The 58,759-nt window shown below is 48.6% G+C and overlaps 1 protein-coding gene across 2 annotated transcripts; it reads left to right on the forward strand.

Moving 5' to 3' along the window:
- The first annotated feature begins 2,702 nt into the window (after positions 1-2,702).
- Positions 2,703-40,946, forward strand: IL23R (interleukin 23 receptor). 2 transcript variants are annotated; one of them, XM_083157710.1, is made up of 15 exons: positions 2,703-2,818; positions 3,262-3,540; positions 3,624-3,747; positions 13,867-14,027; positions 15,615-15,760; positions 17,226-17,367; positions 18,498-18,580; positions 18,808-19,027; positions 23,455-23,643; positions 23,840-23,941; positions 24,736-24,861; positions 30,177-30,305; positions 32,823-32,922; positions 36,353-36,443; positions 38,257-40,946. In XM_083157710.1, exons 1-15 carry the CDS (start codon positions 2,749-2,751, stop codon positions 38,836-38,838), a joined length of 2,544 nt encoding a protein of 847 aa, XP_083013836.1. In that variant the 5' UTR covers positions 2,703-2,748; the 3' UTR covers positions 38,839-40,946. The 2 variants fall into 2 exon arrangements, with proteins under 2 accessions (XP_083013836.1, XP_083013838.1); XM_083157712.1 differs by lacking the exons at positions 2,703-2,818; positions 3,262-3,540; positions 13,867-14,027 and having other exon boundaries at positions 3,626-3,747.
- Positions 40,947-58,759: the final 17,813 nt, after the last annotated feature.

Here is a 58,759-nt window from a genome sequence, read left to right on the forward strand (position 1 = left end):
ATAATATAAAAAAAAATAAATAAAGGGCAGATCCAATAATACCCCTTTCAGACAGAAAAATCCAAAAAACCCAGGTATTTCCCGGATACAAAAACCCGGGTACAACTAGGCAGCAAGGGGCTGACCCCCTTTCACACAGGAGCAAAAACCCGGGTATTTCCCGTGTCGACCCCTTTCACACAGAAGCTGGATTTTTCCTGCAAAACTCTGTGTGTCATAAGAATAGGACAGTTTTAAAGGCACACAGAGATGAGGTCATCAAAAGTGGGTGGTCACTGCATTGCATTAACCATGGCATGACACAAGGATATGTTGTAAACAAGTTTTATTGTTTTTATATACTGGAAGGTACATGTTACCTCACATGGCTGTCAGTATATTTGCAATGTTTGAGTACACTGTGGCATCTTTGACTGTCCCAGTCATCTGTTTGCCAATATCCTCCTCCCCTCTCACTGCCAGCAGCTCTCACCTCTTGCTTCTACCAGTGGGCCATGCTATCCTTTTTTCAGCTCCCTAATGACCTCAGAGGCCAGCTCCATTGCCATGCCCTCCCAGCCAATCAGAGAAGCCTATCCTCACAACCAATCAGCCAGCACCCCACCAGGAGAGCCAATCAGTGCCTAACAATGTGTAATAATCCCAAAAACCCGGGTCGTTTCCTTTCAGACAGCCGGCGACCCGGGTTTTTGGAATACAGACCCGGGAAAAACCCAGGTAAATACCTGGGTCGAAGTCCCGGAACTTTAGACCCGTGTTGACCCTTTCAGACAGAAGAAAAACCCGGGTCGACACGGCAAGAGCAGTGAAATTCCCGGGTCTTTTTTTCTGTCTGAAAGGGGTATTAGTCACATTGGGGGTTTTACCGGTTCCCTCCTTCTGGCAAAATCCTTCTTAGATGGACAAAACCATGTGCACTGCAGGTGGGGCAGATGTTACTTGTGCAGAGAGAATTAGATTTGAGTGGGGTTTTACTTCAAAGTGAGATCTATATTGCTGTGTAAAAATAAAGCAGCCAGTATTTTGCCTGCACAGAAACAAAATAACTCACCCAAATCTAACTCTCTCTGCACATTTTACATCTGCCCCCCTGCAGTGCACATGGTTTTGTCAATCTAAGAAGGAATTTGTCGGAAGGAGTAAACCTAAATAATCCCCATTATGTTGAGATTTTACAGGGTGTAAAACGTAATGCACACTTTTTGGGGGCTATGTACACCATGCAAGGAGCAGTGAGTATTGGGGAAAGCAGCCTGAACCCCAGCAATGTGGCAGATACGATTGGATAACAGCGTAGAAGGATAATAGTTTCTGTAAATCTTCTACAGTAACAGTGGAAAAATGACTGTAAACAATTGTATTACTTTGCACCAAATTAAAACCTGAAGAATATTTTGGGGTACAGAATTTTTTTTAAAATTGTTTTACAACTATAGATAGAAACACTTGTATCTACCATCTGCAAGTTTACAAAACCATTTCCCAGGAACACAACAGCCAAAAATATAGGCCTCACATAATTCAACCCATTTTTGGATTGAAAAATGGCATGTCACTATTAGCCAAATGACATGACTCCCTACTTTTTAAAATTGGGACCTGCCATGTTGGATGTGCAATTGTCCATAAAAGGGGATAGGGGCCACGGGAGGTTAGGGTGTCATCAGTGGAGTGGGCGTGGCCTTGTATCAACACTCCTATTTCCATCCACGATCGGCTCTCCCTGAGCAAGTGAGCAGAGATAGATGACGTGTGCATGTACGCAGCACCTATTCAATGGTCACCGGCTGCAGAGCGGTCCAGTGCTAAAAATAAAATAACATTTAACCCCTTCAGTGGTGCTTTTTTTTACAAGGTAGCGCTCCCCACTGGAGAAGAGTTTTTTAGGGGGAGAGATACCTAAGAAAAACCAACCACTGTGTCCCCCAGGGCCGGGCAGCGCCGCTGAACACTATGTCAGACGCTGCCCGGCCCTGCACCCGGCATGTCAGTAGCCGGCGCCAGAGACTTAAATAGAAAAGCCGGCGGGGAGGAGGAGGCGGGCAGAGGAGAGGGAGCCGGGCAGCACTGAAGCTGCTGATTTCAGCGATTAACTCAGCAGCGCCGCCCGGCACTAAACTGTGGCAAGCCCGAGAATTTTCTGGGCTTGCCAACCTGGGCACTGAGGCACAGCCCGGAAAATTCTCGGGATTACCACTGAAGGGGTTAATACACTGAAAACTAACTTATATGCTTAGGGATGAGTTCACACAAGGTCATATTGCATTTGGAATTTATTGCATAGACATTACATTAATCATGTGAGCGCTATATAGGAAACTGTTAATAAATAAATAATAAAATAATGGGCACTGCTCTGAGTGACACGAAAGGAAATAGCAGCGCGAATATACAGCTGCAAACAAGAAACCCCCATACTGCAGGCAGCAGTGTTAGTATCAATACTTGTAAAACTTCCCAAAATATATTGTTACCAATGTTATATAGAAATATCTTGCAACAACAAGTATTTAAGCATAGACACGCCCATATGTGGATAGAGGGGTAACACCCCCCCCCCCCTCAATGGTGCGCCACAACCTACTATAATCTTTTTGATTCTAGTTTTGAAGATTAAGCATGTATGGGACAACCTCTGTATATAGCAGATTAGATTTTGCTACAAAGCTGTATTGCAATTAATGTATTATATTTTGTTTTACAGGACTGAAACAAATGAGCCCGTTCCCTAATTTGTGACAATCTGATATGGGAACCAAATTCTCAGAGTGGAGAATAATTTGGATAATTTATATATTCACCATCGAAGCTTCTAGAGGTATAAAAATATTTGAATCAGTACTTTATTGACTGGGAATGTCACTTAGAATAATCCATATATACCAACCAAACCTGCATAATGGGCTTCAAATGTTTTTACTCATAGATCTAGGGGCCTTTTTATTATAAATCACATATTCAGTGCGATCTGGGCGGGATCTTACCCCTCAGGATTGTGCTGCAATATGCAATCCCAGTGGCCACTGGGTGGGGGCAGGGCCCCTCCCAAAGGCCCTACCCCCACCCAGTGGCCACACCCCCTCCATCTTACCCCTGCTGACTAGTATTCAAATTGCACACCAGCCTTAAGAGTGACTAAACTTTCATTTTCAGGGACCCAAACTGTGGCAGGGCATGCTGGGATGTGTAGTTGCACAACCCCTGGAGGGCCGCATGTTGAATACCCCTCATTTACGCACTCTGTGTAATCTCCTCCTGCAGGTCTTGTAAATAAATCAGGCCACATATTATTTAGGCCGGCCCCAGACGTCTCCGTGGGTTCCGATGTTTCTATCATCTGCAACGCTACGCATGACCCCTGCGAAGGGGGAGGGGAATTTGTGTTTTGGTTGAATAGGACCATGAGACGGCCAGACCAGGGGAATCGGACGTTGTCCACGCTGCAGCTCCTGAATGTGACCGAAAACCACCACGTTAAGTGTTTCATGGATTGTGGTACACGGAAGCATGTTGTTGACGTGGTCTGGTTGCGAGTCGGATGTAAGTACTGAGCATGCGTATCTTACACGCTCTACCTTATGCCAATAACAGCACTTATGGCTCAGTACAACTTCCCATCCTAGATCCTCCTGATCCACCCAGAAATATCAAGTGTTCACTGGATGAATGTTCCACTCAGATGACTTGTGAGTGGGACCCAGGACGGGGGACACGGATACCCACAAACTACAGTGTACGTGTAAGAAAGTAAGTCGTCCTCTATGTTTCCTAATAAACATGTTTTTTTGTCAACATAGACAAAATGTTGACGCAAGCAAAACATCGACATGGCAATGGTCAACACATAAAAACACTGACATGATTTTTTTGAGGGAATTGATAAACTCTGTCGATAAGAATATGCACCAGTGGCGCAGATGGTCCATCTCTACGGGGTATATTTATCAACAGTCATTTTTGACCGATGTTGACCGATTTTTAGGCAATTTTGATCGATGTTGGGCTTCCAGGGCAAAAACACAAATTTACTGTCAGATTCATTTTTATATTCATTTAAATGATAGTAAATGTGTGTTCTAGCCCCGGAAGCCCAAAATCGATTAAGATTCATTTTAAATCGACCAAAAATCGGTATATATACCCCTATAGGGGGCATTCAATTAAGTGCAGTTTTTCAGACTAAAATAAACTGCACTTCTCGTATTTTCTTTACGACCAATTTACAATTGAACTATTCAATCAAAATGTCGATTTTTCAACTTTGTCAAAAGATCCTGCACGGTCAAAAAACACATGAATTGGTGAATTACTTACTCATCCACCTGTTTTCGGCAAAGTTGCGGCCATTTTAAACTGTTTTTAGTCATTATTGACTAAAAACGTCCAAAAATGACCGCAATTGAATACTAAAGTCCGTATTTTTGGCTAGTTGTAACCGAACTTAATTGAATACCCCCCTACGCATCCAAAAGTATCAGAACACGAATCTCCTTAAACAATCTGTGCTACTGTGAGCACTCAAGATATCTGATTGGCTACATATTCTTCCGTTTCGACCCATTCACAGAATGACATCGGATGAGCAGGAGATGAAGATTGATCACAGGGTTTTATTTTCATTGCTCCCTGACACCGGCTTTCCATTCTATAACCTCATTGCACAAATGGGCTCCTCCCTCTCATTTGCATCTAGTGCCAGTAGCAAAGAGATTTCTGTAAACCGTTACAAATGTCTGACAGGCAGAGAATGACATAGGTGGTTTTATTATAATATATAACAGCAATGATCGTAACTGAGGACAAAGATTTCCCATACACATGATCTTCATGATTTTCCAAGGCTTGGTACATCTCCCCCACAGTCACATTACTGCGTTTTAGCCTTATCTGTATAATAGTGATTTACATGTTTGGTAAGTGACAGCCTCATCGCCTCACCTGCACATTATTGAGGTCAATCAGAACAGCTGATGAAGTTCTAGTAATCTAATCTGATACGGGGACGTGATATTGGGGCTGACAGGAAGCATAGAGGTCACACTGTGACATCAGTGCCTGTTATAATGAAACTCTGTTATCTCCCGAGACTGTCACATAATCAGTTACTGAAATTAAAAAGAAAAATGTTCTATCAGTGAAGCTGTTTTCCTAAGTTACAGCGGGGTGGGTGCGGCTTTGTGGTGGGTGGGGGTCTACCGGACTGTTCTAGCAATTAGATGATTAATATCTGTGCCAGCCTACTAGGATTTTGGATGATTCAGTTTCACATCATGCTTAATGATTTCCCGTATAGAGGGACTCACAGGTGGACGATGCGGTCACCGCTTTTGCACCCGTTGGCGTAGCCCCCGGTGCGGTAATATGCAAATAGTTACATTATGTGCAGCACCAGTCTCCTGTCACATTGTAGGCACTGCAACTACAGCTGTCTCCATGGGCAGCAAAACATCTTCCAGACCCCGGAGTGGTGAAAATGGGGATCGGGACATGAAGTCACACCCTTTGCATGAAGCCACACCCTTACGGCACGCACCGTAGGGGATTCCTTGAAAAACAATAGATGAAAAGCTCATATAAACGATCACAATTATTTAATAAAATATAACAATAAAATCAATATGATATAAAATAGTTATAGACCACTGGGCAATCACTGATGCCCCACACAATGCTATATGAATATTGTCCAGTTGCTCTTACCCACTAAGGATGATGTTATGTCCAATAGCGGGGAACTTGTAATTGAGTTTGATGAGATATGAGAAGACAAAGTCCATCCAGTAAGTTTATGGAAATATTTGATGTTTGAATGGGGGGAAAAAAAACGGAGGGGGATTTGTAGAGATGAAAAGGTGACTTGCAGAGCAGCCTCGCTGTTGGAAATAGATGTATCTGTGCTACAACCGGCAGATGATGGTAATGAGCCGGGAGCACTCCATAGTGAACCAGCGGCGCGGCTAGGTGTATGTTGGAGAAGTTTGTCTCATCTACCACCGTGACGTTCTGGGGAAGAGAGCCAACGGTGGGAGTGACGGGGTACCTGCCGCACTTGGTCTCGGGGTCTGGAGCGAGTCACACCTCTCGGGGGAGCCTGTGGATGGTAAAGTCCGGGATCGCCGCAGGTCACCCTTCTGCTCACAGGTATCGGCCCCGAGGATAGGAAATAAATCTGGTGATTTGAAGCAAAGTGGTGGGTAAAGGTGAGTGCCGGGTGGTCCTCCCGGTACTCACCTTTACCCACCACTTTGCTTCAAATCACCAGATTTATTTCCTATCCTCGGGGCCGATACCTGTGAGCAGAAGGGTGACCTGCGGCGATCCCGGACTTTACCATCCACAGGCTCCCCCGAGAGGTGTGACTCGCTCCAGACCCCGAGACCAAGTGCGGCAGGTACCCCGTCACTCCCACCATTGGCTCTCTTCCCCAGAACGTCACGGTGGTAGATGAGACAAACTTCTCCAACATACACCTAGCCGCGCCGCTGGTTCACTATGGAGTGCTCCCGGCTCATTACCATCATCTGCCGGTTGTAGCACAGATACATCTATTTCCAACAGCGAGGCTGCTCTGCAAGTCACCTTTTCATCTCTACAAATCCCCCTCCGTTTTTTTTCCCCCCATTCAAACATCAAATATTTCCATAAACTTACTGGATGGACTTTGTCTTCTCATATCTCATCAAACTCAATTACAAGTTCCCCGCTATTGGACATAACATCATCCTTAGTGGGTAAGAGCAACTGGACAATATTCATATAGCATTGTGTGGGGCATCAGTGATTGCCCAGTGGTCTATAACTATTTTATATCATATTGATTTTATTGTTATATTTTATTAAATAATTGTGATCGTTTATATGAGCTTTTCATCTATTGTTTTTTAATAAATATTTGTGCTTAATTCAGTGCGCTCTCTATAATTATTTGATTAGAATAATTATATCCCCTAGATTTTGTTTCATTGGATCCCCTGCTGGGAATCCATTGGGAGCTGCCATTTAATATATTGTTTCTTATATTAATTATTTAATTAACCACTTGCGCCCGATTATATATTACATATATATTTTCCCTTGGATTCCTTGAAAATATGACCATGCACTGCAGCAAATAATCGCTCAACCGCAGCAGCAGCGCCAGCATTTATCCAGCATACGTCTACCACCACTGAATCGGGCCTACAGTATGGGGGAACCATGTCAGCAAGGCTGGGGGCGCGGTGTCATAAATGTGGGTGGGGCAGTGGTGTGACAGCGTGATTGTGCAGTTGTGGCCCCACCCATGCTGCACAATGAAGCAATTCTGCAAATTGCACCATCAGCTACCCAGGTGGCAGTGGGCAGCCTCCGGGAGAATAGACTGCACTTCTGGTGTACTTGCAAACACAGGGGGCATGGTCACCTCATCATGGCTCAGTCTCTGCTATACAGTACTGAGAGAACCGTCGCTGTTCAGCAGAGAAGGGCGGGGCTACAATAACGTGATTCAGCGCATTGTAGCTCCCTTGGATTACCCTGTGGTGAACATGTGCAGCAGCCGCCGGTGCCTAGGCAGGGACTAAAGTGTTAAAGACCTCGCTGCCTGGTCCCTATTGCTGATGATGTCTACACATGGAGGGGTATTCAATGCCCCTGTTGGCGAAATATGATGGCGAGCAGTGACGGTAGCTCGCCGTCAGAGTATTCAACTCCCTCCCCTTAACTTGCTGGTTCCTATCGGCGAGGTGGAAATGGCGAGTGTGGCTCCTTAGGGGCTCCTCACAAAATGCAGCAGCGAACCTCACCGTTTAAGGGGATCCTCGCCATCCTCTCATGGAATTCGGCAAGGGGGATTGAAGGCAATGGCTTTTCCTCGCCGTAGTAAACCCCCTCACTCCGGCATTGAATACCATCCAGTGTGTTAATGGTACAGTCATAATCAGTGGTGAGATTACTGCTATTTGCTAAATACTAAATGGAGGCCATAGCCCCTTTTAGCATCATAAACGAGCGCTAACATTCAGTGGTGTAGCTAGAAATTTTGCTCCCCCAGTCAAAAAAAGTCACTGGTGACCCACTCTCCAAAATTAAATATAATGTTTTTTTATTGCCAGGGATTTTTTTTTCTCATTGCCAGGGGTTTACATGCTCATTGCCAGTGGTTACATGCCCATTGCCAGGGGGTTCCATGCCCATTGCCAGGGGGTTCCATGCCCATTGCCAGGGGGATAACTAGAACTTCATGGACAAAATCGCATTTTGCCCCATAGCAAAATATTGAAAGCCCCCCCCCCCCCCCCCTGCCCATTGACACTACAGTGCCCCGCAGGGGTGCAAGAGAGAAAGAGTTTGGTAATACTAATTAAAGAGGATGGGGGGGGGGGGGGGGGTCAGAGAGAGGAGTGAGAAAGATGTAGAGAGAGTGAATCTAGGGGGGTTCAGGGAGGGAGGAAAGAGGGAGCATTAGGGAGAGAGAGGCAACATCATAGAGACAGCAAGGGGCAGTTTAATGGAAAGACAGAGCCAGGGAGAGAGAATAAATGAAGCAAGAGTGAGTGCCTAAGGGAGAGACAGTGTCAGAGACAGAGAGACAATGCCAGGGAGAGGAAGAGAGAGAAATGTATCAGAAAGAGAGAGAGATGGAGAGAGAGAGAGACATCATTAGGGAGAGAGAGAGAGTCAGGAAGAGATAGTGTGTTAGAAAGAGAGAAAAAAGTGTCAGGGAGAAAGTGTCAGGGAGAGAGAGAGAGAAATGCTATAGAGAGAGAGAGAGAGAGAGAGAGTACCAGGGAGAGATTGAAAATGTCATGGAGTAAGAGAGAGACAGTGTCCGGGAGATAGAGACAGTGTCAGGAAGCAAGAGAGTGTATAAAAGCAATAGAGAGCACAGCCACGGGTCTCTTGAGGGGACGGGCACTTTTTGCATTAGGCCCCATCCCCTAAACACCCCCAAATTGTATCAGTGATGCGCCACGGGCTGCTTTCTACCTGCCTGTCTCTCCCTCCTGCAGCAGCGGCAGCTCACGTGTTTCCAGCGCGTCCCGCTGACACCCCCAAGCCACCGCAGGGTCTGCAGCACCATTGCTTAGCCACTACTACCATCGCTTATTATAAGGTGGTTACAGTAACTGCCATCAGGATCGCTGCTGCACCTGGTTCATATTACACCTGTCAGTCTCTGTGGTTGGTAGAAAGCAGAACGACACCTGACGCTCTCCAGCCACTGTGGAACTACAAATTCCATGGGGGATTTGGCTTGTTGGGGTCTTGTCGTGTAAATAGATCCCTGTCACTTGTGTCCCTTGTTAGCTGTCGGAGCATGAAAGTCGCGTTATCACTATGACACCAGATTGTGGTGAAGGTGTCATAGTGTCATTTGGTTACAACGGTTTACACCCGTCTGAACTGTTAACACCACAAACACTGATCTACTGTCATCATAGTCATCATGTCATTAGTTATAGTCCTGGATACTATAATAGGGCCGTGTGCTGCCAGCACTAACACTGTTACGGAGTCCGAGCTAGGGAATGCAGTGGTAGTGGCCCATGCGTAAGGGGTGTGGCCAGACACCAGAGGATCTTGGCCAATGAGGGTCTTGGCCAAGACACATAATGAACGGAACCCATTATAAAGGAGAAGACAGGGATCTGTCAGGACCATCCACTTTGATTGGCAGGAGGGGGCTAATCTTGGTGTTGTTTCCATAGAAACAAACCAAGCTCCCATGTTCATCCATAACCCTTCCTGCCAGTCAACGACTCTCTGAGCTTATGATCCATACACATTTTCTGTTACTATTCGGGCTCGCACATGCGTGTTACTATCTGTACGTATGTGCAGTCATTTCATAATCCCTCCATCTGCAAATTTGCTGATCAGCGATAACGAGCCATGTGACTAAAGTAATAGATCAAGGTGGGGCTGTAGATGTAGCTTATCTAGACTTTAGTAAGGCTTTTGACACTGTCCCACATCGCAGACTGTTAAATAAACTTGAAAGCTTGGGATTGGATTCTACGATAGTTGAATTTATTTATTATTTATTTACAGTTTCTTATATAGCGCAGCAGATTCCGTTGCGCTTTACAATAGTAGACAGTGATAAGACAAACTGGGTAACAACAGACAGACTTGGAGGTAGGAGGGCCCTGCTGCAAGCTTACAATCTATAGGGATATAGGGGGGGAAACATAAGGACAGGCACCAGTAATAGCATAGCAGTTACAAGTCCAGAAGGGAAGCTATATAATACATAAGTGCCTCGGAGGGTTATGCATGTAGAACTTAAATATGATAGGCTTGCCTGAAGAGGTGAGTTTTCAGGGAACGCTTGAAAGTTTGGAGACTGGTGGAGAGTCTTAATGTGCGTGGAAGGGCATTCCATAGGATGGGAGCAGCCCGATAAAAGTCCTGTAATAATGAATGGGAGCTAGTGATCCGTGCAGAAGAGAGACGCAGATCTTGTGTAGAGTGTAGTGGTCGAGATGGGAGATATTTTGTGATAAGTGCAGAGATATATGCTGGTGCAGTATGGTTAATAGCTTTATAAGCAAGTAGAAGTGTTTTATATTGAATACGGTAATATACAGGCAACCAATGTAGCGACTGGCAGAGCGGATCAGCAGACGCTGAGCGTCTTGCAAGGAAGATCAGCCTAGCAGCAGCATTTAAAATTGATTGCAGTGGTGAGAGTCTGTTCTTGGGAAGACCAGTTAGGAGACTATTGCAATAATCAATGCGGGATATAATGAGTGCATGGATAAGAGATTTGGTAGTGTCTTGTGTGAGATAGGGTCGTATTTTGGATATGTTTTTTAGATGCATGTAACATGATTTGGAGACAGATTGAATGTGGGGAAGAAAGGACAGTTCAGAGTCGAGGATGACCCCTAAGCAACGAGCTTGTTGCGTAGGGAAGATTATCGAGTTGTCAACAGCGATGGAGATGTCAGGATGGTAACTGTTCTTAGTTGGCGGGAATATAAGTAATTCCGTTTTGGAAATATTGAGTTTGAGTTGGCGACAAGACATCCAAGACGAGATGGCAGAGAGACAATCAGAAACTCGACCCAAAACCACTGGTGACAACTCTGGGGTTGATAGATAGATTTGAGTATCATCAGCATACAAGTGATACTGAAATCCGAAAGAGCTGATTAGTTTGCCAAGAGAGGAGGTATAGATTGAGAAAAGCAGAGGACCTAAGACTGTGCCTTGCGGAACTCCGACTGACAGAGGTAATGAAGAGGAAGTAGAGTTAGAGAAGCGAACACTGAAAGAGCGATCAGATAGGTAAGATGTGAACCAGAAAAGGGCTGTATCTTTAAGTCCTAGGGAGTGTAGTGTTTGTAAGAGAAGAGAGTGATCGACGGTGTCAAATGCAGCAGAAAGATCAAGAAGAATAAGTAGTGAGTAATGGCCTTTAGACTTAGCCGTTACCAGATCATTCACCACTTTAGTCAGTGCTGTCTCAGTGGAGTGTTGAGAGCGAAAACCTGACTGAAGTGGGTCTAATAGGGAGTTAGAGTTAAGAAAGTTTGTGAGGCGAGAGTAGACAAGTCTCTCCAGTAGCTTGGAGAGGCATGGGAGCTGAGATATAGGACGATAGTTAGAGAGAGAGTTAGGGTCAGAATTCTGTTTTTTTTAGAATAGGAGTTATCACTGCATGTTTGAGCAGAGAAGGAAAAGTACCAGTAGTAAGAGAGAGATTGCAGATTTTAGTTAAGGTTGGAATAATCACAGGAGATAGATTTTTAATGACTTGCGCAGGTATAGGATCGAGAGGAGAGGTAGTAGAGTAAGAGGATAAGAAGAGTGCGGATACTTCCTTTTCATTTGTGGGCTCAAATGAAGAGAAAGTGCCAGAGGGTTCAGGTGGGAAAGAAAGAAGGTTAGAGGTTGTGGAAGAGCATACCATTTCATCTCGGATGTTGAATGGATAAGAGCGTGGTTGCAGGACAGAAAACAGAGAGTTGTAGTAAACGGAGTACAGTCAAAGGAGGGAAAGGTTACAAGTGGAGTACCCCAGGGATCTGTACTTGGACCGGTGCTTTTTAATATCTTTATTGGTGATATTGCAAATGGAATTGAATTGGTAATTGAAATGGAATTGAGGGTAAAATGTGCCTTTTTGCAGATGACACAAAGGTATGCAACAGGGTAGACACACCAGGAGGGGTAAAACAAATGATTGAGGATCTAGGTAAATTAGAGAAATGGTCAAGAGAATGGCAACTACAGTTTAATGCCAAAAAATGCAAAATCATGCACTTGGGTCTCATAAATCCAAAGACTCAATATAGTATAAATGGCACTGTAATGGAAACTACTGAGGAAGAGAGGGATCTAGGCACTGGCGTAACTATAAGGACGCAGCCCCCGCGGTGGCGGGGAGGCGCCGGGTGTCTGCGGGCGCTATTTTTTCTCAGCCAGCTCCCCACTGCTTGTGGGTGCAGCGGGGAGCTGGCAGGGGGGTCCGTGCGGCGCGGAGGTACCTGTATTCAGGCAGGGAGAGCCTGGAGGTCCCTGCGCCTGCGGCGCTGAGTAGGATGTTGCCGGCCGGGGTCCCTGCAGTGAAGTGGAAATAACGCGTTATCTCCGGCGGAGATAGCGCGTTATTTCCACTTCACTGCAGGGACCCCGGCCGGCAACATCCTACTCAGCGCCGCAGGTGCAGGGACCTCCAGGCTCTCCCTGAAATGAATACAGGTACCTCCGCGCCGCACGGACCCATTTCCACTTCACTGCAGGGACCCCGGCCGGCAACATCCTACTCAGCGCCGCAGGTGCAGGGACCTCCAGGCTCTCCCTGAAATGAATACAGGTACCTCCGCGCCGCACGGACCCATTTCCACTTCACTGCAGGGACCCCGGCCGGCAACATCCTACTCAGCGCCGCAGGTGCAGGGACCTCCAGGCTCTCCCTGAAATGAATACAGGTACCTCCGCGCCGAACGGACCCCTGCAGGGGGCAGCGGCAAAATTGTCTGGGGGGGGGGGGGGGCGCGCGAAATTGTCCCGGCGGGGGGGAGCAAAAATTTTCGTTACGCCACTGGATCTAGGTGTCACTATTTCAGGGGACTTAAAAGCAGGTAGGCAATGTAACAAAGCAATGAAGAAGGCAAGTCAGATGCTTGGTTGCATAGGGAGAGGTATCAGCAGTAGAAAGAAAGAAGTAATAATACCACTGTATAGGTCATTGGTACGACCTCACCTAGAGTATTGTGTTCAGTTCTTGAGGCCATATCTCCAGAAGGATATAAATACATTAGAGTCTGTACAAAGAAGGGCAACTAAAATGGTGCATGGCCTGCATCACAAAACGTACCAGGAAAGACTAAAAGATCTTAATATGTATGCTTTATAGCAGAGAAGGGAAAGGGGGGACATGATAGAAACTTTCAAATATATCAAGGGCTTTAACAAGGTACAGGTGGGAGACATTCTTCACAGGAAGAGGAGCAGCAGAACATGAGGACATGCACTGACACTAGAGGGAGGAAGATTCAGGGGAAATGTGAGGAAGAATTACCTCAAAGAAAGAGTAGTAGATAAGTGGAATAGCCTCCCAACAGAGGTGGTAGACGCAAATACAGTAGTACAATTTAAACATGCTTGGGATAAGCATATTGATATCCTTACAAAAAAATAAGGATCAAATATGGTTTGAGGTAACATGTTTAAAAAAAGGGGCAGACTAGATGGGCCAAGTGGTTCTTATCTGACGTCAAATTCTATGTTTCTATGTTTCATGTGTGAAATATTATTTTTTTCCATTAAATCCGTTTGTTTCTTGGCCCCAGTACTGGCTGTGTGGTAGTCCTGCCCCCTGGTGGCTGCATATATTACTGCTAGTTCTGCACATTGTAATCCAGAGTGCTGTAGCCTACAGACGGGACAAGAGAACACGGTGAGGACAAAGATTGCTGTTGTAGCCATCCCAGTGAGCAGAACCGCCAATGGAACATACACAATCCAAATTACTGCTGCAAACCAACTGAACCATTCTGTATCGGACCCCGTACAGGTCTGGCCGGCAGATATAGGTAAAGTCCTTTATTTATGTTCATGTTGTTATGTTTCCAGTAACATTGTAATACATTTAAGGAATCTACATCAGTGACCGGATGTAATACAGGCCAAGGTCCTTATTCTGGTTGACTTGCAAGGCTGCGAATTGCAAAGCCTTGCAAATCCCCCAGACGCCGCCCGCACAGCCGTCCACACCCCAAACCCCCGCACCTCTATGGTCTGTGGGTGCCCTGTGCGAGAGACTGGTCCGCTGATGTCAGCTGCTTGCCCCCCCGCACCTGCGTCTTCGGGCAAATCCCATGGGAACCTCCCGGCGCCCCCCATCCGGACTTCTGTGCTCGCCCACAGCGACTGCACATGCGCATAAACAATCAGTCCCCCATGCGGATTCGCCGGGGAACAATTGAATTAGAATAACCCCCAAGTGTGCCAGAGAAGCGGATTGTTGGCCAAACGTTGACTTTGTTTTAAAGCGGCAATCTTTTACAGGGCATCATTTTGCCTTGTACACTATTGCCGCTTTGAAAAAAAAATTTTGGTCGGAATCCCACATCTCTGGCGAACTCCGACTGTATTAGAATATATTGTAGATATACAACAAAATGTGGCTACTATCTGGTAATATGGATTATATTACACCCTCCACATGACGTTAGGACCCGTCGCCATCCCTCACATTATAATAACACCACCCATACAGTGGCGTAACTATAGCACCGCAGCCCCCGCGGTCGCGGGGGGGCGCTGTGCATATGGGGGCGCCGGGTGCTATAGTAATCCCCCCGCCCCCCATCCCCCGCATGCTTACCTGTCCGCGCGTCCCGGCTCCCCTCCTGGCTTCAATCAATGCTATGGAGACGGACCACGATAAAATGGCCGCCCCATAAAGCAGACTGTTCTCTGAAACTGTCTGCGGTATGGGGGCGGCCATTTTATCGTGGTCCGTCTGCATAGAATTTATTGAAGCCAGGAGGGAAGCCGGGACGCGCGGACAATGGGGGGAGGGGGGACCGGACGGACGGGGAGGGGGGGCGCCCCCCCCATTAACGGCGGGGGGGCGCCCCAAACAAAGCTACGCCGCTGCACCCATACACATCATTACTACTCTCCATAAGAATTAACTGGCCCATATTACATTATAATGCCCCTCGTTATATTAATAGCCCCGAGACCTAAACAAATATGCTCAGGGGAGCAGGGTGGATGCCCTGAATTATACATCAAATATCCCGATTCTTTGGTTTCTTCACTGCAGCCAGGGGATCACCAAGGAATTTCCAGGCAAGGACAGTGATTTGCTGCAGTCTAGTAGTTTGGGTTCACCAGCCTCTTCTATCGACTCCCAGCAAAACCTTGTGGGACTCCCAGCGGTAGAGAATACAGCATGCCTAACCCCCTGTGATCTGTGCCTTCTTATGTCCGCTGCTGCTGTTGCTTGTGTGAATTCGCTTTGGAATGTTTTATTAGTAATCTTTAGTTAAACATACAAAAAGGATAATACAAAAAAAGTTTTCAAATCCATTCTTTACCAGAAGATGATATTGTGTGTAGGTGCATAGGTAACTTCATTTAATTTGCGTACAATGTGTTTATTATTACAGTGGTTCCAATGACTCCTGTGATCGCTACCACCAATGTTCTGGACTCAAACTTTGTAATTGACATCAATTGGCGGAATTACACATCGGAGAACCTGCGCTCCTGCGAACTGGAGTATAACACGCTGAGAGAGCCGATGTGGGTGCTGGTGGGTAGAGCTCTGCTACCATTACTGTACCAGCGGCATGGAAAATTTGAATGAACGGAAGTTGATAGGATACTTGTGTAGTTTCACGACGGCAGGCTACGCTACGTTTTCAGTGTAGGCTAAGCTACGGTGTCAGCGTAGCCCAACAGCTGTCTAGCATAGTCAGCGTAGTGGCTCTGCGGCAGCCCTGCGTAGTCAGCGTAGTGTCCCCATCAGGCAGCACTGTCCCCGGAGTCCGGGCAAGCCTAGTGAGCGCCACTCACACCACACTGGTAACCGCCAGATCCTCTGCGCTGGCGGACACCGAACGCCTCAGACGCTTGTGCATCTCAGTAATTATTGCAGCAGAGTACAGCAACCCTGCCTGTGTCTGATTCAAAGAAACGGACAGGGTTAGGGGTTCGGTACGTCTCCTGCACAAAGGGGGGGAGGGGGGGCGCAAGTGCGTGTCATGCACAATAAAGGAGGCATTTGTCAGTGCTCCATGTTACATACTGGCTAATGCCTCCATTTGATACCCCCACTACTAACGCCAGCCCGAAGCGTGTCGCGTTACGCGTCCTCCCGACCTGTTCATACCCCCACTATCCACATCGGCGTGGAGTTGATTTTATAAAGCGCGGCGAGCAGGACATAAAGTGGTCATGTAGAGGTGGGGGAACTAATTACATCCCCCCTCATTAGGCAGAGACAGGGCCAGTGGTAGGGTTTTTGCCCCCCCCCCCCCCCCATTGCGGGGTTCGTCACACTCGCCGCGCTTCGGCCTGGTGTGGATAGTGGGGGTGTTTCAGGAACACATTCACACCTGTCATGTCAGGCTGGTTAAAATGGTCAATGGTTCACACACAATGACTGACAATGCTAACTACGTAACGCTGACTGACTACGCTAACTACGTAAGCTACGGCTGGCGGCAAATGGGCGGGAACACTACGCTGATACTGACAGGGACGCCTGACTGACTATGCTAACTAAGTAAGCTTTGGCTAGCCGCGAACGGGCGGGAACACTACGCTGATTCTGACAGGGACGCTGACTACGCTGGCCGCGGGAACACTACGCTGATACTGACAGGGACGCCTGACTGACTATGCTAACTAAGTAAGCTTTGGCTAGCTGCGAACGGGCGGGAACACTACGCTGATACTGACAGGGACGTTGTCTATGCTGGCCGCGGGAACACTACGCTGATTCTGACAGGGACGTTGTCTATGCTGGCCGCGGGAACACTACGCTGATTCTGACAGGGACACTACGCTAACTACATAACTGCCACCGTGAAACTACACAAGTACCTTTGATAGTTTTACAACCAGAGCAGGAGAGGTGGCGTTACGGTGTGCCGATTGCCAACAGACTAAATCATAGCAACTATTAGAACTGTTACAATGGGGGTATTTATAGCATGTGTATGAATCTCACTGTACCTGGCACTTAATGGGATTTGTTTGTGTGTGTGTCTTAGGTTGGGGAGAAAATCAACAACAACAATTGTCTTACTGTTGGGAAGCTCCGGAATGTGTATTCGCTGCGTGTGCGATGCAGGGAGGAGACGGGAAACAGTTACTGGAGTGCGTGGAGTGACCCGTATGTGGTGCCGCCTTCCGGTACGTGCTGCATAATGTTTCCGGTTTTAACTCCCCCCCCCCCCCACATTACGCAGAGCCCAGCCCAGGCCAATCCCCCCCCCCCCCCCCCACACACACACATTATGCAGAGCCCAGGCCAATTCCAGGGTTTTCGGGACTGTGGTCTCACAAGGAAGGGGTGTGGTCACACAATAGTACCGCCAATTAAAATTATAATTATTATTAGACAGCTTGCAACATAGTAGTGCTCCTTATTCACGTTATGACACACAGTAGTGCTCCTTATACATGTATGCCAAACAGTAGGGTCGCTTATACACAATGCCCACAGTAGTAGTAGTGCCCCTTACACATAATGCCCTCAATAGTACAGGGTTTTTACCACATTTCTGTGTTAGAGAATCGCCCACTTTGTCTGAATGACCATTGTCTGTGGGAGTGGATCGTATTGTCGACCCGACTTAGGTCAACAGTCATTAGGTCGACACCGTTGGGTCATCAGGGTTCTAGGTCAACATGGGTGAAGGTTGACAGGTGTCTAGGTCGACATGGGTTTAGGTCGACAAATGTGTTAGGTCAACATGGGTTAGGTTGACAGGTTGCCATGGTTTTTTTCATTTTTTTTTACCCGATTGTCGACACTGTCAACATGGACACAGTTTGAAGTCAACCACAGCCCCTCGCTTCGCTCACTATGCTTTGGGCACGGTGCCTCGCTGTGCTCAGCACACTATTTTATCCTCCCACCACGCCCTAGTGGATGGTAGGGCATGAAATACCACCTGTCGGCACATGTCGGCTCAAAAAACAGTGAAAAAAACCATGTCGACCTGTCGACCTAACCCATGTTGACCTAACGCATTTGTCAACCTAAAACCATGTCGACCTTGTCCAATGTCGACCTAGACACCTGTCGACCTTCATCCATGTCGACCTAGAACCCTGTCGACCAAACGGTGTCGACCTAATGAATGTCTACGTAAGTCGGGTCGACAATATGACCGTATCCCTTGTCTGTTTTCCAGTTACATTTTCACCTCTAGATTTCAGCTTCGGAGCGTCTGAGAGTTATTGGCAAATTGATGACACATTTTAGAATTTCAAATATATTTTCATACATTTTTTGAACTTTGATTTTCTCCCCTCAGCCCCCGAGGACAATCCTAATGTGTGGCGGATTCTTGGTCCGGAACACCCCGACGGGAGCCAAGAAATCACCATCCTTATAACGGTAACAGCTTGGTTATACTTAGAGAATAAGCCCTTTATATCGCTGCACCACAACAAAAAGCATCATGGCGCAATGTTACATCTCCGCCCACAGCGCTGCGCATTGTCCTGTAGACAAACTAAAGCCGCGTGTTACTCACTGTGTTACCCGGCTATAAATCAGATTCACATCAGTATTTCTGCAGATAATTAGTCCCGGCTCTGACTGTTGTCATTACTGTGCCACAGCCGGATCCTGATGATTTGCTGCAGAGAAGGATCACCGGATATAAGGTGTGGGGATACGGACATGGAGGGATACGGTCTGATCTCCGGGACTGCTCCCCGCCTGGCATACAGTGTGCAGCTGTTCTACCCAAAGGAGTAAAGACCATATTTCTAGCATCCTATAATCCCTATGGGACATCACCGGCAAGTGAAATACCAGTCTGGGAGAACGCCGCGCCTGGTGAGGCTTCTTCTATTTTAGATAATTGTCACATTTTGTTTGGTAAATAATTCATATAAGTGTTGGTACCAACTACCAGAGAGCTCCGTCTTATTTATGTGACTGGTCCTAATTCATCTCATCAAACCCGGTGCTGCCCATCGCGCCGATGCTCATTGCATATGCGGTGAGCAACGCAAAGGTCAGCTCTCCTGACAAGACTTGCTCTTTGCAATCCCTGACGCTGCCTGGACTTCTTCGTTTCCAATGGGGAAGTCCAACTGCGCATGCGCAGAGAAGCTGGCGGCCGTTTGCAGGGCAGCCGAGAGGAATGCCGGGCCCCTGTAAAATTTTGGGGGTGTGGCCTAAGTGTGTGTGGTGTGGGCACCTCCCACACTTAGGCCACACCCCCAAAATGTTTAGAGGTGGGTAAAAGAAAACTCTAAAAACTGTAATCTCAGACGCAGCACACACCTACAGTATGTGCTGTGCTGACAGCAGGCTCAGCATGACCTCTCACGCTGTCAATGAGACACTCATGCTGAGCCTGCTGTCAGAACAGCACATGCTGTAGAAGTGTGTGCTACTGGTGATACCCGGGAGGGACGGAGGGGGAAGGGAGGGGTCGAACCAGGGCCCCTGCGGGGCCCCTTCAGCAAGCCTGGGCCCGGGTAATTAGTACCTGCTCCCCCCCTCTCTCGGCTCCCCTGGCCGTTGGAACCTTCACGCAGCAGCACTGTAAAGAGAAGCCCATAGACTTCAATGGGGTTACACCAGCTACAGCAATAAGGGACTTTGCTGGAGTGTTGTGTGTACAGTGCGTCTGTGAGGTCCACGTTTCCACTCATTTGGCTCAGATAGGGTGAAATCTACAAAACCATTACCATGCCTATAAAACCTATAAACCATTACCATGCCAACCTTCTTGTGACCTTTTGTACCTATCACACTGCATCTTCTCTGTTGGCTTTTTGTTTGTAGACAATTTGGGGAGAATATACAAACTCCACACAGTTAGGGCCATGGTGGGAATAGAGCTCATGACCTCAGCGCTGTGAGGCAGTAATGTAACCATTACACCATCCATACTGCCCCGTATATATAACACATGGTGGGGATAGAACACATGACCTCAGTGCTGTGAGGCAGTAATGCTAACCATTACACCGTCCGTACTGCCCTGTATATATAACACATGGTGGGGATAGAACCCATGACCTCAGTGGTGTGAGGCAGTAATGTAACCATTACACCGTCCGTACTGCACAGTATATATAACACATGGTGGGGATAGAACCCATGACCTCAGTGCTGTGAGACAGTAATGCTAACCATTACACCGTCCGTACTGCCCCGTATATATAACACATGGTGGGATAGAACCCATGACCTCAGCGCTGTGAAGCAGTAATGCTAACCATTACACCGTCCGTACTGCCCTGTATATATAACACATGGTGGGGATAGAACCCATGACCTCAGTGCTGTGAGGCAGTAATGCTAACCATTACACCATCCGTACTGCCCCGTATTTATAACACATGGTGGGGATAGAACCCATGACCTCAGTGCTGTGAGGCAGTAATGTAACCATTACACCGTCCGTACTGCCCCGTATATATAACACATGGTGGGGATAGAGCCCATGACCTCAGCGCTGTGAGGCAGTAATGCTAACCATTACACCGTCCGTACTGCCCCGTATATATAACACATGGTGGGGATAGAACCCATGACCTCAGTGCTGTGAGGCAGTAATGCTAACCATTACACCATCCGTACTGCCCCGTATATATAGCACATGGTGGGGATAGAACCCATGACCTCAGTGCTGTGAGGCAGTAATGTAACCATTACACCGTCCGTACTGCCCCGTATTTATAACACATGGTGGGGATAGAACCCATGACCTCAGTGCTGTGAGGCAGTAATGTAACCATTACACCGTCCGTACTGCCCCGTATATATAACACATGGTGGGGATAGAGCCCATGACCTCAGCGCTGTGAGGCAGTAATGCTAACCATTACACCGTCCGTACTGCCCCGTATATATAACACATGGTGGGGATAGAACCCATGACCTCAGCGCTGTGAGGCAGTAATGCTAACCATTACACTGTCCGTACTGCCCCGTATATATAACACATGGTGGGGATAGAACCCATGACCTCAGTGCTGTGAGGCAGTAATGCTAACCATTACACCATCCGTACTGCCCTGTATATATAGCACATGGCGGGGATAGAACCCATGACCTCAGTGCTGTGAGGCAGTAATGCTAACCATTACACCGTCCGTACTGCCACGTATATATATAACACATGGTGGGGATAGAACCCATGACCTCAGCGCTGTGAGGCAGTAATGCTAACCATTACACCGTCCGTACTGCCCCGTATATATAACACATGGTGGGGATAGAACCCATGACCTCAGTGCTGTGAGGCATTAATGCTAACCATTACACCATCCGTACTGACCCGTATATATAACACATGGTGGGGATAGAACCCATGACCTCAGTGCTGTGAGGCATTAATGCTAACCATTACACCATCCGTACTGCCCCGTATATATAACACATGGTGGGGATAGAACCCATGACCTCAGTGCTGTGAGGCAGTAATGCTAACCATTACACCACCCGTGCTGCCCCGTATATATAACACATGGTGGGGATAGAACCCATGACCTCAGTGCTGTGAGGCAGTAATGCTAACCATTACACCATCCGTGCTGCCCCGTATATATAACACATGGTGGGGATAGAACCCATGACCTCAGTGCTGTGAGGCAGTAATGTAACCATTACACTATCTGTGCTGCCCCGTATATATAACACATGGTGCGGATAGAATCCATGACCTCAGTGCTGTGAGGCAGTAATGCTAACCATTACACCATCCGTACTGCCCCGCATATATAACACATGGTGGGGATAGAACCCATGACCTCAGTGCTGTGAGGCAGTAATGCTATAACCATTACACCATCCGTACTGCCCCGTATATATAACACATGGTGGGGATAGAACCCATGACCTCAGCGCTGTGACGCAGTAATACTAACCATTACACCGTCCGTACTGCCCCGTATATATAACACATGGTGGGGATAGAACCCATGACCTCAGCACTGTGAGGCAGTAATGCTAACCATTACACCATCCGTACTGCCCCGTATATATAACACATGGTGGGGATAGAACCCATGACCTCAGTGCTGTGAGGCAGTAATGCTAACCATTACACCATCCGTACTGCCCTGTATATATAACACATGGTGGGGATAGAACCCATGACCTCAGTGCTGTGAGGCAGTAATGCTAACCATTACACCATCCGTACTGCCCCGCATATATAACACATGGTGGGGATAGAACCCATGACCTCAGTGCTGTGAGGCAGTAATGCTATAACCATTACACCATCCGTACTGCCCCGTATATATAACACATGGTGGGGATAGAACCCATGACCTCAGCGCTGTGACGCAGTAATACTAACCATTACACCGTCCGTACTGCCCCGTATATATAACACATGGTGGGGATAGAACCCATGACCTCAGCACTGTGAGGCAGTAATGCTAACCATTACACCATCCGTACTGCCCCGTATATATAACACATGGTGGGGATAGAACCCATGACCTCAGTGCTGTGAGGCAGTAATGCTAACCATTACACCATCCGTACTGCCCTGTATATATAACACATGGTGGGGATAGAACCCATGACCTCAGTGCTGTGAGGCAGTAATGCTAACCATTACACCATCCGTACTGCCCTGTATATATAACACATGGTGGGGATAGAACCCATGACCTCAGTGCTGTTTGGCAGTAATGCTAACCATTACACCGTCCATACTGGGCATAGCACCACCTCGGACACCTGTGAAGCTCCACCTCCAGGCTCTGATTGGACCACAGGCCAGTCAGTCAGAGAAAGTGGATGACCATTGATAGTTTGAAATATTGATGGTCATCTATTACATGCTATGCTACCATCAATGACAATCTGAAATTTCACCATTGATGGCAACCATCGACGGCGAACATGACGATGGCCATCCCTACATATAGCACAGATCAGTCTATTGGGGGAGGTCAGTCCGCAGGGGATGTGATTATACAACTACTGATGGTCATTATACAAGGCCCATTTACCACAGTGACATATATGGACGCCTCTAACATAAAGGGGTACTTGTTTAGTTTCAGGGCGGCCGATATATCGGATGCGATGAAACTAAACAAGTACCAGAATTTCTAAATAAGAACCTTTTGGCCTGGAGGTTCCATGATAACAATTCTGATACTCCAGGGAGCCGTGATTCAGAAAAGTTTGGCAACCCGTGGTTTACGGTGATCTCAGCTGATAGACGACATTGATGATAAGCGTTATATTATCCTTCTGCTGTCTTCCCTTTATTCACGTACCAGGACCACAGAACCTAACTGTCACATCTGGGCTCCTAACTGCCATACCAGTTGTGTGGCAGCAGCCGTGCTGCACAGGTGACAATCTCCAGGGCTTCATTCTGCAGTGGACTCCTGACTCCTGTGATGGGAAACAGAGAAATGTATCATGGCGGAGATTTGGGAAGGAAGAAACCGGCTTTACCATATACGGTAATCAATGCCTGTGTTTTCGTCAGGGCGGCGCTTAGCCTGAATCAGTCCCATAGTGCAATGATGTACAATGGCCAACAGCGCCACCTAGAATAAAATAAAGAATGAAAGGTAGAAGTGTGTGTCAGTCCCTGTATGTACAATAATGAGGATGGATCTGGCTCTGACATTGCCTCACGTGTTCCTTGTATTGTAGATGAAGTGGTTGCAGGAGATGTGGTCACTGTATCCGTGTATGCAGTATATAGCTCCGGAGTCAGCAGTCCCAGCACCGCCATTGGTTACAGCCAAGAGCTGAGTGAGTTCATTGGTTAAAGTTTGTTTCGGCGTTTCTGTGGGATTATCAGCGATCTGGAACAAAGATTCTTTTCATGTCCTTTATTTAACCTTAATAGTGGGAAAGTACCCCATTTGTATGCGCATCTGTATGTTCCCCCTGCCCCATGAAATCCCGCCTTGCGAATAGTTTTTGCAAGGCTTGCGAATGGATGTGTACGGGTACACACCCATTCACATCCGGATGACTAGAGGAAAAAAAAAAATTCTCACCGTCGAATGATTTTTCCTCTTGTCCCTGGTGTCCGCAGCCGCCGTGTAGCCCAGGACGTACTCTGCAGCTGCTGACAAAACCGCTCCTTCTGGATGGAAGCTGGCGTCATCCGACCTCCCCTCCCGCAGTCAGAAATAGGCCTGGACACTCCCAGTGTTCCCTTGGCCGCTCCCACCTTTTTGCAGGGCACGCCCATGCTCAACCCCCACACGCCCACTGCCTGCCAGTCATGCTGCGATTGGCTTGCAAATAGAAATATTTGCTAAAGCCGTTCGAAACCGGGCCTTCTGCATACGCATTGTGGCCAATGGGGACGTATGGGGGTGTATGGAAGGTTAACCCATAGACATTCTTATATATAGGACACTTAGAGACATATACTGGGGTTGTTTATTTAATTGCAAAGCAGTCAGTAGCGGTAATAATGTAATATTAATGTAGATACCTATAGAAGAATGACAAGCACACCTCTTATAGTATTTTAGCACATATTTACTACAACCCCCTAATAGGATGACTTCATTTATTTCTATCCTCCACAGAACCCAAGACCGGTCCTAGATCTGAGAAGGACGCAGGACGTATCCGGTGGTCTGAGATTCCTCTGTGTGACAGACGAGGGTTTATCACGGGATACACGCTGTATCTGAATGGTTTGCGAAGCAAAGGTAGCATGTGAGGCAGAAAGTGTGCAAATGACAGAACAACTCACCTGTCTCTCTGCATCTTGTACAGGAGGGGTGGTACAGGAGGATGTCAGTTCAATGTACTGTCCTGTGCATTCTGTAAAATGACCACTAGGTGGCGATGCGCAATACTGGCTACAACTGCATGCTTAATATGATAATGTAATCTTGGACATTTGCAATGGAGCATTTACAATTTTGGGACCCTGAAGCTTGAACTGTTAAGGGGGGGGCCCTTTGAGACCCTCAAGAATATAGTGAAAGGACTGCATACAAAACTCAGCACCGGTAACATGACCTTGTTCCGGGCTCCATCTCTTTAGCTGCAGATGGCTGTGCTGCAGTGACGGTAGTTGCTAAATTCTAGTGGGCTAACGGACCTTCCACGGCCATTGGAAAGAGCAAGGGGCGGGGGGCTTGCTCCTTCACTATCCACGCCACCACTGGTTGCCCGAAGTGAAGCGAACCCACGAGAGTCCGTTTGAGTCCCTTGTTCCGACCTTGCTCCTCCGCTCTCCACCCCCTCTCCTCCCCTGTCACGTCACAAGGTCCCTTAGCCTACTTTAATTTATTTTAGACCTAACCATGGGATGGCTGAGGCAGGCAGGATGTGGGAAGAAGCCCATAGACTTCTATAGGGTAACGTTATACAAAGCTGGCGCTATCGGAAGGTCGGCGATTAATATATATGAAACTGCATTAAAAACCCCCAAACTGAGTTTTTAATGCAGTTTGGGAGGCACCAATACTGCAGAAATCATGCCAGGTTCTCCGGTGACCCCAGGTGGTGGGGAATCTTACTGCAGGCTTCTATATCCAAGTCCTAATGGTCCCAAATGGAGATGTGTTGAGTTTGTGCAGTCTAATGGTGGGAATGTGCTGTCTAATGGTGGGAATGTGCAGTCTAATGGTGGGAATGTGCAGTCTAATGGTGGGAATGTGCAGTCTAATGGTGGATGTGAGGATACGGGGTTCCACAATCACTCAGACACCGAGCAGATGAAACCAAAATATGGTTTATTTTTATCACAGCACACAAAAGTAGATGAAGACAGGAAAAAGATTCAAATGGTAGCATAAAAACATCCGGGTAGCAAAGTCCTTGTAGCATCACAGTCCAAATAACGAAACTATCACTTATTCCACACAGCAGTGACAGCAGAAACCTGTGCGAATCCACACAGCACCGGACGCTCCACACCAGAGCTTACGTAGGATGCCCCCCCCCCAGGCAAACGATGCGCTCACAAGGTCCAGTGGCAGAGTATCACCTCTTAGCCAGGATTGCGACAAACATGAGGAGCTGGCAGGTGTACAAGTCATTTTAAAAACTTCCAATTTCCCACGGGGCTTAAACTGCCAGTGGGCCGGTACTTGGTTCGGATTGGTGGACCCCAGAGTCAGACACATCCCCCCCAGGTAATATCCAGCTGGCCATCTGCTGCAGCCCCCCTGCTGGGTCGGTTCCAGAAAGTCTGGAAGTGGCCAGAGATATGCAGATGCAGTGTCAACACAAGATACAAAACACAGTCTGATTACATTATGTGGTGGTCACCCCCTGTGGACAACCTTCCTGTTGATAGCAGGGGCATTTGATCACCCCCTGTGGTGATTGTCCTTCAGCTATCACCCTCATGTAAATAGCAGGAACAATAATCGGCTGATTACATTATGGGCTGATCACCCCCTGTGGACAACCTTCCTGTTGATAGTAGGGGGATTCGATCACCCCCTGCGGTGCCCGGTTCCACAAAGTCTGCTAGAGCCCAGAGGTTTACAAAGAATTGTAAACCCCCTGTGGAGATGGTTCCTCTGCTATCTCTTTCCTGTAAATAGCAGCACAATAGCAGGGTAATTGGATCACCCCCTGTGGAGATTGCCTTTTGGGAGGACAGTTTATGATAACCCTTTTCCTGTATGACCAAGTAAGGGCACGGGCAAATGGTATCAATGGTATAATGCTTACATGAATAAAGTCCTGGGAAATACAGACATTACATTTCTGGTGGGATTATACAGCCTAATAATATATGATCTGGAACTACACACACATATAGGGGGAATATAGACATACATAGAGACTACAGGGTACAGACTGACTAAAGTGTACATTTTTCACTACAAATAATAAAATATCATAATTACAGTCTTACGGTCAGCCTGCTAACCTCACACTCCTCCCCCTACATCTTTAGTCACTGTACCCAGTTGCTCAGGAACCAATAACAACCTGGAATAGCGGGATGCAGAGCCGAGAATCTGGGGTTTGGATGTACCACCGGAGTCCCACAGGGTGACATCATACCAAACCCATCTTGTAAAAGGCGGCTGGTTTGCAGAACCAGCAAGGGCATGATTACAGTCTAAGTCATACATTGGAACTAACAAGGGATGTAGCGATTCCTCTTCTTCGGATTCTGGGTACCCCCCCTCTGCAACATTGTAACCTACTAATACTTTTGCCTCGGGCACAATGGGGCGGGGACCACTTTCCACCTCCCCCTCTTGCCCAAGGAACAGGGGCCAAACAGCAGGCCAATATAGGGGCTCTGGCACTGGCACTTCCACCCCCCCGTCATGTCCTTCCTCCCCCAAACCCAAACTAGGGGCATGGCAAATTTCAGTCCAGCATTTGTTCTCAATGTCCAGGGCTGAGGAGGGACCCTCCATCACAAACAATTCCGTTGGTGGCTGCAGGACAGGCTGTGTCAGCTCTGTCCCCTTAAAAGCCAGATGCTCACCTGCAGCTACTTCTGCGCACACCTCCTTCTCCGCGATAGCCTCCTTCCCCAGCTGAGTATGCTGGGCAGCCCGAAACACGACGTCATCTGTGACTGGTGTGCTGGTGGCCTGGATGTTGTCGGATACTCCTCTAACCACGGTGATCTCCTCCTGGACGCAGTCCTCATAGATCCCCTGGCAGCAGGTTAATAATTCTGCATCTCCCACCTCAGCAAAAGGGAAGCAGTAGTGCAGCTCCTCCCGGGGTGCCTGGCTCAGAGGCCTCACTTCCTTCACGTTGGGGATAACCTCCCCCTGCAGAGAACACTGAGCAGCTTCCTCCCTAGGGTGGGGGAGAAGCAGTTGCAAACGGTGCCTTTCATCACGCCCCCTGCGACACTGATCTTGCCATGCTGGGGTATCCAGGAGCCCGCGATCAATCGCCTCTTCCTCTGCCACCACGAAGCACTCCTCCAGACACTGCAATTGTTCCCACACACTCAACTGTGCACCGAAATGGAGGATCCATGCCCGATAATCAGCAAATGCATTTGTAGGATCTCCCTGATCGTGAACGATCTGCTGAAGGATTTCCCCGCGAGTGCAGGATCGGATGGGTATACCTCGCAGCTGACATTCTGCTATCAGCTCCTCCATACTCATTTCTTCAAGGGCAGTTAGGGGCCCCCCTGACAACGACCCTTCTCTTGCGGTAACAATTAATTCCGTGGCAGACCCCTCGGTTGTCTGCCCAGATTGCAGTAGCCCCCTTCTAGACCCTTCCTCTGGTTCTATCTGGGGCATCAATTTATTCTGGACTTGTCCTTCAGCCTCAGAATATTGTCCTCTTTGTAGCATCTGGGTAACTGTAGCAATCACTTCCTCTGTGAATTCCACAAACTCTGGCTCCCCCAGCAGATTCCACGAGGTGGCCTGACCTTTACAGTGCAGGAATGCATCCCCCAGGTAACACAACTTGTCCTGTATGCTGGATACTCTCCACCCGCTGATCATCTGCTGAGCTTCTTCCCAGTACTCCCAGATATACTGCATTTTTCTGACAATAAATAACAGATCCGGCTTCCCAGCCTGCCGATACACTGAAGAACCTCCATCCCTGAGCTCCTCCACTCCAGGGGTCTTGAGGCATCGATTTTCTTTCCTTGGAAACATTTTCCATTTCCACAGGAATGACACCTGCTCACTTGCAGAACTTCACCTTATTGCATTTTCCGTTTCCTTACATATGGTCTGATCCTCTGTCCTCTGTGCTTTCTGTGCTCGATGGTTGGTGTCTGAATGATCCCACTGCTGCCACCAAATGTGAAGATACGGGGTTCTTCAATCACTCAGACACCGAGCAGATGAAACCAAAATATGGTTTATTTTTATCACAGCACACACATGTAGATGAAGACAGGAAAAAGATTCAAATGGTAGCATAAAAACATCCGGGTAGCAAAGTCCTTGTAGCATTTCAGTCCAAATAACGAAACTATCACTTATTCCACACAGCAGTGACAGCAGAAACCTGTGCGAATCCACACAGCACCGGACGCTCCACACCAGAGCTTACGTAGGATGCCCCCCCCCCAGGCAAACGATGCGCTCACAAGGTCCAGTGGCAGAGTATCACCTCTTAGCCAGGATTGCGACAAACATGAGGAGCTGGCAGGTGTACAAGTCATTTTAAAAACTTCCAATTTCCCACGGGGCTTAAACTGCCAGTGGGCCGGTACTTGGTTCGGATTGGTGGACCCCAGAGTCAGACACATCCCCCCAGGTAATATCCAGCTGGCCATCTGCTGCAGCCCCCCTGCTGGGTCGGTTCCAGAAAGTCTGGAAGTGGCCAGAGATATGCAGATGCAGTGTCAACACAAGATACAAAACACAGTCTGATTACATTATGTGGTGGTCACCCCCTGTGGACAACCTTCCTGTTGATAGCAGGGGAATTTGATCACCCCCTGTGGTGATTGTCCTTCAGCTATCACCCTCATGTAAATAGCAGGAACAATAATCGGCTGATTACATTATGGGCTGATCACCCCCTGTGGACAACCTTCCTGTTGATAGTAGGGGGATTCGATCACCCCCTGCGGTGCCCGGTTCCACAAAGTCTGCTAGAGCCCAGAGGTTTACAAAGAATTGTAAACCCCCCTGTGGAGATGGTTCCTCTGCTATCTCTTTCCTGTAAATAGCAGCACAATAGCAGGGTAATTGGATCACCCCCTGTGGAGATTGCCTTTTGGGAGGACAGTTTATGATAACCCTTTTCCTGTATGACCAAGTAAGGGCACGGGCAAATGGTATCAATGGTATAATGCTTACATGAATAAAGTCCTGGGAAATACAGACATTACATTTCTGGTGGGATTATACAGCCTAATAATATATGATCTGGAACTACACACACATATAGGGGGAATATAGACATACATAGAGACTACAGGGTACAGACTGACTAAAGTGTACATTTTTCACTACAAATAATAAAATATCATAATTACAGTCTTACGGTCAGCCTGCTAACCTCACAGTGGAATGTGCAGAAAATTGTGGATTTTTGTTCTCAGAGTTCTCAGCATCCGCAAGACACTTTGAGCTGGACAGACTGGATCCCAGTGAGCCGTATTCTGTGTGTGTCTCTGCTTCCACCAGCGCCGGAGAAGGCCCCACTGACCACTGCACTAACATCCATCCAGGTAAGACCACCCGCTGACCACTGCACTAACATCCATCCATCCCGGTAACACTGCCCGCTGACCACTGCACTAACCACTGCACTAACATCCATCCCGGTAACACCGCCCGCTGACCACTGCACTAACATCCATCCCGGTAACGCCACCCACTGACCACTGCACTAACATCCATCCCGGTAACGCCACCCACTGACCACTGCACTAACATCCATCCCGGTAACACCACCCGCTGACCACTGCACTAACATCAATCCCGGTAACACCGCCCGCTGACCACTGCACTAACATCCATCCCGGTAACGCCACCCACTGACCACTGCACTAACATCCATCCAGGTAACACCTCCCGCTGACCACTGCACTAACATCCATCCCGGTAACACCACCCGCTGACCACTGCACTAACACCACCCTCTGACCACTGCACTAACATCCATCCCGGTAACACCACCCACTGACCACTGCACTAAAATCCATCCCAGTAACATCACTCGCTGACCACTGCACTAACATTCATCCCGGTAACACCACCCGCTGACCACTGCACTAACATCCATCCCGGTAACACCACCCGCTGACCACTGCACTAACATCCATCCCGGTAACACCACCCGCTGACCACTGCACTAACATCCATCCCGGTAACACCACCCACTGACCACTGCACTAACATCCATCCCGGTAACGCCACCCACTGACCACTGCACTAACATCCATCCAGGTAACACCTCCCGCTGACCACTGCACTAACATCCATACTGGTAACACCACCCGCTGACCACTGCACTAACACCACCCGCTGACCACTGCACTAACATTCATCCTGGTAACACCACCCGCTGACCACTGCACTAACATCCATCCCGGTAACACCACCCGCTGACCACTGCACTAACATCCATCCCGGTAACACCACCCGCTGACCACTGCACTAACATTCATCCCGGTAACACCACCCGCTGACCACTGCACTAACATTCATCCCGGTAACACCACCCGCTGACCACTGCACTAACATCCATTGCGGTAACACCACCCGCTGACCACTGCACTAACATCTATCCCGTAACACCACCCACTGATCACTGCACTAACATCCATCCCGGTAACACCACCCACTGACCACTGCACTAACATTCATCCCGGTAACACCACCCGCTGACCACTGCACTAACATTCATCCCGGTAACACCACCCGCTGACCACTGCACTAACATCCATCACGGTAACACCACCCGCTGACCACTGCACTAACATCCATCCCGTAACACCACCCGCTGACCACTGCACTAACATCCATCCCGTAACACCACCCGCTGACCACTGCACTAACATCCATCCCGGTAACACCACCCACTGACCACTGCACTAACATCCATCCCGGTAACACCACCCGCTGACCACTGCACTATCATCCATCCCTGTAACACCGCCCGCTGACCACTGCACTAACATCCATCCCGGTAACACCGCCCGCTGACCACTGCACTAACATCCATCCTGGTAACACCACCCACTGACCACTGCACTAACATCCATCCCGGTAACACCACCCACTGACCACTGCACTAACATCCATCCCGGTAACACCACCCACTGACCACTGCACTAACATCCATCCCGGTAACACCGCCCGCTGACCACTGCACTAGCATCCATCCCGGTAACAACGCCCGCTGACCACTGCACTAGCATCCATCCCGGTAACACCACCCGCTGACCACTGCACTAACATACATCCCGGTAACACCACCCGCTGACCACTGCACTAACATACATCCCGGTAACACCACCCGCTGGCCACTGCACTAACATCCATCCACCCCGGTAACACCGCCCGCTGACCACTGCACTAACATCCATCCCGGTAACACCACCCGTTGACCACTACACTATCATCCATCCCGGCAACACCACCCGCTGACCACTGCACTAACATCCATCCCGGTAACACCACCTGCTGACCACTGCACTAACATCCATCCCGGTAACACCTCCTGCTGACCACTGCACTAACATCCATCCATCACGGTAATACCGCCCGCTGACCACTGCACTAACATCCAACCCGGTAACACCGCCCGCTGACCACTGCACTAACATCCATCCCGGTAACACAGCCCGCTGACCACTGCACTAACATCGATCCCGGTAACACCGCCCGCTGACCACTGCACTAACATCCATCCCGGTAACACCGCCCCCTGACCACTGCACTAACATCCATCCCGGTAATACCACCCGCTGACCACTGCACTAACATCCATCCAAATAGCCATAAAACCAGAATCCCCCTGACAAATGAAGCTCTTTCCTTCCTGTCTCCGCCACTATACATGCAGGAGATATGAGCAATGCAATGCTGGGCACCAAACAATTGGCTGTGAGGCCCAGTGATGTAATGTTCGGCTCGCCACTATATTTTGCTATATTAGCGCAGCTTGATTTATATATCATATTATATCATTGTGCTGTGTGTGACAAGCGTCCTCTCATCTGTACATTGTATTTCCCTAGATAACAGTCTACACAGCTATCTGGGGCTCCTGCTGGGAATAGGCTTTGGTGCCGTTGTTCTGACAGTGTTCTTACTAAACTTGTCCACCATTGGGGGAAGGTAGGTCCAACCCTCTGCTATCTGTCTTGGATTTGAATGAAACCATCACTTAAGCCAAAGATTGTGTCCCCCACATATGTCTCTGTGTACAGGTGTGTCTCTTGTCTCTGTGTACCGGTGTGTCTCCTGTCTCTGTGTACCGGTGTGTCTCCTGTCTCTGTGTACAGGTGTCTCTCCTGTCTCTGTGTACTGGTGTGTCTCCTGTCTCTGTGTACCGGTGTGTCTTCTGTCTCTGTGTACAGGTGTGACTTCTGTGTACAGGTGTGACTTGTGTCTCTGTGTACAGGTGTGTCTCCTGTCTCTGTGTACAGGTGTGTCTCCTGTCTCTGTGTACAGGTGTGTCTCCTGTCTCTGTGTACAGGTGTGTCTCCTGTCTCTGTGTACAGGTGTCTCTCCTGTCTCTGTGTACTGGTGTGTCTCCTGTCTCTGTGTACCGGTGTGTCTCCTGTCTCTGTGTACAGGTGTGACTTCTGTGTACAGGTGTGTCTTCTGTCTCTGTGTACAGGTGTGTCTTCTGTCTCTGTGTACAGGTGTGTCTTCTGTCTCTGTGTACAGGTGTGTCTTCTGTCTCTGTGTACAGGTGTGTCTTCTGTCTCTGTGTACAGGTGTGTCTTCTGTCTCTGTGTACAGGTGTGACTTCTGTCTCTGTGTACAGGTGTGAATTCTGTCTCTGTGTACAGGTGTGTATTCTGTCTCTGTGTACAGGTGTGTCTTCTGTCTCTGTGTACAGGTGTGTCTTCTGTCTCTGTGTACAGGTGTGACTTCTGTCTCTGTGTACAGGTGTGACTTCTGTCTCTGTGTACAGGTGCGTCTCCTGTCTCTGTGTACAGGTGCGTCTCCTGTCTCTGTGTACAGGTGCGTCTCCTGTCTCTGTGTACAGGTGGGACTTCTGTCTCTGTGTACAGGTGTGTATTCTGTCTCTGTGTACAGGTGAGTCTTCTGTCTGGGTGTGGTATGGGGCTCCGACAGTCGGGATCCCGACAGTCATTATCCCAACGTTGGGATCCCGACTGGCCGGACCCAGACAGCATGGTGAGCGCAACAAAGTCCCTTGCGGGCATGGTGACTCGCTACGCAAGCCACCTATTCTATTCTCCCTCTATGGGGGTCGTGGACCCCCACGAGGGAAAATAGCCAATGGACGTCACATGGCCGTCGGATCCCGACGTCGGGTGAATGCCTGTCACTCAAGGCTGACTTATATTTACGAACAGGGCCCCTACGCTTCCGTGCAAATTGATGTTTATGCTAAACACCATTCACAATGCAGCAGAGATTTCCACATGATGGTTGGGGGCCGGCTATTTACCGGCGGGTGGCGTTAGATAGCATGCTTGGTAGCAAATTTATGCTGCTTAGCGAGTCAATGCCCCAGTGGCAAACGCAGGATTTTTAGACGGGGGGGGGGGGGGGGGGGGGGTTTCCAATTGAAATCTGGGGAAAAGGAAACAGCACTGAAAATTGGTCTTTTTATACACTGGATACTGTTTGCAATACAGTATTAATATGTAACAGTACAGATGGTCTATAGTTTAGGTTCCTTTAAACAATTAAATAAGATAAGTGGTCAGGAAACAGTTAAACATGCCATAACAACATAAATACACAAACATAATAGAACCAGTACTGCACTTTCTAAGCTCACAATCTCCCACTTCATGCTAAGGCTCCTGTCTCTTCCTCCTGGCAGCTGCTCTCTGGTCCAGTGCAATGTTTGAGGGCTCAGATCCACACATACAGTAAATGTGGTAGAAGAAGCTGGTACACTGGGCATGTGCAGCAGCTCCGCTCTGTCCCTTACACTGCATGATGTGGTGGCAGCTCTATTGATCATATTATATACCAGGCACTTGCCAAAAGGAGGGTGGTGGGGGGTGTTTCGGGCAACCAGAACCCCCCCCCCCCCCCGCAATTACCTATGCGCCCAGAATTTGCAAAAATGATCACAAATTCAATGTGCTATTCATTATGCAACCAGCAGGGGGCACCGTAGTACAATTACCTGCCTCAGGGATATATACCATGTGTTCTATGATCTACAGCAGTAATGGCTAACCTTGACACTCCAGCTGTTGTTGAACTACACATCCCAGCATGCCCTACTACAGTTTTACTATTTGGCCATGCTAAAACTGATGCAGGGCATGCTGGAATGTGTAGTTCAACAACAGCTGGAGTGTCAAGGTTAGCCATCACTGATCTACAGTAACATGATGGGAATAGCGGTTTGTTTTAAACAAAATATTAGCACAATCTACAATCTATGTGGTAGGAGAATAACTGAACACAACGGCCAGATGTCTGCAGAAATTACCAGCAGCTGCGACTACGCTGCCTGGGTTCTCACACAGTGAATACCCAGGGTGATACATTTCTTCTACTTTCTTCTAGTTCACTCATCATAAATGATTAGAATATAATCTTCATTGTGCAAACAGAGTCTTCTCAGGCAGCAGATTTTCTGGTGCAGTAGACTTTATGATATTAATCTATTTGGAGAAACTTATTTTAAATGCTCGTTCCACCAAAAATTAGATTTCTTCACCCGCATACATAAATTATTATTATTTTCATAATTTATTTTTATAGCGTCACAGGGTATCCATGACGTACAGTTGAATACAATAAACAACAAGTACACAGCACATAACCATAGCTGCATCAGCAGAGGACAAGTACAGGGCTCATAACCATAGCGGCATCAGCAGAGGACAAGTACAGGGCACATAACCCTAGCTGCGTCAGCAGAGGAACAGTACAAGGCAGACAATCATAGCTGCATCAGCAGAGGACAAGTACAGAGCACTTAACCATAGCTGCATCAGTAGAGGACAAGTACAGGGCACACAACCATAGCTGCATCAGCAGAGGACAAGTACAGGGCACATAACCATAGCTGCATCAGCAGAGGACAAGTACAGGGAACATTACCATAGCTGCATCAGCAGAGGACAAGTACAGGGCACATAACCCTAGCTGCATCAGCAGATGACAAGTACAGGGCACACAACCATAGCTGCATCAGCAGAGGACAAGTACAGGGCACATAACCATAGCTGCATCAGCAGAGGACAAGTGCAGGGCACATAACCCTAGCTGCGTCAGCAGAGGACAAGTACAGGGCACATAACCATAGCTGCATCAGCAGAGGATGAGTACAGGGCACACAACCATAGCTGCATCAGCAGAGGACAAGTACAGGGCACACAACCAAAGCTGCATCTGCAGGCGACACTGACATAAGTATGTGGGTGGCAGAAGCTGCAGGATTTGGTGCCATCGAAGATGGCGCAAGTAAGGAAAGGAATAGCACATGAGGGTGGAGGGCCCTGCTTGTCAAAGCTTACATTCTAAACTGTCCCTTACTCTTTATCATTTCTTCATAACACTTTGTAAGAAACGTAACATGTGACATTTCTTACATTTTTAGGATGAAAACCGCTGTAACCCTCTTTCTCCCGAAATATCTACGTGAGGATTTTCCCCGTGTAGATAACAGTAAAGCAGCGAAGGCTCTTCAGGTATGTGATGAATATGCAATGTGTATTACATGTTTCCAAATGATCTCCTGTCCTGTTATTCTCTCTTAACAACAACTCTCAATAATGCAGAAGTTAGGGGCGTGTCCTAATAGCAAGAGGCGCGTTTACCATCATTGGAGGCGTGGCCAAAGGTTGCGGACACATGTTATAGCATCTGAGCGTTGGTCCTTTCCCGATGCTCATTAATGCCAGATGCTGTAAATAGCTAAGGGTTACAGACAGACCTTGCTGGCGATAGCATCACACACTAGGGATGGCCATCGACCATTAATGATTTGAAATCATCAATGGTTTATGGCCGATGTTGAATACTTTTGCCATCGATGAGGGAGAATCAGTTGGTTTCCCTACATTAATGGCACAGGAGCACCGATGTTTCTTTTTTTTTATCTCAAGGTGGAGACCCCACCCCCACATTCTGATTGGTTAACGGGCCATTCAGTAAAAGATAATGGATAACCATCTATAGCTAAAAGTCTCGATGGTTACCCATCACATAGTTTATGACTATCGATGGCAACCATCGATGGTGACTGCACAGATGGCCATCCCTATCACACACACACTAGTGTTTCCAGTGTCCGCATGGTCGCTGCCGATCTCTTTCTGTTTCACTGACTTGTCATATGGCCGCTGACTGCTCTGTACTGCCAAAAGGGATAGTGGTTGAACTTGGGTACTGCATCCAGCTTACTCACTATTCAGTGGGGACCGATTCGGAATCGCACACAAGTAGGCAGCAATTTCACTCTCACCGGGTGCATGGAACTAAAAGTGGACATTTGTCCAATGAGTTCCAGGCAAGTATGTGACTGCGCTGCCCCTAATTATCCATGAGAGGGCGCTATCACAGCACACTTGCGCCAGTGGCAAAACAAGATTCTGAAATCTGTACAGCCCACAATTTCAAATGCCCACAACTCTTATTGCATCCTGCATCATCTGCGTGGGAACAGATCACTGCCACCCATTTATACCCAACTGAGCGCTGCATGACCCACAATTGTCCTTAGTTCCTGATTGTTGCCAACACTCAGCTATGGAGGATGCACAGAGCCACCATCTGGGGGGTGCTATAGGGATAACTGTCCTGGTCAATCTGGCAAAGTGGGGAGGGCTTGGGCTGCTCTACCGCCCACATGGCCGCCAGCCGTGGGTCATCCCTAGCCAGCGGTGCCGCTGCACAAAGGCTGCCAGCGCCCCCCAACAGCAGCGGGTCGTGGGTCGTCTGCAGCTCGCTGCATGGACACAGTCTGCCAGCTGGAGCCTCCTTCACTGGCCACTCAGCCTGCTGTGTTGGTAATTGTAACAATAGGAGGGGGGGGGGGGGCTTCCTATTTTGTGAGTCTTGGGCCCCTCAAATTCTGATGGCAGCCCTGTGCACAGTGCTAAAAATCACAAGGCCCGTCTGCAAAATGGACTTACATGCAAATCTGTATCCTTGCTGTTGCTGCTATCTGGAAGCAGGGGATATCCTGGGGATGGCCCACTCGGGATATCCTGGGGGTGGCACTGCATGAGAAGCCGCACCCTTTCCTCTAATATCAGGTTCCAGACAGTGCACTCAAATGACACAATGTTACACTGTTAGAGGGTCAGATGAATGGTCCCTAATGGCTGTCTCTGTGTGTGGGCTGGTCTCCGGTAACTTGTCACACCCCTTAAGTATAGGCCCCTAACACTACATTCCCTGGTAGCGCTGCATGTGAGCGCTCTTATTGCGAAATGCCAGTACTTGTGTTTTTCCTTTATTGATAAATTAAAAAACCCTCACTTCCATATATCTGTCTAGGCAAACAGTAAGGATGCGGAGTCCGGCTCCTGTCCGACATATAGTGACCCTGAAATCACCGAGGTACAAGAGCTACTGCAGAATGAAGCCACTATGGCAGAAGATGACAAAGCCACCGATCAGAGACCTGCAGAGGACGAACCGCATCTTACCCTCCCGACCAATGACCAACTCCCCGAGCAATCAGTAGGATACAGGCCGCAGCTTGCAGAGCCCAGGATCCAAAGAAGCGATTCATATTGCAGCCCCACTCACATGCTGGACGTTCAGAGAGCCGCTCAGAGGTTGGGAGGTCCTGCCCTTATCTCGGACGTGGAGCAAAATGTTGCGTTATGGGACTTTGGAGCTGAAATGGATCTAAAGGTTTTCAAAGCGAATAACATTCTGCTAGTCAATGGTATTGATCTAAATGAAGAGTCTGGTTGCCTGCAAGCATCAACCAACAATGATACCAGGAGGATCCAAAGAGAAGACCCCGCAGAAATGGAGGTTGTTCCCAGTGACCAACTCATCTGCCCTTTGCCAAGTGGCCTTAAGGATTTCAGTGACTATTTCCCACAAATGTTTGCTAAAGGGAAATAACTTGTGTGGTTACATCAGTGGCACCAACGTAGACCAGAGCTGGCTTTTCCCTCATAGAATCTCTTCATCAGTTCCGGCCACGCGTTCGTCTCTGACGGAATCAGATGTGTTGGCCGATGGCTGCTGAATGCATGAGTTATGAGCTCGTGGATCCTTTCTCTTTCAGAGCATTGTTTTGAACTCATAGGAGGTGATCACTCGTAAAACGCGTTGGTTACTTGGGTGTAACTCCTTGGTTTGGTCCTGGTTCGGTTATGGTATAGTGGAATGAAGCTGTGTATATTGACCCTGTTTGGTCGCCCACCCTTAGTCAAACCAGTCTAGTTAATAGCCTAAAGATAGTCGAACGTGTCTAGATCGACAGTGCCCAAATTTAGACGCCAGCGTTAGAGCGACAGGAGTGTGGTTGGCGGTAACATGGTGGTCATGAGTTTTTCTTTCTTTTTTTCATGCCGAATGACACGTGGACACTGTATCGCTGCGCTCGCCATGCTTCAGGCACACTATTATAATCTCATTCTATGTGCACTTGGATAATAAAGTATGAACCAAGTCTACCTGTGACATTCGGCAGTCTGAAAATGTGAAAAAAGTCATGTCTACCATGTGACCGTCGACTGAGCCGCTCTAACTTCCGTTACTGTCTATCTAGATGCGGTCAACTGTCTTTAACTTTTAAAAAGACGGGTTCAACCAGAGGCTTAACTCTGGGAGGCAATGGAGTCATCTGCTGTCAGGCTCCTGCTCCCAAGGGGGCACCTCTCCTCCCCTGCTAGATATCGATATCACTTCTGTGGCTGACTCCTCCTCCTAGCAGGACCACTCGCTTTATTCTAAACATAATTTTTTGCACCTGTTCCACTAGAAGCAGACACCTTGCTGATGGAGCTATTTGCTCCTACATAGGAAGCCTGCAAATTCTAGCTATATGATGTTACTACGCTGCCTAATAGTAATGGTTTTGAGCCAACATTTATACATAGTCAGAATCTGCACACTTCAGTAAGGTGTCTGCCTCCAGTGAGATTTATAGAAATAATCTCTGGATTGTTTATAAAGTCGGGGGGGGGGCACCAATATTTATCTTGCTTCCAAACAACTGGGACGAACTTACGCCACTGGGTCAACTAAGATCTTTGACATCGTAGATCCATCGACCATATACCGGTTGTTAATGGCACTAACAGGCATAACTGTTCTGTAATCTTGGAAAACACTTCCCAGGTTTTCAGACAGATGGTAAATGGGAATAATTGTGCCCTTTGCAAACATTTAAATGTCTCTTAGAACCTCCTAACACTTTAGAACTACCCCTTTAATTCAGTGTTTGTGTTCCTCTCCTAAAATACTTCATAGTTTATCCTCACTTGCGTCTCATTTGAATCATGGGTGAGAGGGGACACCTGTAATGAATATTTGGCGCTGGGTCTCTGTTGCTTAACCTTCACAAATGCCCTTCTGTTACCTTACCGGCCTCCCGAACTGCAACGTGGGGACAGGTTCAATTGGTCAAGGGCAAAAACATCAAACTTGGGGTAATCTCACTACTAATTATTTGATTATTTAAATGTCGGAGCAACATAACAGTAATGACGGCGCCAGCAGCTGTGCGTGCCCGAAAAGAGCAACAATGACTTGAGTTGCTCCGTAAAGCGCTACCTAGTGGCCACCAGTGAGCAAAACCCTTGAATTCCCCCCATAGAGATGAGGAGCATTGTTAGCCTTTTATTATATAGGATGTATCACAGAAGCAGATCTGCATGAACTGATGGCGCAGTGTGGCAGACTAATGCCTTGACAGCAGATTGGCGCTGTAGCCCTGTCCACTCCTGTATTGTTCATATATAGGTGCCACTGAGGACAAAGGGCCCGATTCATACCCACTGGCTGGGCTGCAAATTAGCAACCTGAGTGATTATCGAATTAACGACCTTGCATGCGCATGGATCTTGGCGTGCATGTGCAAGATGGCGACAGCCCCGACAGTAGATGTCCCGTTGGCAAGTTTATTGAGAGGCGCTGAAAGTTTGGGGACTGAACGCTGTTGTTTTATGGGAGGGCAGGTGGTACCTGGGCAGCGGGGTCCGTGCAGCGCTAGGGAGGCAACAGGGTCCCTGCGGCAGATGGGCAGTCAGAGGCGGGGTCCCTGCGGCAGATGGGCAATAGCACTACTAGTTCCCATCCGCCGCACGGACCCCTCTGCTGACTTTCCATCCGCCGCAGGGACCCCGCCGCTGACTTCCTATACGCCACAGGGATCCCCTGCCCGACCCCGCTGCCTGCCACCCACCCGCCAAGTGCTGATGTGGGGGCCTCTGATGTGTGGGGGGCCACGGGGTGACAGGAGCGGTCGCCCCATTCTTAATCCAGCCCTGCATCTAGAACCCAGAGAACTTAACCAAAATGTAACATTTGTGCAAAATGCTGAACAATACAGGTACGTATATGGGGAACCACCCCAGTATACCACAAACAATCATTTCTGTAATGATATTTCTTGCAAAGATGGCTTTTACAGAGTAACATATCTGCTGTAATACTTCTGTGGGTAGTGAGGGAAATTACTCGGATCCAATGGGGGTTATTAAAGTTCCTTCGGTCCTCCGTGCATTGGCACGGAGGACCGATGTTGCGCGTGTGCGCAGGCGCGTTTGTGACTATCGACAGATGTGGGAGGTTACCCGCAGGCATGCGAATGGATGTTTATGCTAAACATCCATTCGCAGCCTGTGCGGGCGAACCCACGCTGCGAGGGGGGGGGGGTTCCTCTTGGGCGTTCATTCGACGGGCGGGGTTTGGTGGATTTACAAGGCTGCAAATTCGCAGCCTTGTGAATCAACCAGAATAATTTCTGATTTTGTAGAGATGGGAAACTCTGTAAGGGATTCTTTGGCAGAGTGGAGGAACTTGGAAGGAGTGCAGGAGAAGCGGGAAAAATTAAAAAGTGCAATCAGGGCCGGTGCAAGGGTTCTTGGCACCCTAGGCAAAACCTCTACCAACTCGCCCCCCCCCCCCCCCCCTCCCAAGTGCCGTACCTCCACAAAGCTTATCGTTGGTGTGGGGGGCAGGCAGGGAGGTACTGCTCACTGTGGGTTCTGCGGGCACCACTCTATCCACTGGACATATATATATTATTTACTGCTGAGATAGGAACTGCTGGTGTGCTGCAAGTGCTGTTAATGGATTTAGCACGTGTATACACAGCCATACAGGCTTCTCTGTCAAACACACATTATAATTCGCCTCCCCAGGCAGCCACTACTGCAATTGTTTACATCCACAAAGCTTAACATTGGTGTGGAGGGATGCTCCCTGTGGGTTCTGTGGGCTGCTTCTCTCTGATTGATGCGCTAGTTCTGTTACAGCGCTGCGGGTCACCCCTCCTGCAGCTGGGGGGGGGGGGGTTTGCACGCCCGCTGATTGCCGCTGACCAGGGGCCAGATCCACGGGCTGGGGGTATTATGCGGGCGCTACCATGTCCGATGATGCTGACCAGCTCCAGGAGGTGGAGGGGTGTGGGCACTTCCTCCTACCGCTGTTGACACTGAGGTGTGTGTGGGGGGGATGGGGGCGTGGCTTGCGGACTCACCTGTTTTTTCCCTGAACGATGGGATAAATGAGTGGCGGCTGCTTTCTTCGTTCTTCTGGCGGGTGCGTTCATTCTGCTCCTCGCGTGTCAGGCTGCTTTCCTGCAGCTCGTTACCGCCCTCCAGTGGCCGGCGCCCTAGGCAAATGCCTGAAGCTGCCTAGTGGTGGCGCCGGCCCTGAGTGCAATTCTAAAAGCAACAGAACTTTGTGTCAAAAGAGTTAGGAAAAACACACGAAAAAGAAAGCCATTGTGGTTTGCGAAAGAAGTAGCGAGTATTGTGAAAGCAAAACAAGTTGGCCTTTAAGAAATTTAAGCAGACGCAGAAGAATGAGGACAAAGAGGTGTATCTTGTTAGACAGAAGGAGGCAAAGAAGGTAATCAGATGTGCAAAAGCACAGGCTGAAGAGAAAATGGCCCAGTCAGTGGGTAAAGAGGGGAAAACTTTTTTTAGGTATATAAGTGAAAGGAGAAAAACAAAAAGTGGAATAATTAGACATGAGTTTTTGAAGATTTATTTTTCACTTTTTGAATGTTTTCATATTCATTCTCATGTGTCGACATGGACACCAATGAAGTGCCACACTTATGTCAACATTTACATGTGTTGACCTTTCTGTGTTGATTTTTTCTTGTGGCGATTCCCGGCACCCCCCGCGACCCCCCTCCCGCGATTCGCAGCACACCCCCCGCAATTTGCGGCACCCCCCGCAACTCCCGCGATTCGCAGCCCCACCCCGTGACACCCCCCTCCTGCGATTCGCGGCACCCCGCGACCCCCCTCCCACGATTCGCGCCAACCCCCTGGGCCCCCCCTCCCACGGTTCGCGGTACCCCCACCCCCCGCGACCCCCCTAACACGATTCCCGCCCCTGACCCCCCCTCCTGTCATTGCGGCAATCCACCGCCCCTGCGACCCACCCTCCCACGATTCACTGCAACCCCCCGCGCCCCCCTCCCACGATTCGCGGCACCCACACCCCCCATGACCCCCCCTCCCGCAATTCATGGCATCCACCCACGACCCCTCCTCCCATGATTCGCGGACACCCCTCACCTCCCCCCCCGCGCGATTCACGGCAACCCCAGGATTAAATGGCACATGCAAAACACTGACACGGCTATGGTCGACAATGAAAAAGGTTGACATGAGTTTTTGAAGATTTATTTTTCTTTTTTTGAATGTTTTCATATTCATTCTCATGTGTCGACATGGACACCAATGAAGTGCCACACTTATGTCAACATTTACATGTGTTGACCTTTCTGTGATGATTTTTTCTTGTGGCAATTTTTTTCCAGTGACAACTATGTGCACGTCAACCTAGACATCATCAACCAATTCTTTGTATAATATATAACACCTGTTCTGTTTTACTGTAGGTGTTTTAAGTCAGATCTTTTACTGCTACTATTACTGTTTATGTAAATGCATTCTGAATGACAGCAACATCCTACCATCCTTCTACAAGAATATATAACCAACTAGGTGATTCATCGCGCCCCGTGCCCCCCCCCCCACAATTTGCGGACCCCCCGCGCACCCCCCCCCCCCGCGCGATTCACGCACCCCCCTCCCGCGATTCACGTCACCCCCCCCCCGCTCCCGCAATTCGCAACCCCCCCTCCCGCAATTCACGCACCCTCCCACACTTTGCGGAAACCCGCCCTCTCCAACGATTCGCGGACACCTGCGCCCCCTCCCTCCCACAATTCACGGCACCCCCTGCGCCCCTCCCGCAATTCACGGCACCCCTAAGCCCCTCTTTAGTCCCCCGTATACTCACACACCCTTATCACTACCCAGCTTCCTGCTCTCCTGAACCGTAACTTCCACCACTGGGGAGTCGCTGATGCTGTTTTGCCCACATGCCCCTATCATGCCTCATAGCCCAGCCTCCTGCTCTCATGCACCCTAACTCCCACCCAGTAGGAGGAGACACTGACTCAGGGCCACCATCCTGTACTCCTGTACTGCCACGCTGGACCCTCACCCACTGGCAGAAGCTGCACAGTATCTCCCACCCTCCTCTTTAGTCCCCCTTATGCCCACACACCCCTATCACTACCCAGCCTCCTGTTTTCCTGTGTCGTGACCTCCGCCAGTGGGGAGCCGCTGACTCAAAAACACCCTACTATACTATTGCACACACACACCTAAACAACATGCACACACAGCCCCCCCCCACCCACAAATGTCACTGTACCATCCACACTATCAATGTACATCTTACTCTGTAACCGCTTTTTAATTAAACAAAACAATACACACCCCCTTCCACATCATATGCTCTCTATTTAACACATTTCACCTATAACCCAAGTTGCAATACAGGCATCTGTCATACAATTCTAACCATCTTTCTCACAATACAAACGTTCACAAATTAAAGGGGCGCAGCCCCTTACGACGGTGTGAAGAGCGCCCGTAGGGCGCGATGAATCACCTAGTCTATTATATATATGTAAATATAGGCAGATATGAAGAGGGCACTCATGAGATTTTTAATCTGCTCGGCGGCAGAAATCAATAATGAAACAATGAAAAAACACAAGTAGTTGTGGGTCAATGTTTCGGGTGCAAGCCCTTTATCAAGACATGTCAACTAGGTTGACAAGCATTGGGTCGGCACCACTAGGACGACATGCAGCAAGGTCGACATGGGTCTATGTCGACATGGATTTAGGTCAACAGGTCATTAGTTTGACACAAGCATTAGGTCAACATGGGCAAGGTCGACATGGGGTTTCACTGTTTTTTGAGCCGACATGTGCCGACGGGCGGTATTTCATGCCTTACCATCCACAAGGGTGCGGTGGGAGAATAAAACAGTGCCCTAAGCATTGCGAGTGAAGCAAGCGATGGGAGGGGATGAGGTGCACTTCAAACTGTGTCCATGTCGACTGTGTCGACATTCGTGTAAAAAACAGTAAAAAAAAACATGTCGACCTTTTGACTGTCGACCTAATGCTTGTGTCGACCTAACCCATGTCGACCTAGTGGTGTCGACCTAGTTGTTGTAGACCACACCCGCCTGCCAATTGCCTGACTACAAAATGTATATATTTATATAATGTCGGCCTTTTACCGGTGTGAACTTTGTGCATGTCGACCTTGTTGGGGTTGAGCTGGACATTGCCGTCCTGCTGTAGCACGCCCAAGCCATTTACAGGAAGCAGCCGCAGCCGTTACTGAGAACTAGGTGTAAATACGCAAGTGAAAGCGAATGTTGTGCGGTACAATGTCGCTGAAATAGGAACAGAATGCTTTATGGGCTGCAGCAAGTGTCTTAATATAGCGACACTTTCAGCCATCACAGGAAGGAAGTGGTTCACCTGCCAAATACGTGCAGCGCTGGCTCCAGCAATGTGATAGAACAATGAGCATCTTTCATGGAGTTACTTGCTAGAAACCGCTTTGGTGCCGCTGAGCGATAGGGCCCTCCGGGCTCTGCACTGTAACGCTGGGTACACACTGAAGCCATACCAGCGGCTGCCCATATAACTATATCGGAGATATAGGGCATACACACAGTCCGCTATCACTCCCGATATCGGTCAGTGATGTCACCCGCCCCCCACTCCGTACATGCAATCGCAGCTGATATTGTCAGATTGAGCTGCATGTACAGACGACAGGGGAGGGGGGGATCGTTAACGACCTGCGGTTGCGCGCATCATTAACAATATTGACCATACACACTGAACCTTCGGTTCCCCAGCTGTTGTTGAACTACACACCCCAGCATGCCCTTCTACAGTTTTGCTATTTGGTTGTGCTAAAACTGTTGCAGGGCATGCTGGGATGTGTATTTCAACAACAGCTGGTGGACCGAAGGTTCCTTATTCCTGTTCTAGAAGGTGCTAGATCATTGATAAGTAGAATCTGGTTGCTACAGGCAACATCTCCGCTTTAAAGAACCCGCACTTTAGTAAATAAAGTGTGAGTTCAAGGTCTACATTCCTGCACCGTTCCCAGAAATTAGATGCTTGATTTGCAAAAATCACCCCCTGAGTGTGGTTTGAAATGGGCCGCAAGGACGGGTGAATACCTGTTGGTGGCAGTATTGATTTTGCCTTTTTTTGGATAATCAGCTCCAGCTCCTTGGGGCCTGATTCAGAATCAGTGGCTGCGTGAGTGCGTCTTGTGCGCAGTCGTGTCAGGGACTTTAGGCTAGCGATAAAACAAAGTCCTCCCCCTGGCATGGTATCCAGATGGCTGACAGACATGGGCCTGATTCGCACAGCACATCGCACGGCAGTGAATTAGCAGCGCTTGCAAATTTGCACAGCAACAATCAGGTCTGAATCAGGCCCCATGTGTAGTCGACAGTCAACAGGTTGACATGGTCAAAATGTTGACCCAAGCAATAGTTCAATATGGCAAAGTTCAACATGAGTTTTTCACAATTTTTTTTTTTTTAACCTTAATTTTTTGGACTCATTCTGGATCTGGAGGCCCCCATAAACTACGAGATTTCGGCCCGATTTCATGGGATTCCGGCAGATCGGGCTAAATTGCATAGTGTATGACATCCGATCTGATCCAATACGCAGGAGAATTGAAAAATCCTATTCAAAAGACTGGGCCGCTGCTGATTGGCTGAGAGAGCTCTCTCATCTCAGCCAATCAGCGGCCGCTCTAATCTTTTGAAAAGGAGTTTTCAATTCTTCCAGCCCCCGCCTGCAGCTCCCTGGGGTTACATGCAATAAAATGCCTAATCAAGTGCCTAATCTTATTGAGCTCTCCAGGGGGGGGCTGCCGGGGGGAAGTTGGGGATGACTTCTCCCTAGGACAAGTCGGCCTAATGTATGGGGGCCTTAAGATCTATTCTTTTAGGATAAGGTTATTAGAGATAGGAGTTAGAGTTGGACATCAGCCATCTTTAAAATGAGGCTGCATCTTCACTGGGAACCAGCTGAGATGTGCGGAGGAGAAAACAGGTGGGTATTCTATATACCAGTGGGTAAGATAGTCTCTGTCCCTAGGGGCGAGGAGTCTACATAACTGGAGGTGAGTAGTCTAAGATCCCGGAAGTGGGCAGGGCGGTAACTAGGGGGGGGGGGGGGGCTGGGGGTCACTCGCACCGGGCACTGGAGGGGGCGCTGTCAGGTCCGGGGACAGCCAGCGGAGGTCCGGTGACAGGCAGCGGGGTTCCGGGGACAGGCAGCGTGGTTCCGGGTAGCTGCTGTAGCGGCAGCTTGACTCTGTCCGTCTCTACTCTCTCCTGCTAGCGCGGCAGCTGGTTGGTTTAGAATAACGTCCCCTATATAGCTATGGTACTGCACTGTAGTAGATGGTTGGTTTCAGATAACTAGTCCTCTATATAGCTATGGTACTGCACTGCAGTAGATGGTTAGTTTCGGATAACTAGTCCCCTGTGTAGTTATGGTACTGCACTGCACTGTAGTAGATGGATGGTTTCGGATAACTAGTCCCCTATGTAGCTATGGTACTGCACTACACTGTAGCAGATGGTTGGTTTCGGATAACTAGTCCCCTATGTAGCTATGGTACTGCACTGCACTGTAGCAGATGGTTGGTTTAGGATAACTAGTCCCCTGTGTAGCTATGGCACTGCACTGCACTGTAGTAGATGGATGGTTTCGGATAACTAGTCCCCTATGTAGCTATGGTACTACACTGCACTGTAGTAGATGGTTGGTTTAGTATAATTAGTACCCTGTGTAGCTATGGTACTGCACTGCACTGTAGCAGATGGTTGGTTTCGGATAACTAGTCCCCTATGTAGCTATGGTACTGCACTGCACTGTAATAGATGGTTGGTATAGGATAACTAGTCCTTTATGTAGCTATGGTACTGCACTGTAGCAGATCGTTGGTTTCGGATAAGTAGTCCCCTATGTAGCTATGGAACCGCACTGCACTGTAGCAGATGGTTGATTTCGGATAACTAGTCCCATATGTAGCTTTGGTACTGCACTGTAGTAGATGGTTGGTTTTGGATAACTAGTCCCCTATGTAGCTATGGTTCTGCACTGCACTGTAGCAGATGGTTGATTTCAGATAACTAGTTCCATATGTAGCTATGGTACTGCACTACACTGTAGTAGATGGTTGGTTTCGGATAGCTAGTCCCCTATGTAGATATGGTACTGCACTGCAATAGATGGTTGGTTAAGGATAACTAGTCTCCTATATAGCTATGGTACTGCACTGTAGTAGATGGTTTGGTTTCAGATAACTAGTCAACTATGTAGCTATGGTACTACCACACTGCACTGCAATAGATGGTTGGTTTAGGATAACTAGTCCGCTTTGTAGCTATGGTAATACACTGCACTGTAGTAGATGGTTGTTTCAGATAACTAGTCCCCTATGTAGCTATGGTACTACACTGCACTGTATTAGATGGTTGGTTTAGGATAACTAGTCCCCTATGTAGCTATGGTACTGCACTGCACTGCAGTAGATGGTTAGTTTCGGATAACTAGTCCCCTATGCAGCTATAGTACCACACTACACTGTATCAAATGGTTGGTTTTGGATAACTAGTCCCCTATGTAACTATGGTACCGCACTGCACTGTAGTAGATGCTTTGTTTAGGATAACTAGTCCCCTATGTAGCTATGGTACTGCACTGTAGCAGATGGTTGGTTTAGGATAACTAGTCCCCTATGTAGCTATGGTACTGCACTGTAGTAGATGGTTGGTTTAGGATAACTAGTCCCCTATGTAGCTATGGTACTGCACTGCACTGTAGTAGATGGTTGGTTTCGGATAACTAGTCCCCTATGTAGCTATGGCACTGCACTGTAGCAGATGGTTGGTTTAGGATAACTAGTCCCCTATGTAGCTATGGTACTGCACTGCACTGTAGAAGATGGTTGGTTTAGGATAACTAGTCCCCTATGTAGCTATGGTACTGCACTGCACTGTAGCAGATGGTTGGTTTAGGATAACTAGTCCCCTATGTAGCTATTGTACTGCACTGCACTGTAGTAGATGGTTGGTTTAGGATAACTAGTCCCCTATGTAGCTATGGCACTGTACTGTAGCAGATGGTTGGTTTAGGATAACTAGTCCCCTATGTAGCTATGGTACTGCACTGTAGTAGATGGTTGGTTTAGGATAACTAGTCCCCTATGTAGCTATGGTACTGCACTGCACTGTAGTAGATGGTTGGTTTAGGATAACTAGTCCCCTATGTAGCTATGGTACTGCACTGCACTGTAGCAGATGGTTGGTTTAGGATAACTAGTCCCCTATGTAGCTATTGTACTGCACTGCACTGTAGTAGATGGTTGGTTTAGGATAACTAGTCCCCTATGTAGCTATGGTACTGCACTGCACTGTAGCAGATGGTTGGTTTAGGATAACTAGTCCCCTATATAGCTATTGTACTGCACTGCACTGTAGTAGATGGTTTCAGAGGCTAGTGGAGCTTATTACACATCTGTGAGGTTTCAATTACGTTTGACATAGAGAGTTGGGTGAAGCATTTACGGTAAATGCGATTTGGTGCATCAGCAACTAGTGCCCAGATGTGGGAGGTGTTATGTGCTTTTTACAACGGTCGCCGTGAACATGACCCTGGAGCCGGCCTGGTCTGTTATTCCTGACTGTCTGTAACCAGATGTAAGACAAATACCACTCGCTATGTCCAGTCTCTTCTTATATCTTGGGACACTTGAATGTTTTCTTTGTAGGTCTTAGAACTGGTGAGTGTCAGTTATTGGGAATAAATACAGTATGGAGGCACAAGGTACAAAGTACATAATCAGAAACCATTCAAACATAACTAGAAAAAAGTGCCAGGACATAGGGTACAATACATTGACGTTACTTGAAATTTTGCACCCCCCCCCCCTTCTAAAAAAAATTCTGTTGTCCCCCCAAACATTAATTATAATTTTCATTGCCTGCATGCTCATTGACAGGGGTTACCTGCTTGTTGCCAGGGGTTACGTGCTCATTGCTAGAGATATATATTGCTTGATGCTGGGGGTTACATGCTCATTGCCAGGGGTAGGCTCCCAGAATCTGACACTTAAATGTAGCACTAGACCAGTGGTCGCCAACCCATCGCTCACGAGCTACCGGTAGATCGCCTGAGCAATACGGGTGGCTCGACTACTGCTCTCTGCCCAGTCCGCCCGCCCGCTGCCGCCGCCTTGCCCCGCTACAGCCACCGCTGCCTTCCCCCTCTGCCGCTGCTGCCTTCCCCCGCCACTGCCTTGGCCTGCACTCCTCGTTCCGGAGAAGACAGGCACTAGAAGTCATATTGGACCTCTAGTGTCTGACAGGGAGCACCGCGCTAAGCGCTACCGGGTAATGCTGCACCGCTGTGTTCCCGGTCAGACGCTACAAGTCAAATATGACTTTTAGCGTGGTGTGGGGGAAGACAACGGAGAACAGACTCCTTAAGCCGGCAGGGGGATGGTGGAGATGAGCTCCGAACGCGTCAGCAGCCAGCAGCGATGATAAGTTTATTATGGAGGAATTTATTATGGTGCAACTGCCCACTATGCCCATGTGAAAAGACGGTCATAGTGGAGGGGGCAAGATGGAGGGGGGCAAGCAGTGACCCCCTTGGCAACAAGCATTAACCCATGGCAATAAGCAGGTCATTTACATTTTATTTTATTAGAAGCCTTACTATGTGCAGAATCTTGTGTCAGGGGTATTGCGGTGTGTGGCATAATGTGTCAGGGGCATTGCGGTGTGTGGCATAATGTGTTGGGCATTGCGGTGTGTAACATAATGCATTTTGGGGGGCTGTCCTGCTTCCCACCTGGGTCCGGCAGTGTCCTGCGGTGGAGCAGCGGTGAATAGACGGTGTCTATTCAGAAAGGCTGGGGGCACGGCCAGCAGCTCTCAGAGTGTTGGTCATGCCCCCTGACCTCGCATGAGTACCACGGTAGTAGGTCATCCCCCCCTAATTTCGGGCGTGCAGATGTTCCGTCTCCTCTGCCTCCAGTGTTGGGAGGTATGTATGCAGCATATTGGACATTGCAGTGTGTGGCATGTTGTGTCTGGGGCAATGCAGTGTGTGGCATAATGTGTCAGGAGCATTACAGAGTGTGGCATAATGTGTAAATGGCATTTTTTGGTTATTATGCAGATTTATTTTATTTTAGTAGCTCTTCAGGCGGTTTATTTTGTCCCAAGTAGGGGGCCAATCCCGGGATCGGGATCGGCGGGATCCCGGGATTTGGCCCCCAAAACGCCGGGATTTCGATCCCGGGATTGGAATTTCCAATCCCAGGATTTCGGGATTAAACTGCGCATGCGCAGTTTAATGCCGGGCAGCGTCTGAGCACTCAGACGCTGCCCGGCTTCCCCATAACCCGCAGCGTGACGAGGTCACGCTGCGAGGTCACGCTGCGCAGGGCACACGGCACAGCCGCACATCCATGGCTGCCCGCCCGCCCAGCGCTCCCGGCCACCCGCCCGCCCACCCAGCGCTGACGGCCACCCGGCCACCCACCCAGCACTGATGGCCGGCCACCCGCCCTCCCACCCAGCACTCACGGCCGGCCACCCGCCCACCCAGCGCTCACGGGCACCCAGCGCTCCCTACCAACCACCCACCCAGCGGTCCCTGACAACCACCCACCCCCCCCCCACCCAGCGGTCCCTGACAACCACCCACCCCCCCACCCACCCAGCGGTCCCTGACAACCACCCGCCCACCCACCCAGCGGTCCCTGACACCCACCCAGCGCTCGGGCGGCCAGGGTGTTTTTTATTATTAGGGAAGCCAATCCCGGGATCCCGGGAATCCCGGGATTGAGCATTTTTCAATCCCGAATCCCGGGATTGAAAAAATGCCCCGGGATTGGCATCCCTAGTCCCAAGTAACTCACACACCAAAAAAGGTTGGAGACCACTGCTCTATATGCACTAAGCTCCCCCGACAGACGTAAGGGGGAAATTCACTAACATCCCCGATTACGGCCGATCCCGCGTACGAAGAGGTATGACCGTGGTCATGCCGAAAATACAAACTGAGACTGCGGCTAATATACTGTACAAAGCTTCCATATTCTCAGGATTTGTATTGTCTGATGGTGAAGTGATTCATATTTGGCTGCCGTGAATATTAGAATAATAAATAAATAATTAAAATAAAATGGCCTGGGGTCCCCTACCACGAGCGTAACCAGCCCAGAGCTGAGATGGTCCTGGTTTCCCGAATACCGGGGAGAATTGCATAGGGTTCTCCCATATTCAAGAAACCAGCACCGGGCACTTGGACCGGTCCTGGTTACATAAATACGGGGGACTCCCATGTATTCTTGTGACCAGGACTGGTCCAAGTGCCTGGAATATGGGGGAATCCTATGTCCCACTACAGAACCAATACTGAAAGAAGTGGCCCACACACAAAATAAAGTACAACTGTATTACACACTCCATACATACTTACCTATATTGACCTCATAGTTTCGGTCCTCTTCTCCAAATGGGTGCCTATGAAAAAATATTATACTAACCATCCCTCCGGCGTAGATTGGTCCTTTTTGGTCCAAATAACCAGCAGGTTAAAAATAACAAACCGCAAAAAGCCGACACAAAACTGACTGAGGAGCCGCAAGTATGAGGGAACCTCCATTGACATTAGTCTATGGGGCTTCCCTCGCCTATCAGGAGCGGTCTCCAAGGGAGCCCCGCACCTGATAGGCTGTGTGCGGCTCCATAGACATGTGCGTCTATGGCCGGTTCCCCCAATACATTCCTATGTTAAAGTTTTAACATGGGTGTCTGTGGTGGAAACCGGCAATTCTGGCTGACCTCAATGTCAATTGGGGTCAAGTTTTTGGTTGACCCCAATTGATTTTGTGGTGATCCTAAATTACCAGTGGGACCTCTGTCTCACCCAATACAGCAGCCATTTTTGGTGTGCTGTTTTTAAGCAGTTTCCATACCGTCGACCAGAATGCATGGAATCTGCCAATAGAGACCCTGCGCCTAGGTGGTGCCAAATACCCCTGGCGTTGGCATAGTTACGCCACTGGTATGATATATAAGCTATATAGCCAGGGTACAGTCACTAGGTCTACAAGTCTTAGGTCTACAAGCAGTAGGTCGACATGCATGAAGGTCGACATGACTGAACGTCAACATATAGGAAGGTCGACATGGGTTACGTCGACAGAGCATAAGGTCGACATGGGGAATGTCAACACAGTTTCTGGAACCGACATGTGCCGACAGGAGGTATTTTATGCCCTACCATCCACTAGGGCGTGGTGGGAGAATAAGATAGTATGCCAAGCACAGCGATGCACCGTGCCCGAAGCATGAGAAGTGCAGTGAGCCATGCGAGGGGATGTGGTGCTAGTTTTCAGTGTCCATATCGACTGTGTCAACATTCGGGACACAAGAGTGAAAAACCCCATGTCGACCTTTTGACTGTCAACCTTCCCCATGTAGACCTAGTTGCTGTCTATCCAATGATCCGATTCCATATATCCAGCGCTGCACATGCTGTCATAATACCAGGGGTAACATGCTTGTTGCCAGGGTTACGTGCTCTTTGCCAGGAATATCTTGCTTACTGCACATACAAACTCCACAACCCTACTGTCTTAATCATCCAGCAACAGAGCCTCGTTACCCTGGCTGTTCTGGGAACTGTCGCCTCGTTTCTCTAGTGCTGCTAAAGCTGTTTTATTTTCACTTCTACCCACCCCCTTGTTTCAGTACCTATTTACTCATCGCACGGTTCCTCACCCTGACGCATTTCCCCTTATTGTGCACAGAGCACGCAATCCCCCAAAAGCAGAATCACCCCTCTCCCAACACACCAGTACCTGTCCGTCAGCCGTAGCTTAATTCCACGGACACAGAGATCCCTGCTTCCCCTTTATATTGGTTCTGTTCCCTCGCTGGTAACTTTATGTTTGTATACAAAGGAAATATTCTATTCTCCCAGACAGTCAGTAGATGCTTCTAGTCTTTTTTTCTGTCAACAAATTCTACTAGTGATGCGGCGCTGGGTCCCCCCCCCCCCATCTCCCTTTGCTTAGCGCCCCCTCTTTCCCGATTGGCCCGTTATGTTGACATGTCCGCAGAACTCATCATTGAGCGGATTCAACCGAGGGCTCTGGGTATGGGTGGTGGGCTTGTTGGTCAAATATTTCCTGGGTAGAGGTGTGGTAGAATAGCCTTTACATTCTATACTGCATTGTAGGATACCTACCCCTCTGTCGCGTTTCACCTACAGGAACGTGGCTCTTCTCTACTTCTAAACGCGTTTCGTCTGATTTAATTGCAAATGCCAAAAATGATTCTTCCAAAGATGAGATTTCTCTCTCCCAGATCCAATCAGAACTCAAAGAAATCCCAATGCAGCGAGTGCAGTACAAAAACATTTCAATTAACAAAAAGGATCCAATGTACAATAGAAGAAAATGAAATCCGCTTATCTATGGTTCCTGGATATCAACATCCAAGACTCTGCAAAGGAACCATACATTAACTCTGGGGCCTGATTCAGAGCTGCTCAGTAGGGCTGTGAATATCCGTTGCCAGGTTCACGCCCTCCCACCCACTGAATCCACGCACTAGCATGTAAGCGCATGTTGGCGCATGCAGGATAAATCATACGAGGGTCACTCGCCACTGAATGATTACATTGCACTACTAGGGAGACTGTAATAAAGCACAAAATAACACCATTCGTGTTTATCTTGGTAACTCAGTAAAGGCCAGATGTACTAAGCTTCAAAAAGTGATAAAAAGGAGGGTGATAAACAACCAGCCAATCAGCTCCTAAGTGCCACAGGCTGGTTTTAAAAAAAATGACAGGTAGAAGCAGATTGGCTATTTGTTTATCACTCTCCACTTTATAACTTTTTGAAGCTTGATACATCTGGCCCTAAATCATACCTCCCAAATTTGAGGAGGGACGCTGGCGCGTGCCCGAAGATATTAGGGGGCTTGGCCTAGCAGGAAGGGGGTGTGGTCTATGCTCACAACGCTCCAGCGAGGCCATGCCCCCGGTTTCACCGCTGTAAAGGCATGAATAGACAACTGCCCCCCACCGCGAGACCCCCCCCCCCAGCACCGGGTGGGGCGCGGGAACATCCCCCCCCAAAAAACGGGACGTTGCTCTGGAAAGCGGGACAGTTGGGAGGTGTGCGAAATGGGGAATATCAGTCAATTGCTAAAATAAAAAAAAAAATTAAACATTTCAATTTTTTTTTTAAATGTACAATTAATATATGTAAACAATAATAAGAGTGAGGACCATGCTAGAACTGAAGTTGCTCAGATGAGAATTGCAACACCCCCCCCCCCCCCAAAAAAAAATGTATTGCAATTAGAACATGCTATGGGCTATTTGAGTATTCAGAATTAAAGTCCCATTCACACAACTCTGATGAAGTTCCATGTGATACTACAATGAAACGCATCAGCTACCATTCAGGTATATAAGCAGACTTTCTGGACCCAGAAGAAAAGAGTAACAGTCCGTCTAAAGCTGTGTACACACGGGGCGATTTTAAGCACATACCGCTGGGCCAGGTGCGCGCTCCCGTGTTTCCCCCTGCGGCTCCCCCGGCAGAGTCTCCTTTTCATCAGCGACCATCCAGACACCGAGCAATATATTGCACCGTGTGTACACAGCTTAAGAAAGCTTTAGCTTATGCAGACTGGCCATGGTAATACCCATTTATGATATGTAACAGAGACTGGTAATGCGCATCTGTAATCTATGCTGGGAACTTTACTGATTTGTATTGAGTGAAGAGCTATGCAGTCATAGAAACATAGAAACATAGAATTTGACGGCAGATAAGAACCACTTGGCCCATCTAGTCTGCCCCTTTTTTTTAAACATGTTACCTCAAACCATATTTGATCCTTATTTTTTTGTAAGGATGCCCAGTGCTTGGATTGGGCCGGTACGACTGCCATCGCATGTTTGCCACAGTGTGGAGAAGGTGGCACAAGAAGAGCAGCAACAGCTCTGATCTGTGCTGGGATGGAGCGTTGGGCCCAATTTTTGGGCAGGTACCGCAGCAGTTTCAACTTGGAACCACCCACTAGCCAATCACAGCTCTTGGTCTGGCAGCAAGTCAAAAGAAGTAGGGGTATCCTTCTGAATTTGGCATCGGCCACGAGTCTTTGGCAGCTTGTGGACGGGCAGTCAATCAAAAGAAACCAAGAGGAAAGGTTTGCTCAGAGGTCCGATGGTAAAAGTGATGAGCACCAGATGTCACCATTTATGTGTCCCCAAGTATGCAATTCAAACAAGAACATTGAACTGAAATGCGTCACGTTGCTACTTGGAGGCCCTCTGTTATCTAGATGGACTGTTTAACATCTACGGGAAACTGACTTCATCTTCAACTATATCCTGAGTTTGGTGAGGGGACATTGGGACCCCACTTTCCTTCTATTGTTCTATAGGTATGTAGAGGGAAGCTGCCCATTTTTGTTGTAACCCTTATTTTGTGGCTATATAGGAAACGTTGTTATTGGTTGATATACTGTGATGTCTGGGCATCTAATAAAATGCATCACTTTTTGTTCTATTGTCATGTGTGAGGAATTCCCTCCTTTACTACACACTGAGAACTGTGGATCCCAATCAATACTTGGTGAGGGAGTGGTTTCCCGAGTAAGAGGGATCATCAGAGGGAATGAGGTTGCTTTACGTGTCTTTGACGCTGTGACGGATGCACTACGCTATATTTTGTATAGGAGGGAGGACACTGTGACGGGGGCACTACATTATATACTCTACAGGAGGGAGGACACTGAGACAGGGGGCACTACATTATATACTCTACAGACGGGAGGACTCTGTGACGGGGGCACTACGCTATATACTGTACAGGAGGGAGGACATTGTAATGGGGGCACTACACTATATACTGTACAGGAGGGAGGACACTGTGACGGGGGCACTACATTACATACTGTACAGGAGGGAGGACACTGTGATGGGGGCACTACACTATATACTGTACAGGAGGGAGGACACTGTGATGGGCTCATTATGTTATATACTGTACAGGAGGGAGGACACTGTGACGGGGGCACTACATTACATACTGTACAGGAGGGAGGACACTGATGGGGGCACTACACTATATATTGTACAGGAGGGAGGACACTGTGACGGGGGCACTACACTATATATTGTACAGGAGGGAGGACACTGTGACGGGGGCACTACATTACATACTGTACAGGAGGGAGGACACTGTGATGGGGGCACTACACTATATATTGTACAGGAGGGAGGACACTGTGATGGGGGCACTACACTATATACTGTACAGGAGGGAGGACACTGTGATGGGGGCACTACACTATATACTGTACAGGAGGGAGGACACTGTGATGGGCGCACTACGCTATATACTGTACATGAGGGAGGACACTGTGATGGGCTCATTACGTTATATACTGTACTGGAGGGAGGACACTGTGACGGGGGCACTACACTATATACTGTACAGGAGGGAAGACGCTGTGACGGGTGCACTACGCTATATACTGTACAGGAGGGAGGACACTGTGATGGGGGCACTACACTATATACTGTACAGGAGGGAGGACGCTGTGATGGGTGCACTACGCTATATACTGTACAGGAGGGAGGACACTGTGATGGGGGCACTACACTATATACTGTACAGGAGGGAGGACACTGTGACGGGGGCACTACACTATATACTGTACAGGAGGGAGGACGCTGTGATGGGGGCACTACACTATATACTGTACAGGAGGGAGGACACTGTGATGGGGGCACTACACTATATACTGTACAGGAGGGAGGACACTGTGACGGGGGCACTACACTATATACTGTACAGGAGGGAGGACACTGTGACGGGGGCACTACGCTATATACTGCACAGGAGGGAGGACACTGTTACGGGGGCACTACGCTATATACTGTACAGGAGGGAAGACACTGTGACGGGGGCACTACACTATATACTGTACAGGAGGGGAGGACACTGTGACGGGCACACTACGCTATATACTGTACAGGAGGGAGGACACTGTGACGGGGGCACTACGCTATATACTGTACAGGAGGGAGGACACTGTGACGGGGGCACTAAACTATATACTGTACAGGAGGGAGGACACTGTTAAGGGGGCACTACGCTATATACTGTACAGGAGGGAGGACACTGTGACGGGGGCACTACACTATATACTGTACAGGAGGGAGGACACTGTGACGGGGGCACTACACTATATACTGTACAGGAGGGAGGACACTGACGGGTGCACTATACTATATAGTGTACAGAAGTGAGGACACTGTGACGGGGGCACTACGCTATATACTGTACAGGAGGGAGGACACTGTGATGGGGGCACTACGCTACAT

Source organism: Crinia signifera, chromosome 8 (genome assembly GCF_055691185.1).
Source record: "Crinia signifera chromosome 8, ASM5569118v1, whole genome shotgun sequence".
Classification (NCBI taxonomy): Eukaryota; Metazoa; Chordata; class Amphibia; order Anura; family Myobatrachidae; genus Crinia; species Crinia signifera.

Coding starts and splice junctions, on each gene's coding strand:
- IL23R (XM_083157710.1), top strand. CDS start 2,749: ATGGGAACCAAATTCTCAGAGTGGAGAATAATTTGGATAATTTATATA. Junction 17,368..18,497: donor GTATGTGGTGCCGCCTTCCG/GTACGTGCTGCA, acceptor TTCTCCCCTCAG/CCCCCGAGGACAATCCTAAT. Junction 32,923..36,352: donor TTGTCCACCATTGGGGGAAG/GTAGGTCCAACC, acceptor TTACATTTTTAG/GATGAAAACCGCTGTAACCC.